The sequence below is a fragment of the Stegostoma tigrinum genome, chromosome 31, assembly GCF_030684315.1.
Source record: "Stegostoma tigrinum isolate sSteTig4 chromosome 31, sSteTig4.hap1, whole genome shotgun sequence".
In the NCBI taxonomy this organism is placed as follows: Eukaryota; Metazoa; Chordata; class Chondrichthyes; order Orectolobiformes; family Stegostomatidae; genus Stegostoma; species Stegostoma tigrinum.
Window position 1 is genome coordinate 16,780,720 of NC_081384.1, and position 72,089 is coordinate 16,852,808.

Genomic DNA, 72,089 nt, shown 5'->3' on the forward strand with positions numbered 1-72,089 from the left:
AAAGTATACATTTTTAGTTAATTGAAGCATGACCTACTACTGACTAATTACGACCATGTCTCTAGAATCAAGTATCTAAACAGGGGAATAGGGTCCCTGGTTGCATTAAAAATTATCTACCCACCTTTTAGGTGACTTCTGCAATGGAGATTCCTGCTCCTGAGGCTCCTACTACAACCTAATTAGGAACCCACCAATCAGTACTCAAGAAGACCTTCATGAAATCGATAATCACTTTTACAGCATTTTACAACATATTCTGTAGTTTAGACATCCAGCAGCTACTGTTAAAGGCTAAGCACCTCAGGTAAGTGAGGAGGTTAGGGTGCTGGATTGGGAGGGTTGGGTGCCGGGTCAGTGACATAGGTAGGATGCCAGGCAGGTGGATGACTGCCTGAGGTAGTTTAGGAGGTCAGGTGCATGGAGGGTGTGGTGTTGTGTCAGGGAATTGGGTTAAGGAAAGGGGTCAGGTATGGCGAAGTCAGTATTGGGTAAGGATGGGTTGGAGCTTCACTGAACTCTGGTGGGGTCAGGTTCGGTCAAGGATGGGGAATCGCAGATATAGGGGTCTGTCAGCTGTCAGGGTGTGGCAGATGAGTGTTGTCAGGAGCTAGGGCGAGATATGGTTGGATGGGGATCAGTACTATGTTGGGGCTTCATTTGAAGAGTTACCCAAGAGTTACAGTAGGTTGTTAATCTTCCAGTGTTTGCTGAGTAACAAATAAGCTTAAATGAGTTGGAATCCTCCACATTCTTTGACCTTATGGGATTTTTCAAAGGGTTCCAGAGACATGAAGGTTACCCATTAGAAAATTTTATGTCCTGTGCAATTCCCACAGAGTCAGCAGCATTGAAATTTCTGCATTGTTCTGATGTGCAATTATTGTCTATACCAGTAGAAGTGAGGTGCCAGAAGACTGGAGGTTGTCTACTGTGGTGCCATTATTTAAGAAAGGTGGTAAGGAAAAGCCAGGGAACTATAGACTGGTGCTCAGTGTTAGGTAAGTCGTTGGACGGATTCTGAGGGACAGGATTTACATGCATTTGGAAAGCTAAGGTTGCTTTGCCTGTGGGAAATTGTGTCTCAAAAACTTGATTGAGTTTTTTGGAGAGGTGACAAAGAAGATTGATGAAAGCAGAATGATAGACATTGTCTACATGAACTTCAGCAAGGCATTCGACAACGTTCCATATGGAAGGTTGGTTAGCAAGCTTATGGCATCCGGGGGGAGCTAGCCAATTGGATAGAAAAATTGGCTTGAAGGTAGGAGACAGGGGGTGGAGGTAGATTATTTCTTGGACTGGAGGCCTGGGATCAGTGGTGTGTTGCGAGAATTGCTGCTGAGTCCACTACTTTTCATCATTTACACAAATGATTTGAATGTGAATATAGAAAATATGGTTAGTAAGTTTGAAGATGACATCAAAATAGGTGGCATAGTGGAGAGTGAAGAAGATCATCTCAGCGTACAATGGGTCCTTAATCAGATGAGCCAAAGGGCCAAGGAGTTCAATTTAGACAAATGTGAGGTGTTGCATCTTGCTAAGGCAAACCAGGGAAGGACTTATACAGTTAATAGTAGGTCCCTGGGGAGTGTTGCTGAACAAAGAGACCTAGGAGTGCAGGTGCATTATTCCTTGAAAGTGGAGTTGCAAGAGGACTTGCAGTGGTGGTGAAGAAGGTGTTTGGCATGCTTGCCTTTGTTGTTCAGTGCATTGAGTATAGGAATTGAGATGTCATGTTGCAGCTGTACAGGACATTGGTGAGTCCACTTTTAAAATACTGCGTTTAATTTTGGTCTCCCTGCTGTAGGTAAGATATTGTTAAACTTGAAAGGGTTCAGAAAAGATTTACAAGGATGTTGCTTTGGAGGGTTAGGGCTACAGAGAGAGGCTGAATAGGCTGGGGTTTTTTTCCCTGGAGCATTGGAAGCTGAGGGCTGACCTTATTGTGGTTTATAAAATGAGAGGCATGGATAGGGTGAATAGCCAAGGGTTTTTTGGCAAGATATGGGAGTCTGAAACTAGACAGCATAGGTTTAAGGTGAGAAGGAAAAGATTTAAAACGGACCTGAAGGTTTTTTTTTTCACGCAGAGTGTGATATGTGTATAGAATGAGCTGACAGAGGAGATGGTGGAGGTGGGTACAATTACAACATTTAAAAGGCATCTGGATAGGTACATGAATAGGAAAAGTTTAGAGGGATGTGAGCCAAATGCCTACAAAACGGGACTAGATAAGTTTAGGGTATTTGTTGACACAGACAATTTGGATCATAGGGTCTGTTTCTGTGCCGTATAAGTCTATGACCTGGTGACCAATGGTTTCCAATCTTTTCAGTAATATTGCACACTTTCATGAGACAAACAATTCTCCGGCACACCCAATATTTTCAGCTGAATTGATTGCTCAGAAATGTCACACATACTTGCACTTATTAGGGTCATGGTCTTACTACAGAAATTTGCAAAACAGTGCATAAGACAAGTTAAAGGAGGATCAAATGCATTCATGTTTCACATTCTGTAATGAAACATTTTCAAAATCCGATCAACTTTCTACCTATTCATGGCCCTGAAGCTGCTCAATACAATACATTCAACTAGTACATAATTGCAATTCAGTGAATCAGAATACAGCACAAAAGTAAATTGCAATTTACCGGGTTAGTGTAAATTTGGGTCTGCCGATGTGCATGAGCCTTTTGCTGCAAGGAGGAATCGACGAGTGGGTTACCTGCAAATCTTGCTCCACTGATGGATGCTCCCTTTGGGCATGAACTTGCTTTGTCTCGTTTCAAGAAAAAAGTACGCAAATGCTTTTAAATGGTCACTAATTTTAATTACCATGAGCTCTCGATTTTGACCTTTGACCACCTGCATTTAGAATGTTCACGCATTTTAGAATTGAAAAACTTGCTTTGAAATTTCATGATTAATTTTCACAAGTGTAATTTTATTTCGGTAAAAATTGGTTAAGATGAAACATTGATTTCCTTGCCTTTGTATAAAATTTCATGACACACTCAGACAATTCTCACGGCATGCACAAAGTTTGGAAAACACTGCCCTATGCTGCCCTAACAACTATCTTGCCATCAGAATATCTGGGCCAAGTATAACTCAAGATTGGTTCTTGTCCAGGTCACTAACTAATCCTTTCGTTTCTGGGTTGAAATTAAGTCACAGCTGTTACAAGAATAGTCCATCAAAGTCCATCATTATATTCATCTGGGCAAGCTTAACCAGGAGCTGGTAACTTTGGCATTAACTTGTCAGTCTAACTCATGCTACAAAGATGGGAAATGTAAATGCTGCACTGATGAAATAAGGCATCTTTTTCTGAATGCACACTCACAAGGAGAAGATTTCTCTCGTGCCCTTCCTGAAGCAATATCCTTATCGGCCAATGAATTCCCCTAACCTTTACCATTTGCCATAGTTACTTCATCAAATTTATTTGAAATACAATTGTACAGGTATAAAGAATCTTAATTACTTCATATCTGTGGATAGCCAAATGGAAATATGAGGAAAGAATTTATTTAACTCGGTAAATTATTGAATTATGCTAAATGTCTCGCTAATTTGCATCAACAATAAAATGTTAGATGTATACAAGACATTTTATGAGACACTAATGTTTTAAGAATATCTATTTATTGAAAGTGGTAGTTACGTTCCACAAAAATGCACTGACATAAATGTCCTGAGTATTGATATATTGCTATGGGTGAGTTTCCTGAGCCGGGGTGAGGAGTTTTAGATAATCTGGGTTTCCCCATGCTATCAAGTTTTAACTCCATTGTACACAGCTTTTCATTTTGGCAGGATTTCACTCAGAAGCAAGTCTAATTGACAGGCTCACAGTCAGGCTGAAGCACTGTAGTGGAGACCAGAGCTGCAGGAAGAGGGAAGGAATCTATTGCCATGTTCATGGTAATTACTAGGAGTGAGGGGGAGAGGTGTATGGATTGTACGATTTATCATGCCTGCCGAGGTCCAATCCCCAATTTGAGAGGGGAGAATGTTGGGGGCAAGGAAGTCTTTGGATGGGGCAAGGGATATTGATGCAAAGGGTGGAAGGGTGGGGGCTACAATTGAGAAAGAAGAAAGACTAAAAACTAGGGAGAAGCACTCCTGCTCCTCCTTGCCCACAATCAACACTGAAAATGCATTTACCATTTCTGGACCACTACTGACACCTTCTTTGAGATGCCAGATTTTCCAAGACCAGGGAAATGGGGACTGTAAAACACTGGTTAAATGTAAGGCTCTGGTCTGATTATAATATTTATATGAATAATCCATCTCTGACGAGCAAGTGCTCTGTTCACTCTTAAAGTTGATAAGTTGGATATACATTGTGGTTGGTTTTGACACATTCAACTTTTTTTTACATCTCACTTGACATCACCTGGGAGCTAAAATAAATGAAAATGGGTGCATACATTGCAACATGGATTCTGGTTTTGAAAGTCAATTTTCTCTTTAGCCATACTTACCATTAAAGTGAAATCTAAATCTGCTGTGCATATCTGATTAAGAGAAATGTAAAAATCTCTTGATCTGCTCATATCACATTTCTTACGGTGCCCATTAATGCATGACCAATGATGTCCCTGAGCACTGATCTGATACATAAGTTAAAGAGCAAAGTACTTAGTTTAGGATACTATCGAGACAAGTTCACAATTTAAATTTATGATGTGAGGTGCTTGCTACGAACACTGATCAATTTTATTCTCCTCTGTTATATTAATGTGAAAGATATGTTTAAAAGAATTAGCAAACATGTTAAGATAGAGGAATTCCACAGAAATTGTTAGGTACTTATACATTAATATGTGATACATAGTTTTGGAGTCTAACACTGGATGCTAAGATATTCAAACGTATTCCAGTGCTTTCAGATATTGGCCCTGCTATAAAGAGGGAACCAGGAATCTAAGAATTGATTTATTCATCATTGTCTGAGATCATTTGCATATGAGCATAGCTTAGTTACACTGTTTAACTCGTGCCTTGCCGTATTGTTTTAGAGGGAGTTTGGAAATGATGCCTAGTTGTGCAGGTTAGAGTGAAAGTTTGGGGAAGAGGTAGATTATCTGCCTTCTACTCATTTAACCTATGCATTGAAAGGCTTATCCAAAATGATCTGAGGAATCCAAAAAAAAAATCTCTGGGCACATTGCAAGCTCAGATTGTCGCTATTCTAGGTTTTCACTCTGTGGTGTGAGTCAGTGGCCACTAGGGAATCTGATTGCATTTAACTCTGACTAATAGAGGCCTGGACCTCAATTTACATAGCCAATTTTGCATCAGTTCAGAGGTGAAAGAGCTCCAGAGCAATATTAAATGCACCTAAAAAAGCATTGGGCCCATTGCTTGTTCACAGTTTTGAAGCCCACAAGAAGCTCAGACTGCAATTTTCTAATTACGCTGATGATGGGTTTCATCATTTTTCAGTTAAAGAACAAATGATGCTCTGTTTGTTTCATCTGTGGAAGTAGAACACTGGCACATTATAGTCTATGCATGATACCATCAAAGAGTTTTCAAACTAAACATGAGTGATAAAACACTAATTTCTTCTTATTTTGTTTCTTGATGAATTCACTAATCAGAGTAACAGATAGAACTGCATGGGTCAATTACATTGCAGAATGCAGGCACTGAGCTGACAGCATACATTCCAAAGGAATAGTGTGGTATTTCCATTACCCTCACATTTTTATCCATGTGGTCAAAGTCTGCTAATTTAAAACCAATCATTTCCGAAATCTGGGTCACTCAAAAGTTCAGAATGTCTGTCTAATGCGAATTAGACTGACGCTGCCAAAACTCATTTAACCTGTGGACCATAACACCCTTAGAAAGAACAACCTTTCAAAACCTACTGGCTGGACTGAATTGTAACTTAGGCCTCAGAAGTAAAGTAACAGAACTGTTTCTAACGTGTTCTGCTGGCTGGTACCCACTACTAGGTGCTACCTTTTTAACCAGATTAATTAGCCCAAAGTAAAAAATTAGCTTTCTTCCACATCTCAAAGTACTGGTGCGCTATTATTGTGTATTTTACTCTAGCTGAAAACGAATACAGTACAACATTATGAGAGAGTTTAACAGTAAGGTCAGTTGCAAGACAGATCCAACAAATCTATCATTGGGGAATCAATGCTCACAGAGACTGGTTACAGCATTGTTGAAAACATTTGGTTCTATTCCCATTGAAAGTCAGTTGTGGAATTTTAGTTTTGCCTTCTGTGCGCATCTGTTGAAATGTTCTGTTGCTGGTGTTGGTTACTGTCATTTTAAGTTAGTGGTTTTTCATGTCCAAACCTCTGAGTTCAAATGTTTACTTAAATGGGAATTTTTACAAGAATAGTGTCTTTATTCACCATATGAATTTCTCACGACTGTCTTGAACATATTCATTGGCTTGTTATTGATGTTTTATCTAATTACAGTTTCATGGTGTATTTTTCGAGGTAAGGCTATTATATGTTGGGTAATGTATTACTGAATGGTCTTGGATCGCTGTACTTGGAAAGAGTTTGAGGGCAGCCATAAAGACTGCTGGGTGCCCAGGCAAGCTGCGTACATGACCCAACTCTGTATTCTGGGATTTCTTCCTAGTTGAAAATGAGCAAAAAGAGAAACAAATCTTTAGCCCCATATGCTGCCCATGTTCCTTCATGGCAAATCATGCACCCCACCAATGCTCATGGCTTCTTGCATGCTTCTTGGCAACCTATGCAATTTTATACACCTCTTGGGCCCCTCATGCTCTTCATAATAACGCATGCCCACTGATATACCAGGCATGGCCTATTATATCTTCTGTATCAACTCAGTGCTGAATCAGACCAACACGCTAGCATCACCCTCAATCCTCAGACAATCCTACATCCCCACGTTCGTTTAGTGTTCCTATGCCAGCCTATGGGAACTCATGCCAACCCATGGCCCCATATTCCCCATCCTTTATCTGTACTCCCTCCATACCAATTCACACAAAATCCACCCTGGGAAGATCTCAGGAGACTGGCTAGCATGAAAAAAAACTATAATAGACCAACTGAAAATGGTGGGTGTTGTATGAAGTGGGGACTTCTCAAATCCGTGCAGCTATATTTTGGATAAGGCACGAAGTCCTTCTGACTCTATACAAATTGAGGCCAATGGGTTGAATGCCCTTCTCCTCTACTGTGTGATTCTCTGGTAATGTCTTCTTTTTGACTGTTGTGAAATGCTGCGAACAATCTGAATTTCACCACTTTGGTGACCAAACAGTTTGGTCTTAAGTTGTCAGTTTCACTGAGGTATGTCATGAGGTGGGAAATGAAAATGTCAAAATTTGTGGGTCCGTTGTAAATTCGAATTTAGATCAACATTTGAGAATTTGTTTTATCCTAAATCTAATCCAGATTGCATACCACTTGAAAGTGCTCAACAATGACTTCCACGATGACAAATGAACATCTGAAGCTGAGGAAGATGTTAGGCCATGAGAAGAATGGAGGGCAATGGTTTTGGATGCTGACTGCCCTAGTAAAGAGTTGGTATGGATACAATAATTAAACAGTCTCCATCTATGCTGTGATGATCTATAATTATGAATTAATTTCGAGATGTTAAATTTTTCTGCCGATTATATTAACAATAAACTTTAAACTTATCCTAATTTCTTTCTTTGCAAAAATCAGAATTTCATACATGGATATCAATTGTACAACATGATTTGATAGATCATCGCTTGATGTGCTAAACCCTACCAAAAATGAATCCCTTGAAAACATCTTATAAATCATTAACAAAGATTTAATGATTTAAAATGAATATTTAACATATTGCATTTTACTGAATTAGTTTATTTTACATATACCTAATATATGTTGGAAAAATTGCTACTACAGAGGAACTGTGCATTACCAATCATGGTTTTATCTTCATAAATCGATATGCTGTTACTTAACTTATTGTGGTATGAGTTGAAGTTTTTGCATTATTTAGACAACAAACCTGCAAGCTAATTTTTCTTTAAGAATACAAAATAAACAACATTTTGTTGAAATGAGTAATGCAACAACAGATTTCCAGTTCTAATTCTGATCCCTCTTTGTTATAATAAAGAAGTGTACTGCTCATAGTCAACAAGCAATGAAGTTTTGGTTTAGAAGCTTTGGGTCCAAGGTGATGTTCAAATTTTCACTGAAGGTTGAAAATATTGCCATCTGACATTAAAAACATGATGTCCCCCAACTAAAGGCACTTTAAAGTCTGAACTCATGGACATGGCCAATGGATTTATCTGATACTGTCCTGTATTGTTTCTTTATTGTCCACTAAGCCCACCATGTGGCTCTTTCCATCTGCATTCCTGATATCGGAGTCAGGAGTCACGCAGTCTACATCATCTGGTTCTTGACTCTGTGGAGAAATGGGTTGTCCACCTTTCACACGTTTCCATTTCATTCTTCGGTTCTGGAACCAGACTTTTACCTACAGAATAAAGAGTCAGAAATTACAGCTCACATGTTCCTCTTGGTTTTGTTCTCCCTCCCTACAGGTGACAACTTGTCAAATTCCACATCAAATTCTCCAGATGAAAAGACTGACCAACCAGTGAGATAGTTAATCTATAGCTGGGCAGATTTGCAAACTGAATGGTCAGGCAGCAATTTGCTAAAATATAATAAAAGAGAGATTTGGCAAGCACTCGTGATGCCAGATTTTCTTATTTTAATTGTTTTCATGCTCATTTCCCTAAACTTCCCTCTTGAGGTTTTAGAATTTTCACAGGCTACAGAATTACAGATACTGATCATGCTGTACTGGCCATGGTTTCTGTGAGAGACATGGTAATGAGTGGTAATCTTGTGTTCAGCTAAAAGAGGTATCACAACCAAACCTGGTCAGTTAATTAAAAGTATACTCACTGCCAGTGGGCATGTAAGCAGACTGTAATCAAATACTGAGACACCAAATGATTTCTCTCAATCTGCAATCCAGGAATTCAAGTAACAAGTGAGATCCTTAATTTGAGATGCTCGAGGCATTTGCTGCTCTTCTGAGTCTAGCCAAGGAACCTATGGACAAGGATCACTGATGTGACCTTTGGTGGGTAGAGCAGAGGGGCTGTTCACCTGCCTTTCTTCTGTGGTCTTGTCTGTGTCCAAGAGGTTCTGGAGGAGGTGTTAGCTTCTGTTGCAGAGGGCTTCTGTGACCAGTGGGCAACACAGGGAATGGAGTACTTAGGAGACACCCAATAGGTTTCTCTTGATTTCTTTTAATGGCTTAGTCATTCATTTGTTGCACCCCTCTGCAAATGGAGGGTGGCATACACTTGCTTGGCACACTGTCCAAATGTACTTGGAAAATATTCTCAATGAATATCTTTCTATGCCATTCTAAATATTATTGGACCACTTGCTTGTAAAAACAGCATGGCAAGGGGTTGCTACGCTACTAAGCATTACATCATGCTTAGGATTGTGGTGACAGCGATACACACTGTATTCCAATTTAATGACAGATCAACAGGATATTTCATATATTACTTCATAGTTTCAAGTGTATTCCTGCATTCTCAAACAAAGAATATAGGCTGTTTGTTGTGTCTACCTTCTTTACCTATCTGCACCAAACAGAGAAACACCATCAAACTACGCCTTCAAATCAATTAGGAATTTAACAGGTTAAATCTTACCTAAGCTAATTAAATAAGGACCAAATACCAGTGGAACAACAAATAACACAAGCAACTGCTTGAGGGCCCGAAAACAGTGATTAATCTGCAAATTGCACAATACCGCATTTATAGAACTAAATTCCTAGTCCATGAATAATCAGTTTTCCACAAAACTGCACTCATTTACCAGAAATACAAGGAAATCATATGGAAGCATTGCCATTGAAGCTTCCAATGGCTAGCCTGCTGTGGGGTATGGTACAGTGATGAAGAGATAAATTGATTCTTTTAAAGTTTGTCGTACTTGCAAACAACAATGCCAGCAACCAAGGATGTATGATTCTGTAAACCCACAGCAAAATCAAGGGGGAAAGAAAATGTCAAATAACAGGAACTCGCACCTACAGGAAAAAAATAGAGCCAGTGTAAACGGGAAATTGTTCTGACTTTCCAGTTTGAATTCATTCAACTAGAACTACAGATTTCAGAACAAATGCATTTGAATATTTTTGCCAACAGATCTTATTGCTGCTAAATTGTAGGTTCTAACTTAGGTATAAATTTCTAGCTTCTTCAAGGAAGTTTCCTGTCTTCAGTTTAATTTCTCTGTTTTTCCAAAGAAGGATTTTTGTCTTGAAATTGAACAGAAACCCTCTTCTACTGCAGTGTTCCCAATGGTTGCTGTTGACTTACAAGCACCGCCGGAGAACAAGCAGGGGAACGCTTTACATAAAGAATCTGATTCACGAAGGATACTCAAATGCAACTTCAGAAAAGATTCTGAGTGAATGCTGCCATTAAAGAGGCAGAGATCCTGATTTCCCTGATATTTGTATATGACATGACATTCTTTTCTGATGATTTTGCTATTAAACGGTTAATTTCTTCATTTCCCTTCATCAAAATAGTTGCAGTTCCCCTTTAAGTCTACATTGCAATTGAAACAGCACATGCCTCCATAACAGAAAACACTTGAGCCTCAAAATCCCGGTCTTTTCCTTTCTTTAATTCTGTAACCCAGCCACAGAGAGCTGTTCCTATTCAAGAGATTTAATAGCATTTAAAATAAAAGAGCAATTGCTCTTAAAATGGGCAGGAGGTTATGGCCTGTTTTAAGGGGAATCAATTGTAACCAGATGCCACGCAAATGAGGCACGGCAGGTACTGTGTTGTTTTAGCACTTTTGCTGCTCTCTGTTGTTTGGGGTAGCTGAATGTTTGGATGCAAATGTTCATCACAAATGGCGTTACTCAATTTAAAAAAAACACAAGTCTCAGAGTCACTTCAGTTTCTCAAACCAAAATAGTCTTGCATTTACTTTGGCATTATGTGTGCATTTTTTTTTGGTATTGCTGGTGTTCTGGAAAGTACTTTTTGTATTTACATAAACGCACGTCCCTTGCTGCCCTGCACTGTTTTCTGATGGGGATCCTGTTTTAATGCCTCTGTTTGAGTTACAGTCATTCACTCAGTGGTGTGCTTGAGCAGCAAAGAATACCGTCGAAGCTGCATGGTTATACTGTTTGCTGGCCTTCCTTTGCTGTCTCAGTCCACAGGGGAAGAATAGGCAGCTGGGTGAAGTAAGGTACCTAGGGAGGGATAATGGGGTCACGGTGGGTTTGGGGTGTCGGGGGGAAATGCATAACAGGTGCCTGTAGTATTGTAACCTAGCAACAGTGGAGAACTCCTTGAGAACAGATGGAGAGAAAGTTGCAAAAAAATGCAAAGTTACACTCTTTCACAAATGCCTCCTCGGGAATTTTCTGGCAATGAGAGGAATTTCTTCAAATCGATATGTGAAGTAGCAGTACAAGCACACTTTAATTCCCTTCCCTGATCAATTCCTTGCTTTTGCAGAAGTGGAGGATAAGCTCTTTTAATTCTGCATTTTCTTGACCAAGTAGCTGCCTTCAGTCTCTCCCAATTTCTGCACTTCTCAGGTTATATGGTGGAAAACCCTGGTGCTGTTCCAAGGAATGCGATTTTGCACTTTAAAAATTTCCATTGCAAGTCCTCAATAAGAAGGCCAAAAATAATAGCACTTGGCAAACCGCACGATTACTGGGTCAGACTCCCACATTGCTTGTGGTTCCCATACCCATCATGTCTGTATGGTGGTGGTGTGGGTAATTCAGTGTGCTGAACATTACCCTTTCAGCTTTAGGATTGGCAGTGAGTTGAGAAACCGATCTCCTTTTGCTCTTGACTGCAAGGATTCTGTAAGAAATGAATCCAGGCAGTCTCCATTAAAAGACTGAAGTAACTGATGTGCAGTACGGGATGCATAATTCAACACGGATTGGCAGCCTTATTCAGACAGACTCCACCAGGGTGGCTATTGTGAAGTAAGGCAATATCATACTGGCACAGTGTTCTGAATGTTCGAGTCCTGACACTGCAGTCCTAGATATTATGTGAGTGATGTCCTGGTCCATGGTATATACAGGTTCCAATGCCAGGCAGTGTCAGTGTCAGGGAATGTAAGATTCCAGCTTGTGCTCCTCATTCTATAGCTGGAAGAGTGCCAACTGCTTGCACCATCTGAAAGAAATGGAAAGTTGAGGCTCACTGCTTCCTAAGAAAGCAGAGAAAGTGCTACCTGCATCTCAAGTGTACTCGAGAAGCAGAAGTGGCCGTGATTTCAGCTGCAGTGTGAGGGATAAGGTACGGGGGCAAGAGAGTCTAAAAATGTGGAAGATGGAGTTAAAACAAAATAAACTAAAACATATGAAAATAAACTAGATTTCAGAAAATTGGAAACAATAAAACATTTACCTGTCTTTCTGTGAGGTCCAGGTTAACTGCTATCTCATATCGCCGGAGTCTGGTCAGATAGTTGTGATGGGCAAATTCAGCTTCTAATTCTCGAATCTGTTCTTTAGTGAATGCTGTCCTTTCTTTTCTGGCCTTGTTGTTAGACTCTGACTTGTAATTTGAATCTTGAGTTTCTGTAAGAAGTTACAACAGAATTTTATTGTAAACAATATTTATCTGGCAGTATTGACATGGTGAGCATACAGAGAATAACTGGCATTTGTTTGACTCAGGACATTGTGAGTATTAGCTTCACATCGACACTTCAGGTCTTACAGGTATAACACCAACAGAATGACTCACTATGAAGTGTTAAAATCATGTTCTCTCGGCCTGCTCATGTAGCTAAAGCTTCATTGACACAGTTGAAAGAAAGGCAGAGAATCCTCATGGTATCCTGGGCAAAATTACTCCCCAGATCACTATTACCAAAAAAAAAATTAATTGGTAAATTTCCTTGCTGGGGGTCTGTGGATGTTACTGCCAGTACTGCTGTCACATTTGTGTACAGCACACTTCAAAGGTAATGCATTGGATTCAACGCTTTGAGACAATCTGAAGCAATAAGTTGCCAAAGCAATGCAAGAGTTATCATTGATAGTTACTGGTTGTGTGAGCATGTAAAGTTCTCATCTAATTGTGAGATTCAAGCAACACCATTAGAGGAAGGAATTGACATTTGTATAGCCTCTTCCACATCCTCAGGATGTCCAGAGTGCTTCATAACTAATGACTTAGTTAAAAATTCTGTCAATTAGATAAACACAGCAGGCAGTTAGTGCACAGTAAGATTCCACAATCAACAATGAGCTAATTGACAGATGAGCCCATTTGGGTTTTTTTAATTTGAATACAGGATGGAAGAGAATTTTTGCTCTTCAGACTGTTCCTTGAATTTCTTTTAGATTCTGCTATGCATGACCTTGGCTTCATGCTTTATCCAAAAAGGCCACACTGTGAAAGATCCAGCACTACTTTGGGACCCAGATTACATACACAAGTACTGAAAAGGAGATGGAGTCCAAAAACAGAGGAAAGAGTAACCTTAGCTGCCACTTGGAGCACAAAAGGGGATTTGAAACCATCATTTTAAACAATGACGCCAATGTATGGGATGCTCCCATTACTGGTTATAACACTGACCAGAAAGTTTATCTACTTTTGGACAGAATATTTTTCATGGCACAGAGTGTCATGTCAAATACTGATGGCCAGTTCTTGTGTCACTGAGTAATGATCTCCATACTGAGGCTCTACAAGCATGCTGATCACTGGACACTTACTGAATCAATTCATTACAAGGTAGGGCTGGTGTTTGAACCATTGAATTATTACATTTTAACTTACTCTGACAAAACATTGGCTTAGACAGGATTGTCTGAATGGCTATTGACCTTGTCATACAGTGGTAGTGTCCCTACCTCTGATCCAGAGGGACTAACGTTCTAGGCCTATATCAGTCCTGGAGATGCATCGTGGCATGTCTGAACAAGTTGATTGAAACAACTAAATCAAATGAGCACCTCCTCTGCCTTAAAACTTCTGTGGCTGGTGTGATGTTTTCTCAATTTCAGCTATTCACAGTTCATGAGCAGATAGTAGCAAAAAGACAGTGGTGGAAAAGTTCTGACTGTTCTGCAAACTGAAATAGTATTGCCATTCAAAAGAAAGAGCCTACATTTATGACCTTAGGATATCCCAAAACAAACCTCAGGCAATTTGTTACTGTTTTTAAATGCTTCAGTTGAAACTTATGAGGGAAATCCCAAATAGTTGTCTTACTAAAGCTTTGAAATAATTTTACTTTCTCTACTAGCTTCAAAAACTGATCTGATTTATGAATTCCAGAGGAGTTCATTTTAAAAAAATAATTTAAGATGTGGAGAATTCTGGCAAAAATCAGCATTTCATGTCCATCTCTGATTTCCAATGGGAAGGGGCTAGAGAACATCTTTTCTGAATCCATCCAGAGGACAGCTAAAAGTCAGCTAGGTTTTTGCCAGGCCAGAGCCTGTAGGTTGCTTTGGGCAAAGTTGACAGATGTCCATCCTAAAAGAATAATATGGATTTTTACATTAATTTAGGTGGATTGGCCACGCTAAATTGCCCGTAGCGTTCAGGGATGTGTAGATTAGGTGGGTTATAGTGAGGTGGGTCTGTGTGGGATGTTTTGAGGTTCAGTGTGGACCAGTTGGGCTGAAGGGCCTGTTTCCACACTGCAGGGTTTCTATGATTCTATGGTCAATGCTCCTAACTTTTCATTTTAGATTTAATTAATTTAAATTCACAGCAGCTGTCGTGGCATTTGAACTTACGTTACAGGCCTCAGGGTGATCAATTCAGGAATGTAATTGCTGATCTACTCATATTCTGGCTATCATGATGCCACTGGTTATGAACTATAAAGGATGTTACTGGTCCAAACTTCTAGTCTCTACTTATTTTCTTCCTCCTCAATCCTGGTCAGATATAGATCCATGGGCATGGATCTTGTTTAAAGAATCCACTTTGATGGTCATTTAATTGCTTACTGTTGTCCCCATCTGAGATCTATATGCATTCACCTTCCAGCAAATTCACCTCACCAAAAGATGTTCATAAATAGGAATGAATGATTTTTCCTTTCCCTGTTTAAGCTCGCTAATGTCAATTATTGCAGCCTACCACCCACTGCCTCACATTAGATCAAGCACAGTAAGGGTAACAAACTGTAGAGTCAAACTGGGGATTGGAGAGTTATTGGGCTTTAGCCTTGGCTGAGAGGTGGCACTCCCAATGCTGATCCAGAGGTTTGTGGGACCAACTGCAACTCAGAAGCATGAGCACAATTTCAAACTCACATTCCAGTTCAGTCCTGAGGGAGTGTTACCCTCCTGTTGTTTAAGTGAGACATCAAAACACACCTGACCTTTCAGATATGCATACAGGATAATATCTTCTGAAAAAATAAAAAAGTATTAACCCTAGTATCTTGGCTAATGTTTGTTTTTCAAAGTGTACTGCTGATACAGATTATTGCATTGCTGTCTAAGGTGCACTGCCTTGTATAACTTAGCTACTGCACTTCTTACATTACAACAAAAGGTACACTTCAAATTTATCCAGTTGATTGGAAAACACTTTGGAATAGTCCCTTAGATTTTGAGAGGTAATACATAGTTCAAATCTTCCATTTTAGGTAAAATTTGTCCATGAATCATTGTCAGAAATCATATCATGGTGAAACAAATAAGTTTGGTTCCCTGCCCAGTGAAGGGGTTGAAGCTATCTCGCTGAATGTTTTTAATGCAAGGCTAGATAAATTTTTGAAGAGTAAAGGAATTAAGCATTATGGTAAGCAGGCGGGTAAGTGGAGTGTCAAAAAGATCAGCCTTGATCTTATTAAATGGGATATTGTAGGAAGAGGGGCTCAGATTAGTTCACAGGTCGGTGCAACATTGAGGGCCAAAGGGCCTGTTCTGCGCTGTATTGGTCTATGTTCTATGATGTGGCAGGTTCAAAGGGCCGGATGGCCTACTCCTGCTCCTAGTTCTTATGTAATATCTAAACCCCTGGAGTTATCAATCTTGTAAGGTATAGCTTTGGTATAGCAACAATGAGCCAAACTATGAGGGGAAAAAAAAAGTACAATATTGCTGTGGTCTTTGTGGATGAATAGCAATGATTAGGAAAGATATGTAGCTAGAAGGTGTAAAAACATGGAGATGCAATGTCAAATGTAGCGAGAAAATAGTCATGAATTCATTGTGATGAGCTCAACCAATGTCAGAATTCCAAATGCTATCTTCTTTTAAAAGGGTCATGCTATTTCTTCCAACAATCCTTATTACAGAGATGCAATTCCCCAGCACAAATTCAAACTGAACTGAGATGTTGAATGGTTCCATTACACCTAACCACTGATAGGCCAAGTTGCTGACAAAATGAAGGGGACATGCACCTTAAACTGCTACGTGAGATTTCATTGCAGGATCTACAAATTCTCCCTGCGTGTCACAGGAGCCCTGATTACAACAAAACTATTATTTTGCCAAATGCAGCACTGAGAAAGCAAGGCTTGAAATGGAAATGGAACAGGGAAAACTGGACAGCGTCATCTCTTTGTTGTGAACTTCAAAGGTGCACTGCTCAAAACATTACAGGCCAAGAGAAGGGAAGCAGGGCAGACGGCTGTTCTCTCAACTACAGATGGTTCATGGATCAGGAATACCGATGGAACTGGGAAATAGCTTCGGGGGAAGAAAACATTTATCGATAAAGTATCTCAAAATTTTGAAAAGGATTCTGACAACCATACATTTCTTTGTAGAGTTGCTACATAAAGTTATAGAAGTTTATCTTGGTGGGGACAAAGATTTTAGTGCAATGAAATGTCAGTAATTATGTCAGGGTTATCATATTCCGACAGAATATTGTTTTTATTTTCTCCTAGACTGAACTTTTCAATTTAACTTCAGTTTATGAAGTATACACAGGACTCTCTCAATAGTTTCATTTCCCCCTTTATATTGTTTAAATTGTTGTATTAGGTATTTGGGATGATTTAAATAAGTGCAGTATTTAAATACACTGCAAACAAAATTTATGTTCTAAAACCGATAACAGTTAAGAAAAGACTGTATGGACTACTAGATCTGTTCCTCCCACAGACAAAATAAAAAGGATTCTGCGACACTAGTTGCGTTTTGCTTGTCTCGAAATTAGTAGTAGCACCTTCTTTGTTATTGTTATAGTTTTTATGCTAAGTCAGAAATTTCAGCACTTCACCACAAAATCTTCTCCATTAAATTTCAGTACTAATCACTTCCGTTTGAGAGACAGCACCACCAGAAACCACTGTGAGAGCACCTCCAGTACATGGATTGCAGCAAGTTCATCATCTTTACAGAACGTGCAGAGATGAGCAATAAGTGGCACTTTGCTATCGTTGCTCATATCCCAGAACAAGTGAGAGTACAGTACCACTGCTCAATTGCGGCTCTACCCTATGCTAACAATGTACCTGAACTCCCACCCTAACCTAAAATTACCACTGTCCAGTGCCAATGTTATCCACATTTCTGCATTGCACACCCTGTTGTTTCTCTGAATGGCATTTCCAATTGATAAGTACGGTATTTGATATAGATGAGCAACTTGTCTGGTCTACCAAGATCCCGCCCAATGTAAACTCATCCAGCAAGAAACAGATGCTTCTTTCATTCTATTAGGATCACAATCCATGTCCAAAAGGGAACAATCAAGTGACTGACCCACTGTACTATTCAATTTCCTTTCTGTGGTTCCATATAAAACTCTGGCTCAGAAATGTGCTAATGCTTCTTTTTAACATTGCCGAGGGTTGAAAGTCGTCCTATATATGTTCAATTATAACAAAGGCAACAGTTATTTTCAAGAATGGAAGGGAAGGTGCTTTCTACAATCTGCATTATGTTCTCACTGCTTATCAGATCGTGGTCAGATGCTCACACAATATGTTTCTGAAGATACAATGTTTTACCAACTGGCATCTATATAATGCTCTAACAACTGTGACTTGAAAAATAAGTATGCAGTAAAACATTGGTAATTTAGCAGATGCACATCTGTCCTAATGACTAACATAGTATATTGTGAGTGGAATTTTCAAAGCAGGAAATTCTTAGCTATGCCAGGCTTGTCAGTGAACTGTTCAACATATCAGCACAGGCTCAGTAATAACATTGTTTTGTGACATTTTTACCAATGACCTGATTAGAAGTTACTGTATTAAAATATCTGCCAAGAATCATTGGAAGTGACAAGTCACTTATTTTGGTTGAAAAACAGTATCTGAGATAGATATAGATGCTGTTTTTGATCTACAAAATTAAATAGCTTGCAATTTGTCCTACTTATTAATGTGTTAAATTTACTATCAAAAGAATGTTCCACTTTACTTAAATTGCCTAATAGCTTACTCTGAAGAAGGCGCTAGGCCCGAAACGTCAGCTTTCCTGCTCCTCTGATGCTGCTTGGCCTGCTGTGTTCATCCAGCTCTACACCTTGTTATCTCAGCTTACTTTCTTACAGCAGTACTAACATAGAATATTTATGAAATAGAAGAAGACCATTTAGGCCTTCATGTTATTGCTAGCTGAGAAAGAACCATACAGCCTGATCGCACCTCCCAATTCGGTTTGCAACAACTGGCCAAGACTTCCTTTCCAAATTCTTGACCTCCATCACATAAAAGAACAAGGCCAATAGTGACATGGGAACACCAGCACTTGCAGATTTGCCTCCAAGCCATCATACCTTGAAAACAGATCACAATTCCTGCACTGCCACTCAGTCAAATCACTGGAATTGCATGTGGAACATCATGGCGACCCTTCCTCAGTTCTGAAACGTTAACTCTGTCTTTCCCCCTTCACAGATGCTGCCAGACCTGCTGAACTTTTCCAGCAACTTCTGTTTTTGTTCCTGATTTACAGCATCCGCAGTTCTTTCGGTTTTTGTTTGCCTAACATCACAGTGGCTGCACTTACATCACAGACTCCAATACTTGAAGATGGTATCTCATCACAATCTTCTCAAGGTCGGTTAGGGATTGGCAATAACTGCTGGTCTTGCCAATGATAACCATGCCCCAGGATCAAATTAAAAAAAAGTCTTTCACTTAATTGCAACTCAATAATTGGGATACTTTTTAACAACACTCTAACTGTATAGTTTATTAGTCTAATTTCAAGAGCATTTTGTAAACAGCAAGAAAAATAACATCGAAGCAAAATATTGTACAAATGTCGCTGCCTAGGGATGGGGTGTTATCTGTCAGTCAGCACAAAGTGCTTTTAGTTCTGTGACAGGGGTTGGGATTTAGCTGATATCTGAAAAGTTGGAAGACCCTTGGAGCACGCTGTATGAATATTTGAAATCAAATGATTTGAACAGGTGGACTCCCAAAGGTATAACTTTAGTCTTCAGTACTAATTAACACGAAACTATCATTACTGCCAAGGGGTTATACAATAGATGACTCATTTTGAAACTGACGAAATTTACACTGATCAGTTGGGATTTCTGTCCTGTATAGAAATTACAGAAACAGGCTGGTTGGCGCAAAATGCTGATGTTTAATCAGCATAGCAGCTTATTCTGTGATCATACTCCATTTCCTCAACAATCTTCTTAGTCTATTTAACCATCTACTTAACCCTTTCAACCACTTACCGAACCCATTCTTAAACATTAACATAGACTTTACTTCAATCATAACCTCAGGTGCTGCGTCCCAGTCTTCCAACTTTCCATGCAAAAGGTATATTGTTCCAAATCTTAAACGTGATTTTCCACTTGAATATACACTCCTCAAGAACTGAAAGGTCAGTTTAATCCCTTAATATTAAGCAACTCTATCAACTACCCTAATCGGCCCCTCTGCTCTTAAAAAAGACTGACCACATTGTAAGACTTTCATTGCATTTGTCTTTCCTCTCTGTACCCATGCTGTATTTTTTTGATTGCCTCACTGGGTGGAAATGATGGTGCTCTTAACCATGGGTTGGAGAGTCATGTCACTGCTTCTAAGAAAGGTCCACCCATTTGGACACTTGACAGACCTACCCCCTTGGATCAAGGAGCCTGGGAGGAGGTGTCTCACTTCACAGAACTGCCAACCTTTGAATGGCTGTTCCCAATCACAGGCCAATAGCTTTAATGAATAACAGCAGCACCAGTGAGATAGTGGCTACCTCAGTACCACCTAAATCCCAGGATCACCACCGGGTTCTAGGCTCAAAGTGAGTGATAATGGATTGACAGTCACCGGGTGGGGACTAGTGGGAATTGAGGGTCCACAGCAAGGATGAAGGAGTAGCTGCCTGCAGACCAGCTCTTCTTGATGCCAGTTCCCTCATAATAGTACTAAATGAACTCACTGCTAGGAACTTCCACACAACCTAACAACATGTTTCTTTATTTTTGTGCTCCCTACATGCTGTGCCCTATGCCTGTCCCTGGATTACTAGCAACTGGAGGAGGAGGAAGCCCTGAAGTGGGGTTACTGCCTTACTTAAGGCATACAATTTTCAGGGGCAGGGAGGTTGCCCACAGACTTTGCCAGCATGGACTTTGTCAGAGTGCAGGCTGATATGTGGTAGGGGTCCCTATCCACTATCCTTTCTGTCTGATTTAAAGCCTCTTCCACCCCAGCTCCCCCAACCACTAAACTCACCATGGCAGAGGTAAAATGATCTAGTTAACATCTTCACTATAGTGCAGAACCCAAAACTGCACTCAGTGTTACTAAAACGTTCCTACAAAAGGTTATGAAATGTTGGTTTCATTTTGTAAATGTTAGCAAAAAAAATTACAAATCTGAAGTAGAAAGAAAGACACTTTTTACTTGGCTCAGTTGCAAACAGAGGAAAATAAATCACAGAATTGGAGCAAAGCAGCTTTACTCAATGCTATGGCTTTATTGAATTGGTTATTTGTGTGAGCCCTAATTATTCCCTGGCTCAAGGAGTCAATGCCAGTCTGCTTGTGTAATTCTATTTGATTTGAGAATACTCAGTGTGGTTCAAGAAGGTAGCTCCCCACTACTGTGTCAAGGGCTACCAAGGCCAGGCAATAAAGGCTGGCACAGCTGGCAATGCCAACATTCCATGAATGATGTTTGTAAAAATAAAAGGCAGTAAGTGCAGATGGAAAGTGAGGAAACATTCCAATTCCCAGCCCTGAAGTTTCTCACCTTAATGAAAAAAAATCATGTTTTTTTGGTTTAAAAAAAATAGGGAAACAGAGAAAACAAACTGTTGATGTATTGAAGGACCAGTGTAACAATAGCACTTCCCCTGCTCAATGAGCAACAACTCCAGAGATGCTGGCACAAAGACTTTCTGAGTTGTGTTCAGACAGGAAAGACTCGAATGAATTGATCCATAAATAAAATATGATTGTGATTTATTATAACCTTCCCTGCTGAATCATTGTGTTATTATCATAACAAATGCAATAAAAAGGACATCATTAAAACTTTATACTGTTATCCTCCTGGAATAAATGAAAATTGTTATATTTAGTGATAGCTTCACAATGATCATATTCCCAGTAACTAATGACAAGTTTAAAAATAAGACTGCTTTTAAACTCCTTAACTAGCAGAGAAGCTAAGCTGTAATGTGATGATATTAAGGTTGTATTCTGAAGTGAAATTATTATTTTTAATTAACTTGTAATCACGAATTTTCAAATGCTGGGTCTGTTGATCCTTGTGAAATGTGGAATGTGCAAAATTTCAACTTGTGCCCATTCAGGATTATTGACTGTGAAGCCATATGCTGTATAAATATTTTACATTGAAAAAACTGTACATTTAAACTCAGTTCATTTTACTGCCCTTATAAAGGGGAATGCAATATAACATTCATGAAGTTTACCATTAATTTGGTACAAATGTGGTTTGTTACTTTTTGTCTTCATAATTATGCCATTTACATAATTAGGATGATTAAATTAGTTATTTATATAATTATGCCAATTACAGTGATAGAGATCATCCTTCATTTTTGATAATTTTGATTGAAATTCTATACCAAAGGCAGACAATGAATTCTGTAGAAACCTGAACAGCGCAGCAATCAGTAAAAGATATAAGCAGCGTAACATTTCACTTATGGGGCATGGTGTACAATTCATGGACAGATTATTAACTTCAAAATAGATAAAACAAGAACATTATTAGTTTTCCAAATCACTTCCTTCACCCAAAATTCAGAAACAAATCTGGTACAAGGTCTAATATATTTTATTCAGATTAAAAAAATAACATCCCTTTATTAGTAATAAACAGATCACACTGCCTCAAGATTAGCCAGACACATGTTATCCAGTCATTACATATAATTAATATCATAAACTTTGAATTAATTTCAAGACATTTATAGTAGACACTAAAAGTAGCGCTGGTATAATATACACCTTATAATGTAACTTGTAACCACAGTGAATTTTTAAGTCCACTACACTATCTTACGATGTATAAATGCAAAATGCATAAATATTAATTAAGAGCAACCAAATTTAGAAGATGACAAAGAAACAGAATAAAAGAATAATCAAGGTATCATTGGGAAAATGTTTTATATGTTGCCTAATAAGCACCCAATTTGTTTGAACGGCCATTTATTCAAAGGGACCTTCCTCTCAGGCAATGTAAGTTCTAAAATTCTTCGTTTAATTATATAGGTAACAGCTCCTTCCTGTGACTGAGCAATTAAAAGAGTACAGTCTACTTCTGCTTCTTTTTTACATTAGTTTTTTTTCCTGCCAGTCACATATGATAGAGAAAAATATCACAGCAAAAATCTTGGTAAGGATGGAAGACAGCGTCACTCGTTATATCAACTTGTAAATATGTTTGTGAAGATTTCCTTTTACATCAAGTGAAAAGATACAGCAGTTCTTTTGAAACATGATTATGATCTTTTGATGGAACAGCTATTAAGGCAAAATGATATTGCATCAAATCACTTGTTGTAAATTAGCGTGAAGTATCATAATAAAAAGAAGCAAAATTTCATTTATGATGGAAGATATAAACAGGTTATCAATGATAAGATCTGACAGCAGGGATTTACATTGGAGTAATTGTAACAGATGTTACAGGTAGTTTTAGTAGTGATTACAGTCAGCAAAAATGGAAATCTAAGAAGAGAAAATAAAGCAAAATGGAATCAACAAAAGCAGCAAATAAATTACAAGCAAGTTTGAATAAAATCACAGAAGAAATAAGATAGCCAGGGAGAAAATACAGTCAAATTGAAAATAAAGTAGAAAACCTAAGAAGACAGATGGTAGAAATTAACATTCATGAAGTCACAAATTAATTGCTTCTTAGACCAACCAAGTTTATAAGGAATCGTAATTTGGAAAGAAAGCAATGTGAGTAATACATACAAAAATGACTGTGTTTTCTAAAAACTATGAATGCTCGCAACACTAGTCAATCACCAAAGCTGAACTGGTTACAATGAAAATACATTATTCAAGCATATTTCCCACTTACAACTGAAGTAGAATGTATCAAATAAAACAATTGTATCTGGTGAAGGGCTACCTAGAACACTTGCATCACTTTCACTCCTCAAAAAACTTGCAAACTTTTAGAAAATTTCTAAAATTCCAAATAATCAAGCTTAGACATTATTAATTTTGTGAAACAAAATTACAAAAATGTTAAAATTAATGAGCAAAAACATTGACTCCAAGTTACAGAAAACAAGCACAAATCAAATTAGAATAAGAAGTTATTTTCTTTCATTGCATAAATCATTTAAATTTTCTGAAATTAAAATAATTTTGAATCATTTTGAATTTGGAAAGCTTCCCTCCTCCAAATCAGAAAGTTCAATGAGTTTTTTTTAAATGTTGGTATTTTAGGTGATATGGAATTAGATTTTCCTTGAATGATGTCTATATTTGAAATATTCATACATACTGCACTTACAATATCTCCAGTTCTACTGTATCACCATCTTTCAGCACTTTTCATTTAAGCCGTAAATATACTACTATCTAATGCAGTCCACCAAATCTCACAATTAACTTCATGGCATTTAATACTTGCAAGTGGTTGACTTAGATGTGTTTTATTTGTTAGGGTTTTTCATTAAATTACCATCTTCCTGATTCACTGTTTAAAACACATGAAACATTATAGTTTTAAAGAAAGACCAAAGTTGTAGGAACCATTATGCTAATGTTTGCCTTTCTGTATTTTCAAATGAAATTTGATTTATTTTCTTCAAAAAGTTATTTTGCATGTACATACTACATCACCCACTTAAAAGGTGAAGGTTAATACTAATTTTCAGGCATATCTGAAGCTAGAATATTAAATGGATGCCATCATTTTTTTCATAAATGAGTGCCCTACTATGCTCATTCTGTTCTCAATTTTAGGCTTAAGTTCTATTACATATTAGTACCTGGTACTCTTTAAAATACAAATTAAACTTTGATAATGCAAAACATATGCTGATTTTATGGAAGAAATTTTGGAATATTCTTTGTGCTAATGTGGATTATGTTCTTAAAAACTGCACAAGTATTGTTATAAGATTGAGAATAACTCAAAACATAGCAAATGGTGAAATACAGGAGTCGGTCATATGGTTGAAACGTAATCAGTGAGTTTAAGTGTCAAAAATGAGCAAGAAAGTTTGAATAATTTAACCAAACTGAACTGATATTGGATTTGAATATTTGCTTTCTCTATAGTTATCCATTTCAATACTTTCAGTAAACATTTGTCTTTTGAGAGAAGATTTGAAGGTGTTTCAGATGCCTATGTAACAGGTTCTGAGAATGATGTAAAACTACATGTTATCCACCTAACAGCTAGGAAAGCTGAGGTGCCACTCGCATCCTTTGTGCAGAACTGGTCCAAATCAAGTGATCTTAATGAATGGGATTTGACAACATACAACATGTATATTCAGTTTGGATATAAGGATACTGGTAACCTCCTGATCTTTTTTTTGTTTGCAATTGGGATGATTCCCTGTTTTGTACCTGATTAGGTACCAGTTGGTCCCATTATATCTCCTTATCAGCAATACTCTTGTTTTTGTTATTGAGAATTCTGAATGCACTTCGTTGTATTCGGATGAACTGGGATGGATGAAATGGTTGTCAGGTTAATGGACCAGGGACTAGTCATTTACTGCTCCAACTAACTGAGCTTTGGGGAACAGCTTTTCAATACTAATTCTACTGGTGAACGAAAGGGTAATTTCAAATGAGTGAAATTAGAAACGGCACTGAAATTAATTTTCATAATATTTCAATAACTATTGAAATGTAAGAAACCAGGCTAAAACATTTTTCTCTCATTTCATCTTGTTACAGATGCAACTTTTTTGCAGCTAATTAACTTTTTTTGACAGGTGTGGAAGACCCACAAATAAAGTTTTATCGTTTATAAACTGCATCACTGCAAATGTAATAACGCAGACTCAAAACTTTCAATGGTTTTGGAAAGAAGTCTATTTGGGATTGACCATTTCCTTTTAATTTTGGGCTAAAAAGTGGATTTGAGATCTGCCGTTTTGTTTTTGGTTTGTTGCGGGATTGGGACGAATATAATTCTTCAAAACAAATGAGAATTTGATGCAAGCGATGTTTTGTTATATAAAAAGAAACAAACTTTTACAAGAGTCCCCTGTAGGGTGGAACACACTGTATTTTACTTTGGAAAGCATGTTGCTGGAGTTTTTCTTTAAAAAAGAATCGATATTTAATTTCATGCTTTATTGGGAATAACAATGTGTCTCTCACCTAAAACGTCGCGTTTCCTTTTGGTTACTTTCTTGTCGATGTCGGACGCCGCGATACCCCGCGGGCTACTGTAATCCCCAGCGCTAAGGCAGCCGGCCGCTTGCGAGTTCCCACCGGTTTCGAAATTGGCGGAGCTGGCGGACAGGCAGGAAGTTTGTCTCTCCCTGGCCGCCGTCGGGGCGGGAGGGGGTGGGGCCGGCGGCGGCGGAAGGTGCCACTCGGAGCGGGGGAACCTGGGCGGGTGGTGGTCCACGTAAACGCGGTCCTCTGCGGGGAAGCCGTGCGCCGCTGACACCAGGCACGGCGACGTGAATTCCGAGTAGGCGGTGAAGTCGGCGGGGTCGGACTTCTTGTAGAAGGAGAAAGGCGACGGGTAATGGTGCAGGCCGGGCACGCCGGCCCCGGAATGTGGATTTCTCATACAGCCCCAGACGGTGGCCCCGGAATGCGAATTGCGCATGCAGCTGCCTGTGCTCTGTTCCATGGAGAAGTTGCAAGATGCTCTGTGCACCAGAAAGTGCTTTAAATCCTACAACTCTGCAAAAAAACAAAAATGCAACGATCTTAGCCACTTCAAACCTTCAATTAGCAATTTGCAAAGATCACAAGTTTTTCCTTTTTAAAAAAAAACAAATTGCTGACATGCCTGCACTCTATGAGCCTGACTCCCTCTGAGTGCTTTGGTGGGAAAAGTGACAAGTTTATAGTGTGTAATGTGAGAGGGGCGGGGTTGAGCACCACATGTTGGATTACTCCAACCAAGGAAAACATTGCTGCGATTAATCACGAGCATTACTGTATGCGCAGAAATTTTATATGCACAACTTAATGGCTTTTTCAGACCAGGGACATCACAGACATTTGAAAGCCAGACAGCAGTGTCCCTCCCCAGGTTGTTTTTTTGTGGGGGAAAAAGACGCACATGAACACGTTTGATACAATTTAGAACTGTATCTCAGGAATAGCCTTTGCCTCTCGAACAGTCCAGGGCAGCCACAACACGCACCAATTTTTGGAATAATTCACGTAAAGGTTAAAGTTAAGCACAGCCAAAGTGGGGTAGAAATCATAATGTTAAGCTTCTTTACAATACTCTATTGGGCTGAATAACCTACCTCTGCTCCAATGTTTTATGCTTTAAAGGTTCAGATGATGCCAGTGACTGCATTGAGCTATATTTGTTCAGTGGGTTTACAAAGGTCATGCAACCCTGAGAATCTTCAAAGCGCAAGTATTAAACTTTTTATTCTGTCTGTTCTAGGATGCATAATTTTAATCAAAATAATGTTAGCAAAAACATAGTACTTTTATGTAGTGCCCTTATAACATAGAATAACTTTACAAGGTGCTTCACAAGGACATAATCAGTTGATACTAAGCTAGAAAAGAGCAATGAAGATCAATGGCCAAAATCTGGATGGAAAGGTCTTCAAAAGAAAGAGAGAGAGGAATCATAGAATAGAATCCCTACAGTGTGGGAGCAGGCCATTTGGCCCACTGACTCTCTGAAGAGCATTGCAACCAGACTTATCCCCCTACCCTATCACTGTACCCTGCACTCCCCATGGCTAGGCCACCCAACTGACACATCCCTGGACATCACAGCACGGCCAATTCACCTAAACTGCACATCTTTGGACTGTGGGAGGAAACTAGAGGAAGCCCGCACAGACATGGGGTGAATGTGCAAACCCCACACAGACAGTTGCCTGAGGGTGGGATCGAATCTGGGACGCTGGAGCTGTGAGACGGCAGTGCTAACCAATGAGCTACAGCGCCGCCCCTGCTGAGATGGCTTAAGGCACAGAGAAGTGATACTACATTCAAAGAAGTAAGGGAGGGATGTATATTGTGCCAGAATTGAATGAATGCATGGTTTTTAGAAGGTTTGAGGAGGTTACAGACTTTATTTTCATTCATACGATGTGGTGTAGCAGGCTGGGTCCATCCCTAATTGAACTGAGTCATTCACTCAGCCATTTCAGAGGGCATGGAAGAGTAAACCATATTATAGTGGATCTTGCATCATATATAGGCCAGACTGGGTCTAAACTAGAGGGCAGGGGTTTAAGCTGAGAGGGGAAAGATTTAAAAAGGACCTGAAGAGTAACTTTTCACACACAGGATGGTGCATATATGGAACACATCACCAAAGGAAGTGGCAGAGGTGGGTACATTACAAAATTTAAAAAGGCATCTGGATGGGTACATGAATAGGAAGGATTTAGAGGGATATGGCCCAAATGAGACTAGGTTAGACTGAGATATCTAATTGGTGCAGAGAAGTTGAACCAAAGGGCCTGTTTCCATGCTATATAATTCTATGATAGTAGTTTCCTTCCCTAATAAGCATAGAGTGTACTAGATGGGAGTTTTCAACAACAGTTTCATGGTCAAATTAGGTTTCTAATTCCAAATTTTGATTTATTTTCAAATTCAGATTGCACCATTACCAGGGCAGGATTTGAACCCATGTCCACAGGACATGACCTGGGTCTCTGGATTAGTAGTCGAGTAATAATATCACTAGTCTATTACCTCCCCTTGTCAGAGAGGTGCAGAGTCATAAAGGAACTAAAGTATAACAATGTGAAACTAAAATAAATAGGGATGCTGAAAATCCTATTTAAAAAGACGCACATGAACACGTCAGAAATTGCTGGAAAAACTCAGCAGGTCTGAGAACAGTTCTGAACAAGGGTCACTGGACCCAAAAGGTTAACTCTGATTTCTCTCCGCTATGCTCAGACCTGCTTCATTTTTCCAGCAATTTCTGTTTTTGTTTATAAGTTTGGGAATTTTAAACATTGGTTGATCAGGAGCTAACATATTTTGGGCATGGCTGATGGGTGAACAGGACTGAGCATGAGCAAGAGAAAACATAAGAAGCATTTGTTATTTACATGACTATATCTTGTAGCTATATCATTGCAAAAAAATGTCATTTTTTTTCTTTATCAGGAAACTAGTCAGCAGAGATTGTCGCTATATTTTATGAATATTAAAATATGAATTTACAGGAATTGTTTTATATTAGACTATGGGTTTATTTACTGTTATGGTAAATTTCAAAAACCTTATACAGTGTTTTTGACCCACGGTCCTTTACCTGTATTCGTCATTTTAAATTTCAGACCTTGTGAAGAGAAGAAGAATAAAGTTACATTGGTTACATAACATGTGTTGAGCTGGAAGTATCCTGCAGTCTGTAATTAATAAAACCCAACAGTGACTTTTAATTGCTCAATTACAAAGGCGCAGACCTCCAAGCGGTAGATCTAGCCTTTTGAAACTTCAAGATTTCACAGAGCCAATTATTGCGCATGAATTTTAAGGACCCAATGTATCAATAAAGTGGAGTTTGACAACTTTTATTGATTTTATTAGGCAAGACAGAAAATGACAAAAGAAATGTTACCTACTTTTAGAATCACTACCATGAAAATAACCCACAAATGTGCTAGCAATGTTTCCCCAACTAAAATGGAAGTTTTATTAGGATGTTTAAGAAAATATCTTTCCATTGAGTTATCAATTATTTCAGATGAAATTGGCGGTTGTGGAAAGATTTTTAAGAGTAGAAGATTGAGTGTCAACTTTTAAAAACCAAATATCTACAGAGATCTCAAAGGCAACAATCATGAAAATTAGGTTGTTCTAAGCATCTTGGGACTGAGTCAGTTTGAAACTGTGCCTGTATGAGACCATTACTCTAACCTCTTGACTTTCTTATGTTGAAAATAGAGGATCCAAAAGGCTCACTTTTATGGCTGCATTTGTGCCTGACCGTTGATGGCTCTGCATGCTGATGATTAGCTTCTAAGAGTTAAGTGCCTTAAAGGAGTGGAGATGTGTGTTTGTGTTGGGACGGTCTTTCTTGTGGGAGACATTTTGTCACATTTATATGTAAAGGACTGGGTAGAAACAACTTGCAAAGTGGCATGTCACTGTATATCGTATGGCATCTGATGACACAATATCATTTTACAGGTTAACTAAAATATTATTAAAATAACTATAAGAATATTGTTTCATGCACCACTACAGGCGACAGAGGTATCATAGTTGACATGCCAACATTCCTAGGTGTCCACCCCATTGATGATGCATTAAATTTTCAGTGAATAGTCCTGGAACACAGCCTCCCCTGAATTTTGATGACACAGCCCTTTTAAAATTGATTTAAACTAAAATCAAATTTCTACAGGCACTAGTCTTTTATGCAGTGGAAAGAAACCAAATAATAGTGCTGTTATCATAAAAAGAATGTACATCCAATAATGCAGAATAGCTCCTTTAAATCCTATGTTTTGTCTTTCTTAATCAATTTACATTGTAATCGTCCAAATTCAGAGTATTGCCTCTTGGTTAATTGCACAATCGCAGTCACCTTTTATACACAGAGCCCATTTACCATAAAGAAACGATGTAATTGGCAAATGTAATAGACTACTTTGTCTCAGAAAGGTAGTTGTCAATGCCATGCAGATTTATGTTGAACTGTACAGATTTTAAATTACTCAAGCAAGAGGAAACGTGCTTGTAACAGGGTTTTGCATCATATCGAGTTAACAGAATGTAAAGTAACTTATCCTGGATGTGCTACGTGGAGTATTTTGGTCCCTAAATCTTACACATTTTAACAAAAGCACACAATATTCCTTTAGTCGGAACTTCTTACAATCACTAGGCCTTATTACGTGTGAAAAGGAGCAGATTTTGGAAGCAAATCACAACTTAGCTATGTAGAAATCCAGAGGGAAAAATGCAAATACACAAAATCTGAAATAATATCATTAAGCTCCAAAAAATGTATGCAAGCAATAATATTTTTTCCAAAATAATTAACATTTCAGGTAGTGACTTTGTTGGAACTTTTAGGAAAATTAAGATATAAGGGATCATATAAAATATTGACAAGAACAAAGAAGCCTATTTTAGTCAGTTCTACATTGTAGCCCCTCCTGCCTTCTCAATCAGTCAACTTCGCAGAGAGTTCTTTACTTGAAAAATGAATGAATCGTCTCATTTTCCAGATGCTGATAGACCTACTTTAATTTTCCAATATGCTCCTTTTTAAAATTTTAGATAAAACTAAAATCCTAATCATTCAGTTGCATGCACCAAGGCAACAGTAAAGCGTTTACAATAAATCTTGACAAAAAGAGCTTTTCCAAAGTGAGTCTATTTTTTTAAGCCAAATGCTGCATATAGCATATGTAGCAAAAAAAGAAAGAAATTGTATTGGAGTAAGTCTTGAGGCTGATAATGTGGCATTTCTTCTCTGGATAGATCAGGTTACAGAATTCAAACTGATCTCAGCTGTTTGTTGCTGTAAGTGATTGCAGTACAGGAGTGCAGGTTTCTGGAATTGGCTCACGGAGATTCTGAGTAAGTGAAGAAAGAATTATTCCAAGTGCCATTTTCCCTTCCTTTAACATATTCCCAAATACCTTGCAGATAAATGACAGGGTTGCACGTATGTAATGGAACCTTTTTTTTGCCTGAATATTATAAATTAAAGCCGTAAAATTTTTATATAAAACTTCAATTCTCCTGTCTTTTTTCAGATATATTGCTTTAATATATGCAAAGGCTTTAAATTTTGTTGACTACTTGGTGGCATATTTACCCACAATTTTTAGTGGATGAAATGAAATTTGTGATTTTGAAATACCTGTGACAAAACATCTGAAGTATCAGATTTACTTGTTATGGCCACACTCCTGAAGTAAGTTAAAAATATTGTGCTACGTCTTTAATAAGCTGCCTTGCTTTGACTGACAGTGTGGTGCTCATTAAAGTGGTCCTATTCTCAGAGGTTCAATTGAGCACGATTCTTACAAACTTTTCTCACATTTCTTTCATTTTGTTTTATAATATCAAGTAAGAGCAACTAAAAAGACTTCTTTTCATCTTTGCAAGTGTTATTATGATGGAAAGCGTGTGTATTTTCAAAGCTGTAAAGGAAGTTCAGAATTTATGGGGCTAAAAAGTGCATGAAGGTCTATTCTAACTTAATGTCCATTTCCTACAATATATAAATACACTTAAAGGAGCCATATGGAAAATACATTACTAAAAAGATCTTAAACGGTTGGATAATCCCCATAATTTCCTACTGAATTTAAATGATAGCACAGCCTTTTAAAGTTTTATTAACAACCATTTAAATCTCCATGTCAAGTTGATTTCAGGAAAAGTGTAAGGTAATATATTAAAATAGAAGACTGGGTATAATATTTTCAGGTTAGCAACATTAAAATTAATGGTAAAGAGAGCTTAAGAATGATATGGTTTAATTCTATAAAGATGCCCAAATTTTATAATTCTTGTCAGACAACTTATAGATCAAGAATTCACTGCAACAGAAACCTAAACACTGTGCAATCAAACAATGTACAATATGTTTAATATTTTAATGTATTTATACCAACACGTCGAGGTTTGATATAAAGTTATATTTAAAATTTTTTAAAACTAATTAACAGTAGGAAGGGAAACATTTCCAAAGCATTTGGTGTATGGGCTACCTCAAGGGAAACAAGAAGCATTGACGAAAGACAGCTGAAGCAGCTACATATACAGCTGACATATTTTCCGCAACTCTGTTGGGTATTAACATTATAAATGCAAGATTAACAACTTTAGAGGTGATAATACACAGAATCATTTGAATTGGCGACATTTGAATATGCATTTAACCCCCTTGTTTTTTGTTTGTTATTAAATTATTGTTGAAAATTTTCTTGAAATGAGAACAGCCAAGTAGGTAAATACCATGCCTGTTGTGAGGGACTCATTTACTGTTCGTTTCAGCAGTTTCACTGAGTGTTGGAAGGAATTAGATACAGGTTGATTTATTTCCCACTTGGGCAGTGATCATAATCTGATTAATCTGATCATCTCAATTTAAGTCACTGGACAATAAGGAAGTTTGTAACCTTGTTTGCCACATATTACTGCATTTATAGATGTTGTGATGCCAATTTTAACGTCACTTGGCGTCCCCTTTCTCCATAGCTGAATATTCCTTACCCCAGCCCACCAATAATCTCCAACATCTAAAGGGTGATGATTGCCTTTGTGGAGGCTTGTGGTTGGGTTAATTTTTAATCTCCACATTCGAATCCTACCTTTCCCAGCTCAAATCTATTCTGCCCATCATGGGATGGGGTTAAAACTGAGCCTTTTACCTTTAAAGATGCATCTAAATTTAAGGTTTTTCTGGGATTTCTCCTGTTAGCCAAGTCCTGCAAAGCAGACACCTTTGATAACTGTGGAGCATGGAGCACGGAAATTAAGACTGGAGCAAGCCTACTTCTTTCACCATCAACTTGCTGAATGCCATTAATTAAAGAATATCTGCTGTTTTGCTACATGATTGAATGTATCATTTGCAATATTCACCCTTAGAAACAAGTAGGAGAATGCTCTGGCAGCTGCGAAAGAAAAATAAGTCTGTTGGAAGCTGGGAATGTTTGCCTATGAAATGAACTGAAGGAGACTGCAAACTGGAATCCTGGCTGTGCATTATAGAGCAGTAATCCAACTGTAGGATTCAAATAATATGTCCCAAATCCTGAGAGTTATTAATCATTAGGTGAACCTTTTGTTTTTTCAAAGTCCTTTTTTTAAAAATCTTTGCAAGATCTCATCCTGTCAATTGCATTCAGCATAGCAGTGAAGATAATTGCGTTCTTCTAATTCTGATTTCTTGTGACTCCCTTCCTAACATGATTGTGTATATATCTACATCACTCAGATTGTATCGGTTCAATAAGATGGCTCATCAGCTCCTTCTCAAGGGCAATTAGGAATGGCCAATAAATGCTGTGCTAGGCAGCAGCTAATGCAAAAGTAAAATAACGCAACTATAATCACTCCATAATTGGTTGCCACGCCTTCAGTTCCCTTGACCCCAAGCTCTGAAATACAACTTCTTCCTTTAAGACACTTCCTGAAAGCCAACTCTTTGACCAAATCTTTGACCAAGCTTTTGGTCATCTGACCTAATACCTCCTTATGTTGGTCATGATCATACTTTGTTTTATAATGCTCTTGTGAAGCAACTTGGGATGTTATAGAGGTGCTATGGACCAATAATAATTGTTGTTGTACTGATATCTGTCACTTGAACAACACAACAATCCTCAGGGTCAGTTTCCAGCGTGTCACTGGGTGTTGAAATTGGCATCACAGATGAGCCCCCAGATATAGAAATCCCTTGACATTCATTCCCTTCAGAAGTTTGTATAACGGGCACTGATCCAAACACCAGTTTCCCACCTCAATGGCAAATAGACAATCTAATCTTAGCAAACCATTCAACGCACTGCTCTGAAAAATATTGAATGTCATTATGCATTCAGCAGAAACAGAATTTTTAGCTGACAATTTTGAGACAGTTCATGATAAGTGAACCTCATACAAGCCCGAATTGTTTTTAATGGTGAATTACAAAAACTGTTTGTTTATTTCCCATAACATAACGTACAGTGAGGTGAAAGGTGATGGGAAGACCAGAGGCGCAGGTGGAACACAGCCAATTATATGGACCAGTTGGGCCAGATGGCCTGTACGTTTAGTATGACTCAATGCATTCTGCGTCCCTTAGGGTAGAAAGACATCAGGTTGTAGATCTCTGCTTGAGCGTAGAGATCCAGTTGTAATGCATGCCTGAATGAGAAGTTTCAATACAGAACTGATGTAGTTATTGGACCTTGCATTACAAATAAAGGTAAATTGTTGGCTGCTTTCTTTTAATGTAGTTTTCTGTGCTTAGGCTGCAGTAAGCACAAAAGAATCACAAACAGAGCGGAGATAATGGGAACTGCAGATGCTGGAGCATCCAAGAATACAAAGTGTGAAGCTGGATGAACACAGTAGGCCAAGCAGCATCTCAGGAGCACAAAAGCTGACGTTTCGGCCTGTCTAGGCCCGAAACGTCAGCTTTGGTGCTCCTGAGATGCTGCTTGGCCTGCTGTGTTCATCCAGCTTCACACTTTGTTATCACAAACAGAGGGGGGTGGTTTCCTGCGTGTGAACTGGAATTAATTTTTACCATAGTAGCTAGAAATAGCTATTAGGCCCCTCATGTATTATACATGGCCGCCGGCAAGTGGTGGAAAAACGAGTCAACCCGTAGTCTAGAAGAAGTCCTTCGGCCCATCAAGTCTGTACAACAAAAGTACTCTCAATCTTACGTTTCAAGTGCTCACCCAATACTTTTTTTTAACAGTTATGAGATTTCTTGCCTTGACTACCCTCGCACGCAGTATGTCCCAAATTCCCGCCGGCCTCGGTAAATAAAAGTCCCAAATCCCCTTTAAACTTCCTGCTTTTCACCTTAAAATTATACCCTCTTGTTATTGATACTCAACCAAGGGGACAACTGCTTTCTATCCACCAAGTCCATTCCTCTCATAAGTTTATATAGCCCCAATCACATCCCTCTCTGCTTTCTCTGCTCTCAAGAAAGCTCAAGGTATCCAGTCTCTCTTCATAGCTGAAATTCTTCAGCACAGTCGACATCCTAGTGAATCCTCTCTGCACCTCCTCCACTGTAATCACATCCTTTCTATAATGCAATGACTAGAACTGCACACAATACCACCAGCTGTGGCCTGACTATAGCTACATCAAGTTAGACATCTTTGAGGTGTTCACAGGGTCCTGGATGTTGTTCCCTAAAACTGAATCTTATTAAAACCATTTTACATCCTTCAAACACGTTCATTGATTTCTGCTGGTGTGACATGCTGGCTCAGTGATAAGCACTACTTCCTCACAGCACCAGGAATCAGGGTTCAATTCCACCCTTGGACAACTGTCTGTGTGGAGTTTACACATTCTCTGTGTTTGCATGGGTTTCCCCCAGGTGCTCTGGATTTCCCCCTACAGTCCAAAGATGTGTAGGTTAGGTGGATTGGCCTTGCTGAATTACCTATTGTATGCAGGCTGAGCGAATTAGCCATGGGAAACACAGGGATTGGGCGGGGTGCTCTTTGGAGTGTAAGTGTGGACTGATGGGCCGAATAGTCTGCTTCCACACTGTAGGGGTTCTATTCTATGAATATTTACCAGCTACCAAGCAAATGTCTAGTTGAGTTAATGCGCTTGTTCGAAAAGTAGCAAAATTTGAAATTATACCAACCAGAATGCACAATAATAACCAGTGTTGCACAATAATTAGATAATAATAGACAAGCAAGGAATGTGAATGTTTTTCATGCTTCATGAATATAATTGAAGAACACTAACAGATCACTGCTGAGTGCAGGATGCAAAGTGTATACTGGCAGGGAATTGCGGTAAGTCTACGTAGCCTGCTGGCAGTCCGGGAACAAAGGTCTTTCTCAAGATTTCTGAGATGCAAATGGTAGGAAAAGAGCATTAAAAAAAATATGAACTGTGGGGAGTGAAAAGAAAATTGCAAGTTTAGATTGTTCTCCATGGAATAACGGAGACTGCAGTGAAATTTGAGTGAGGTGTGGGACGTTATGACAAGTATGGAAAAGACAGGCAGAGGAAGGCATTTCCCATTAATGGATTATTCAGGGACTAAGAGCAAGGGGTGCAGGGGTGATGTGAGAAGGCATCTTTTTATACAGTGAATGGTAATGAGTTAGAACTTACTGCCGAGTAGGATCCTAATAAGCATCCGATTGGAGTGCATCACAGTCTGGTAATGCAATTGCTTTACCCAAGACGGCAAGAAACTACAGAGAGTTGTGAATGCAGCCCAATCCATCCAGCAAACCAGCCTTCCACCCACTGACTCCATCTACACTTCCTGCTGCCTCAGGAAGGCAACCATCATAATCAAAGACCCCTCCCATCCCGGTATAAATTGATTCAAGAACAGCTTCTTCCCTGCTGTTATCAGACTTTTGAATAGACCTTCAAATGTTAATTCTGGTCTCTCTCTCTCTGCACCTTCTCTGCAGCTGTAACACTGTATTCTGCCCTCAGTTCGCTACCAGGTGCACTTTGTATGGTACTGTCTGCCTGTGCAGCACGCAAAACAACACTTTTCACTTCATCTCAGTACATGTGACAACAATAAATCAATCTATAGGATAGTGGAAGCAGAAATGTTTAGCTATTTAGAGGAATTTAAATGGTCACATGAGGAAAGTAAACTTGCAGGACAATAGAGATAGAGTGGGACAATGAGACTGACTCAATTCTTCTCCAAAAATGAGCTGAATGGTCTCTTCCTTGATATGTTGTTTCTATTTTCTATGAGAATGATACAGTTCTTGTGGGAAATCTGATGATGAATAAAAACATTCTCTGTTCGTTCCCTGATGGGGTATATGGGACTGTCACCCTGCCTATTAAGTGCACCCCAAATGCTGCATCTGAAATCCTAGAGTTAGGGATATTAGCATCTTTTGGTAGGGGCTATAACAATTTATAACAGGACTGGCATATAATCTGAATGGGGTTGCAAAGGACTGGGGGGATATCATTGCAGTCAAACATAATGACAGGGAACATTTATTTTTCACAGACAGTTCTGATGTACCTACTTGCCAAATAGAAGAAAAGTATGGTTAACCCTGTCAACGATTGAAAACAGGTTGGGAGCACAGGGAGTGATAGTTTACCATAGCCTCCAAAACAACATTGAGTCATAGAATCATACAGCTCGGAAGCACACCCTTCGTTCCTACTAGCCCCCGCTGATCATGTTCCCAAACTAAACTAGTCCCACCTGCCTGCACTTGGCCATATCCCTCAAAAATCTTTCCTATTCATGCACTTATCCAAATGTCACTGTACCTGCATCCACCACTTCCTCTGACAGTTCATTCCACACACAAACCATTCTCTGTGTAAAAAGGTTGCTCCTCATGTCCTTTTTAAATCTTTCTCTCTGCAACTCAAAGATATCGCCTCTATTCTTGAACTCCCCTACCTTAGGGAAATGTCCTTTGCTATTCACCTTATTTATGCCTCTCATGATTGTATAAACTCTATAAGATCACCTCTTAATTTCTTAAACTTCTGTGAAAAAGTCTCAGCCATGTGGCGATGATAAAGGTCATCTCTGTGTCCTTGGCAGAGGCAGAAACCTATTTGGAGGGCTTTGCAGAGTGCAGGAAAACTGAGCATTCAATTTGATATACAGCGAGAATAAATTCTGAGTTTGAACTGAGCTGTGATGGTCATGTTGGAGGATTAGCCTACAGAATTGTACTATTTATCCTCACTCATTCAAATCTAGGCACTCAAGTGAGATTGCAGGTTGTGAAATATGACCACAATCTTCAGACGAGGAGTTGGGGCAAGTCACAAAAAGCTATCATGACCCAGCTGTGGAATAAACTGCCATCATTTCCCTGTATATGTTTACTTACTTGGTAGAAAACCAAGTTATATATTGGAGTGTGGTAGGATTTCTAACTCTGAACAGCCATGTAATGAACTGTTATGTGTATTGGTGTCCAGTCACTAATGTCACAAATATTGAAACAACTACAGTCTGGACACACTAATACAAACACCAGCAAATCCCCACAAATGTAAATAGATTGCAACTCAATTTAAATCAAAGTTGGTTGTGGTAAATCTTTTCTGACCAGTTAATGAAGACATAATTTTATTCTGTAGGTCATAAGGTTAGATTAAATTTGTGATCAGTTTAGCGCACAACATGATTTTCAGCGTATGTTAAGAGAAAACATTTCAAACAAACAATGGCTTTCTACACTTAAAGTATCAAGATGTTCATCATGTTGGGTGGTTATTAGCATCTGACTGAATAAAACATCCTTTATTTCCTATAAGCTATTAGTCATCTTAAATCTCAAGCCAACAAAACTTGTGTATTTCCAAACACTCATGTTTTTTTTTATTTTAAAAGTACATATTTCAAACAGATTGGAAAAATTTAACCACACACACTGCTTTCTGAACAAAAGCAATTCCCATGCCAATGACCTTGGCTACTGTTCCAGAATCTCACCTGTTAGCCTATGAAACAAGATCAGTTATCTGTTTAGCACACTACATTTATGGTAGTCAGAAGGAATGTACTAAAGTGATAGTTAAGAGAAGAAAATGTGTATTTGTCACAGTAGCAGCATCTACCATGCATTGAATGTCTTAAATGTTATGAGTTGAATATGCGTTACTAAAGTAACAGGGTGTCATGCAACAAACCCTATTCTGGATTTTAAGATAATTTTGTCTTTGAAAACTCAACACAAAGGCTGGAAAGTATGGCTGTCCAAGCTCATTTGACTTCTTTTGTGGTCTGGAAGCATTCCCCAGTCTCAGGAGAGAACAGCGAAACATCCTCGACTGATATGAATCAATGCCCTTTCCTGAAACCTATCAAAAACGGTGTTTGTTGAATTAAATAGGTCATTCAAAAACAAAGACGTTGACTGTCTCAAAACCTTAACCCGCTAAACCACAACAGAGCATGTGTAATCAACATGACTACCCGCCTTCTTTGGAAAGGCCATTGAGCTTATTGCAAGTCACATGAGAGGGAGCCAGGCTGTTGTCTGCTTTTAAAATTAGCTTGAAGTTATTTGCAGGCAGTTTCATCAGAAAGTCATCAAGATGGCTGCAAATCATTCAAGCAGCCAAGGTAATTGATAGCAATACAGCAAGAGTGAGTGATCCCAACAAAGACGACTCTCCTAACCTATTACAGTTTAAGTTTGCTTGAGAACCAACCTTCTAGAAACCTGACTACAATAAGCCCCACAACCTGCTCAGAATCTTTCACTTTACAAGACCATTGCCTCAAATTCAAAACATCAAAATCATCTGAGAAACTGCACCTTGGAAGTTTGCCCATCATCATGAGCCAGAGACTGAGTTAACACCAATTTATAAATTACATTGCTTTAACAGTAACTAATCTTTGTGAGCATGTGAGATTGAGGGGATTATGTTGCATTATTTATTATGTATTTATTAAAATAAATATTTACAGCATGTAGGCATCTTTGGCTTGGTCACCATTTCTTGCCTATCCCTATTACTCTTGAGATGATGGTGGTGAATTTCTTCTTGAACTGCTGCAGTTCACGCAGTGAAGATATACCCATAGTGCTGTTAGGAAAGTATTTCCAAGACTTCAACCCAGTGACAGTGAAGGAACAGCAATATAGTTCCAAGTCACAATGGTATGTAGCTCAAGGGGAACTTGCATTTGGTGAAGTTCCCATATTTCTGTTGTCTTAGTCCTTCCAAAAGGGTGAGGTCACAGATTTCGAAGACACTGTTGAATAACCCTTGATGAGTTGAGTGAATCTTTCAGATGGTTCATACTGCAGCAACTGTGCATCACTGGTGCAGAAAGAAAATATTGTAGGTGTTGTGTGCAAATTGAGTGAGCCGCTTTGTCCATTTTCTACCTACTAGCCTCATCCCGCCCCCTTAACCTGTCCGTACTCCCTGGATTGACCTAACTTCTCCCTACTTCCCCACTGACACTCACCTTTACTGGCTCCATCCCCGCCTCTTTGATCTGTCAGTCTCCTCTCCACCTATCTTCTTCTCTATCCATTTTCGATCCGCCTCCCCTTCTCCCCTATTTATTTCAGAACCCCCTTCCCCTTCCCCATTTCTGATGAAGGGTCTAGGCCCGAAACGTCAGCTTTCCTGCTCCTATGATGCTGCTTGGCCTGCTGTGTTCATCCAGCTGCACACCTTGTCCTGGATGGTGTCAACCTTTGATTGTTGTTGGAGCTACACCCATTCAGGCAACTGGGCAGTGTTTCATCACATTCTTGACTTGTGCCTTGAAGATGGGAGATGGGCTTTGAGAAGTCAGGAGGTGAGTTATTGTGAGAATAAATAATCTTCCTTAATCCAATGTCACAAAGGCTTGCTGCTGAAATTATGCAATTGGATCACCCACTCTTGCACCTCCTCTTTCATCAGCAAATCACAGGCAGTAAAGGAACATATACATTCTGGCAAGGATCAATTGAGGTATTAGGAGGTGGTCATCCCTCCCTTTTAATAAGTAACCCTGAGCCTAGGGTTACCAACCATGGCCATTGGCTAAAGCAATGAATTTTAATAGTGATGGCAGAAGAGTTCGAAACTTGAGGGCCAGCACTTGGAGAATCTTTCAGTAGGAGGACTTGTATTTCATTTAAGCATACATGAGGAAGGCTACAGTTACTTTGTGTTCTTATCCCTCGTCACATCGCTCATGAGCAAATGTAGAGGAAACACAGAACATGGGACTAGGGTCCTGGCCCTTGGGCAAACCATCACAGCATCATTACAATATGCCTCACGATTTTAATTTTAAAAAACTCATAGATGTAAGATGTGTTGCTGATGAACAATTATTGTTCATCCCTAATTGCCCATAGGGCAGCTCTGAGACAATATGTTGATATGGATTTGAAGTTGCATGCAGGTAATGATAATTTACTTCCCTAAAGGACATTAGTGAACCAAATCGATTTATACAGCAATTAATGGGTCACCTAGCTAGATTTTTATTGAATTGAAACTACACAATCTACCATCATGGGATTTTAGCCTGTATCCCCAGAACATTCCCCTGAGGGTCTGCATCATTAACCCAGTGATATTACTGCTATGCTGCTGTGTATGCCCTGCCTGACTGTGTCAATCTCAGAAATAATAATGTAAAATTAAATATAACCACTTCTGAGGAACTTTTCAAAGTAGGGGACAGATTTAGTGTAAAATGTATTTTTCTATTTATTCATGGGAGGAGGGTATCACTGATTAGGCAGCATTTATTGTCCATCCCTGATTGCCTAGAGGACAGTTAGGAGTCAACTACATTGCTGTGGGTCTGAAGTCATGTGTAGGCTAGACCAGGTAAGGAGATGGTTTCCTTCCCTAAAGGAGATTAGTGATGCAGGTGGGTTTTTCCCCTGATAATTATCATTGGAATCTTCATTCCAGATATTTATTGAATTCAAATTCCACTATCTGCAATGGCAGGATTTGAACCTAGGTCTCCAAAACATTAGCTGGGTCTATGGATTAACAGTCCAGTGATAATACCACTAGGCCATTGCCCTCCACCTCCCCTACAACTTTTCACTGACTCTGAAAAATAATCAATTTAGTAGATTTGGTGCATATGTTAATCAGGGCTTGCAGGATTAAAGAGTACAATAAATGCAGCCGTGCATTGCAAGACCTCTAGGCAGCAAAGTCAGCTTCATTTCAGTATATTGCAATTTGAAAAGTATAACTTTTGATTTTAGCGTTACAGTAAACAAATGGTCTAAGTAAAACTTCATCAACACGTTGTCATAGCAATTAACTCAACTATCAGAACATGTCAAGAAGTGTAATAATTTTTTATAAATCTTGGTAAAAATAGCTACAGCTCAATAGATCACAAACAAGTGTTGAGTATTTATCTAAAAAATTAAAACTAAAATCAAATTGGGTGATTTTCAGTGAAATCATTCCAATTTCAGCCGCTGGATCAAGGAAAATATGATAATATTCCCACTGAGCCCATTAGAACCTCCAGTCCGGAGAAGTACCATTGCAGGATTTACCATTGTTACTATATGGCTCATTGGTTCTGCACATTGTGTACAATGAGCAAATGGGCATAGAGGATGCAGAGAGCATGGTTGGCTAAGAATTTTTAAGTATACCTTTCAAAATGGTTTACAATGCGTCTGGGCTGTTGTGAACCAAGTGTCCTTGAAAGGTTGGACAAATATAATGAAAGCTGAGGAGGGAGGGATGTGGTATGAGTTGTCTACCAAAGTCAGGGTCAGGTCAGAAGTCTAGATGTGTGGTTGCTACCCACCTCCTTACCCCATGTTGGTGAAAACTGTTAGTGCTGGAAATAGGGATGGGAATCCCAGACTCAAGTACCTCCCCCTGTTTTTAAAGGCCTCCAGAGTTGAGCCATCTCTGTGAAAATAATTTTAAAAAATGAAGTCTGAGAAACAGTCAACCATTCAATCGCTTCAGAGAAAGCGAGAACTGCAGATGCTGGAGAATCTGAGATAACAAGGTGTAGAGCTGGATAAACACAGCAGGCCAAGCAGCATCAGCGGAGCAGGAAAGCTGACGTTTCAGGCCTAGACCCTTCTTCTGAAGGAGGGTCCAGACCCGAAACATCAGCTTTCTTACTCCTCTGAAGCTGCTTGGCCTGCTGTGTTCATCCAGCTCTACACCTTGTTATCAACTATTCAATTGCTTTTTGTTTCTTACAAATTTGTTATTTGTATTGACTCCAACCTTTTGATTCCACAAACTTCAATTTGGCTGACTAGCCTACCAAGTGCCATTTTGCCAACTGCCATTTAGAGATCAGTATATACAGTATATGGCACAACCTTCATTAACGCTCACTTATTTAATTAACTCCTTTCAGGTTTGTCAGTCACCATTTGCTTTTAAAGAATCTGAGATGGCTGCTACTTATCCACAGTCTACCAAATGGGAATACATCTTGTCCTAGGCTTCTCTCTCAAACAGTTTTCCCACTACTGGCATCAGGCTAACTGGGGTTCACCCTAACACAAAACAAAAACACAGGAGATGCTGGATAAACTCAGCATGTCTGGCAGCATCTGTGGATATAGGAACTGTGTTATTGCTTCGAGCCCAATATGACTCTTCTTCAGAAGAGACCTCTTCTTCAGTCATACCAGACCTCAAATGTTAACTGTTTCTTTCTGCCAGACCTGCTGAGTTTCTCCAGCATTTCCAGTGTTTGTTTCAGATATCCAGCATCCGCAGCATTTTACTTTTATCTGTGGGTTTCACCCTTCCCCTTTTATGAATAGGAATGGAACAATTGGCGTCCCTCCAGTCCACTGGCACTACTATAGCCAAGAGACTCTATTATTTCCACTCTTACCTCCTCTAGTGTGCATCCTGTTTGGACTGGATCACTCAGAAGAAACATGGGTACTGTGCATACTGATCACAAACAATCCAGCATGCTTTGGCCCACAGCCATTTTAGAAAAAGTATTTTGTGAATTAGTATTTTTTGTTAATCAGTACTTGAGCCATTAATAATGTGTGTTATAATAATTTTAAGTTATGAGATGAGTATTTGATCAGTGAGATTTGTATTTTAACCTGTTTAATTTCTTCAAAAAATTTCTTACACTAATCAACTTCCTTGGTAATCAGTCAATATTTAGTGGTCCTTATATCTCAGACAATCACAACATATTTATTTTCATAGACTGTGACTTAGTCAATGTTGAAGAAAAACGCAAAACATAACATTAAATAATCAGGCTAAAAAGTATGATTTTCCTTGACAGTAAGTGAAAAATTTAAGCTACTTTTTCATTGCTTTCAATTGGTCAAGAAAAATGTTAAAAAACCTAAAGCAGTTTCATTACTGGGAGCGAGATCCATTTTGCATTATTTGAAAAGACATCTGCTGTTAATAAATTTATCAGAAAGCCTTTACACTGGTGAAAAAAATCAGCTCCAGATTTGATGCAGTAAAGATCAAGTCGGATAAACCCTTAACTAATTTGCCAAAGCCACATACTGCAAATAGAGATCAGAATTATAGTATCAATGTAAACCGATAAAAAATGTTACATCAGAAGCCTACTTGGATTAGACATCATTTATCCAGCCTCCATCTAAACAATCTGCAAAATATTGAACTCATTCACAATCTGTTGGTGTACCACAAAGTATAAAGCACTTGAAAAATGTAAGCATGTTTTCAGGCAAACCTAAACAATAATAATGCCAGACAAGAAAGGAATACAGTATTTTATCATTTCAATGGAAAACCACAGGCAACTCATCTTTAATTTTCTATATGCATTTTCACAACAGGGAATGTGCAAATACAGAACATTTTCAAATGTTTGTTTCACAGTGCAGAACTTGAATATGGCTGGGCAAAGAGTACTGGAAACTACGTGTATTAAAGCACAGCTGTATTCTTGCAGACAGAAAGGACATATGCACAACTGCATCTATTTCAACTCACCAAAATAGCTAACAGCCATTTGCTAATTAATTTCTTAGGGCAATGTCCTCATCAATCAAAGTTCATCTGCCATCCTATCAACATTCTTCTCACATGCAGAATAAATGTTATATCCCCTTGAATTAGTGTTCTTGAAAATATTCCTGATGAGTGCAAGACGGAAAGCTATGACAATATATATCTCCTTTGAGCAATACTAAAGTTATGCTCCTCGTCTCTAAAGAAAGGTCAAAGATATGATGCATGGTCACATTAACGTCATTGCAACATGATTTCTGTGGGATGTTAGTATGAAACTGGTGCAGCAATTCCAATATGGCTTGAAATCTTTTGAACACACTTGGGTTTCATAAACTAATCAGGTTCTTTATCCAAAGTTTCAAAAATGTGGACTGATCTGCTCTGTTTAATTGTCAAAGCTTGTGTATTCAAACCAGGAGCATATAATTTGAGAAGGCATTGCACAGAGACTACCTCTCCAGAGGTATAAAAGGTCCCAAAGCACCATTCAAAAAAGATTATATAAGTTTTTTCTAAATGCATTGCTCAATACCCTCACCTAATGCCATTGAAAAATGCTTGTCAAGTCATTGAGCTGAATTTTCTCATTTTCAGTTGAAATGTTTTGTGGAGTGAGATACATGGTGCCGAGTCCATCATGATTTATTTTTCTCATGCAATCCTCCACTCATCACCTCGTTAAATAGACAATGGAGCTTTTTGCTAGCATTCCTGTGCAATTCTGAGGCAGTTCATTGCTGTGTCAAGAATAGCAAGGAGCACAGAGTGGCAGAGAAGTGTCAATGATCTTCTGCACTTGGCTACCTCACACTCACAGGGCCACTACTTACTTTAACACTGCCATGCAAACACCCCTCACCAAGGCTCATGGACTACAGTTCTCATTATTGCATGCATGTCTGCTCAACAGCTCTCATCCACCTTACCTCCCAATATACTGAACATTCCTGTCCTCTGCACTTCCTGCTGAATCACTGGGGACAACTCAACATGTCTCCTTCCTCTGCAAAACCACTAATTGCTCTTCCATCTGCTTCCATTATACTTAAACCTCCCTTTAGCTCTTTACAGGAAAACTGGGCCTAGCAGGACTGACTGTGGCCCAATCCCCAGACTGCAAGGACATGGATCCCTGGACTGTCATAAGACCAAGTGCCTGACTGAATATGACCAAACCCCTGGAGTGGAGTTGGACAAAGCTTAACAGTCTGTAGCAGCACTCCCTGACTAACTGTCGTTCAGATTGACTCCACTAAGGACTGCTTCCCTTTGACTTTAAAGCCAGGCCATTTGATTGAAGTAAATGTAGTGTGTTTGCGGAGTAAGCTGCTGGCACATGGCGTAGGTGTGACATTAACACAGATTGATCTATCCATCTCACTGACAATGCAGTGCTCCCCACTCTGAGATGTTGCCTGTCTTGCCATCTTCATTAAAAAGCAATGCAAGCCAGAGAGGCTGGCAATGTTCAGGTAGGCAGAAAATAGTTTTAAGAAATCAAGCTGAGCACCATAAGAAGAATCCTGTGCAGATGCATGAGATGTGTCGGCATACACAAAGCAGCCCTAGCAGAAGGATGTCAGTAATGGGTGTTGCTGAGAAGGCTGAAATAGTGTCTGAGCTAAGCAGAGAGCAGGCTGTGATGATGTGATGAGGCTTGTGGTTAGCCTATCCTGACTTGCATGGTCAAGGGGTGAGGGAGGATGAATTGACAATGTGATGAAGGCCAGGACAAGCAATCAGCTACCCGAGATAACTGCTCCAATTTACAAGGCTGGAAATAGTTGGACGGGCGCAGAACTGGAAGTGTCATAGAAATGAGATGGTGGTTGGAGGCCTTCAATGATATGCAAATTCCTGGAATAAAAGCTAATTAATAGTGAGATTCTGAAGTCACCATACAAAGTTTAGGCAAAAATTCGGACATATTTCTTTGATGTTGAAATTCCGATCTTTTTTTCATTCTTGCTGTATTTTTCCAAAATACCCACTGTTGCCCACACCACTCCAGGGAGGTGAGTATTCTGCTTATTGTTTCCTTTCTATGAGTGGGACCTTGGGTTGCACAAATTGGCCATCACTGATACTATTTTAGAAGAGTCAGGACACCTTAAATTATACTTCTTTAGCTGTGATAGCTCCCCTCCAGACACTGTCTCGGAACGCAGACTGATAGACCCTAATAATGACAGGCTTTATCTCCCTGAAAATGGAAGCTCAACAAAATATTACCTTTCTACTGCTCAAGAAAAAGTTACAAGACCATTAATCAGATCTCTATCTGGTAGAAAAATGATACCAGGGCTCTTAAAAGATTAGTATGTGCTTAGAATTTGACTTTACTGCAGTAATCCCAAAGCCTCCACTCCGTACAGAGAGTAGCAAACTGAGAAGCTGTCATTGTGGCCAGTGGGGATCGGATGAGCACAATGTGTTGCCATGATGAGTTCTTCTGAACCTGTTGCTGTCGCTCTTCAACTCAGTGGGAGCTCTGTGTTTATCACTGTTTGTTAATACATCTTTCTGACAGTTTGGCCATGAAAGAATGAGAAACAGTCAGTAGAGAAAACAAGACTTTAAAATCCATTTGCTAAGACCCAGTTGAACGCATTCTTGTTTTAAACACTGTTGTTTGTTAAACCCCTTTCACAACAAACACAAGGTATGCTGTCCCAGGGCAAGCAGGCGCGTATTAATTTCTTTAGGTGCTGTCAAAGTGGTGAGTAAGAATTCGTGCAGAATTCAGCTGGAACAAGATGGAAGTGGTCAGTTCTGTTCTTTTCCTTCTGCCACAGAGCAGCAATCTTTCAACTCATCGATGAACAATAATTTGAAATACTGAGCACTAGCTGCCAAGCTGATCCCCTGCCCACATGAAGTGGGTTTGTCTGTGCATACGTTATAGCTGAAATTGGCACTCATTTCAATAACTCAGATGTTCTGCCTCACTGCAAGAAATGCACTTTGGCTCATAGCAGCCATCAGGAGAGCTGTGAAGTCAGCAAGAATGTTCATGATCCCCCTAGTTCCATGCGAATTAAAAAGCATTTGACATCAAGTTACTGATGGTATTGCACTCAGTTGACACAGTTGACAATAGCAAGCTGGATAATATCTATTTTATGCCCATTGAAGTAAAAATGTTCCCAATCTCAAGGTCAGAATAAGCAAAGGAGATTATTTTTCCAATTGTCTCTCAGCTACATTAAGAATTTTTGTTCTCCTGTCTATCTGGAAACCCAATCCATCTATTCATTACTCATTATGGGAAAACAACTTTCTGATGTCTGTCCTAAATTTTAACTTCTAATTTGAACACATGTCCTCCCGTTCTACTCTCATGATTTAACTTAGTGTTGTCTGCTAGTCTGCTAATTTTTTTCTTACTTTCTAACCCTGCCTGAACTGGCAATCCGGGAGAAACCTGATAAAATTTATTAAGCATGTAAATATCTGACCGCTCTGGTATCAGCTGGTGCTGAAAGGCAAGCCTCCAGTTCTTATTTAGGCTGTGCAGTGATGGCCTAATATATAATTTAATTAAATAAAACGACAGATTTACATGAAATTCAGATGGCACGTGGCTCAGTGGTTATAGCACCTGGGACCTGGGTTCAATTCTAGCCTCAGGCAGCTGTCTGTGTGGAGTTTGCACATTCTCCCTGTGTCCTCTGGGTGCTCTGGTTTCCTCCCACAGCCCGAAGATGTATGGGTTAGGTGGTTTGGCTGTGCTAAATTACTGAAAGTGTCCAGGGATGTATAACGTAAGTGGATTAGTCATGGGAGATTCAGGGATAGCATAGGGGGATGCATTTGGGGACGATACTCCTTGGAGTTGTAGACTTGTTGGGTCAAATGGCCTGTTTCCACACTGTGGGGATTCGGTGATCCTATAGGAGAGTTACTGCACCATAGGAGGCCATTTGGCCCATTATATCCTAAAACACCTCAGCTAGTCCCATTCACATTATCTTTCTCTCCAGCAGCTTACGTAATCCCTTATAAAATCCAGTTGAATCTGCTCACCACCACACTCTCAAGCTGTGCATTCCAGATTTTCCACACAAGTACACAATGTTTTCCTTATTTTAGTTTAAATCCAACCACCTTAAATCTGTTTCCACTGGTTGTTAGACCCTCTTCCAATTTGGAAAGTTTTTTTCTCTATCCAGACTTGTCATGATTTTGAACACTTCGATCAAATCCCCTCTCAATCTTCTCTTAGTGGAACAACACAGCTTCTCCAATCCATCTAAATTATGAAGTCCCTCATCAGACTTGATGGGCTAAATGGCCTCTTTTGTACAATATGATATATATGATATGAAATGCAATCCCTGAGACCAGTTTTGTAAATCTTTTCTGCACTTGCATTTCGTTTAACATTTAGATTATCCCAGTGCTTAGCCACATCTGAAAGATGCCAACTAAAAGCAGTGGGATTTTTGTGAGTCTCATAACTTCATTTTTCAATATTTGTAACATGAGAAGGTGGGATACTCATATAAAGTTGAGTCACTTGGGAGCAAAAATTCATCCTGTTACATTTTGCACCTAAAATTGCAACTCCCAAAGACAACCTCACATTGGACGATTGGGCTCATTGCATTGTCTCAGCATGATAAATGTACTATGAATGATTTCATCCATCAGGAAAGCTGTGGGGCCAGTACGGAATTCTCCTGTTCCTCCTAGTTGCATGTGAATTTTAAAAATCTAAATTTCCACTTGTTATGCCCCATCTACAACAAGAAAAGTCTAAGCGTTGCAGATGGCTCTGCTCAAAACAACCCAAGTTATTTGAAGGGATGTATAACAGCAAGTCCTTAGATGATTGCTGCAGATTTCTGAAACTTGTCCAAGACCAATAGGCATCAGAAAAGTTCAGGTGTCTTTGCTGACAGAATTACATGTCTTTGACTCCATGTGCACTGCTACATGTGTCTGAACATCCATGTCGACAGTTCCTTTTATTAACTTGGGCCACACTCAACAGTCTAACTTGTCTTTGTCAGTTTTAGCAGCTCTGTAAAAAGAAATAGACTTGTATTCACGTTTTTCACAATGCAAAGTGCTTTGCAGCCAATAGAGTGTTTCTGAAGTGCAGTCGCTATGAATTTTATTAATTGTAGAAACCGGTTTACTGATAGCAAACTTCCAAGCGAGATATGAGGTGCTGTTCCTGCAACCTCCGGGTGGCATCGTTGTCGTACTGGAGGAGGCCCAGGATGGACATGTTGCCCAAGGAATGGGAGGGGGAGTTGAAGTGGTTTGCGACTGGGAGGTACAGTCGTTTGTCGCGAACCGAGCCCAGGTGCTCCACTAATGACTAATTCAGATGCTTTTCTTTCCCCAGCAATACCGGGGAGCAATACTGACGGCTAAATATCAGATGTGATTTCAGGGATAACTCTCCTGACGTTCTTCAAAACAGGCCATGAGATCTTTTATGTCCCTCTGAAAGAGCAGACAGGATCTCAATTTTGCTCCTCACCTGAAGGATAGCACCTTCAACAGCACAACACCCTGATAAGACTGTACTGGAGTGCCATCCGAGATGTTGCTGCGAGACTCTGGGTGAGGATTGAACCCACAGACCTAATTTATAAGCAAGTGGGCTCCCAAGTGAGTCATGGCTGACATTTAAACATATGTAACATGAGAACAAACATAGTTTTGCTAGCCTGTTACTAAATAACATTACCAGAAACCTGGTAGCGATTACCTGATCACCATATTGGAAGTTGGCTTACAGTATGAGAATATAAAAGTAACACCATACCAAACAACATTAATCATTAATAATAACATTTTTATCGAACATCATTTATAACTAACTTAAAACTGATACCATCATTTAAGACAAAACATTAAAAAAGTTCCCTTTCATAGGACTATTATTCAATGCTGCAGTAACTGTGAACCAGCAAAACAACCCAAATATTTTAAAATGGATACCTACACTTTTTACTGGCGATCGGTACAAGTTCTAATTGTAATTGCAAAGTTAGAATAAACTGTAAAGTCTTCCGATTGTGTAATTAACTGTTTGGTGGTGAAAGGCTTTTTTTTTTGCAGATTTGCCTTGTTTTGACTCTGGCTGTTGAAACAGACCCAAATTTAATCAAACTTCATTTTCAAGTAAACAGTTTTAAATATAGCTTTTTTTTTCCCAAGGACACTCTCAGACTGGAGTGGGCTCCCTCAGGATGCAGTGACTCATTCCTGTAACTGATGCTTATAAAATGTGCCTTTTCGTTCACAAACTCTGAGAAATCCAATCCTTTGGAGAATTACACAAGTTTAGGTTTTTAAAAGACCAAAATTACAAATGCAACCTTAATTCCAACAGGATACTGAACTTAGAAAATGTTCAGTGACTTACACAACTCATTTACACTCTTTCTTGCAATTGGTTCACAGATTTGTTTTTAAAAGTTTGGACCTTTTAAAAAAAAATATTGTAATGTGTTTCTTTAGATAAAAGTCCTGAAGTTCCAGCAATGTCGTGTATCACATTACTGCAGATGTTACATTAAAAAAAGGGCTTTCATATTTTGAAAGGCGAGAAAGGATTTGCTGCACTTCAAAGTTAGCACAAATAAATTGTAAACCAATGACTTTCACACCACAATCCCTTTATGTAAGATGAACATCATTTAGTTTGGCCCCACCTCCTACCGCCTCCTCGATCATGACCCCACACCCGAGCACCAAACCATCATCTCCAACACCATTCACGACCTCATCACCACAGGGGACCTCCCATCCACAGCCTCCAACCTCATTGTTCCCCAACCCCGCACGGCCCGTTTCTATCTCCTTCCCAAAATCCACAAACCTGCCTGCCCTGGTCGACCCATCGTCTCAGCCTGCTCCTGCCCCACCGAACTCATCTCCACCTATCTGGACTCCATTTTCTCCCCTTTGGTCCAGGAACTCCCCACCTACGTCCGTGACACCACCCACGCCCTCCACCTCCTCCAGGACTTCCAATTCCCAGGCCCCCAACACCTCATATTCACCATGGATGTCCAGTCCCTGTACACCTGCATTCCGCATGGAGATGGCCTCAAGGCCCTCCGCTTCTTCCTATCCCGCAGGCCCGACCAGTCCCCCTCCACCGACACTCTCATCCGCCTAGCTGAACTCGTCCTCACACTCAACAACTTCTCTTTTGACTCCTCCCACTTCCTACAGACTAAGGGGGTGGCCATGGGCACCCGCATGGGCCCCAGCTATGCCTGCCTCTTTGTAGGTTACGTGGAACAGTCCCTCTTCCGCACCTACACAGGCCCCAAAACCCACCTCTTCCTCCGGTACATTGATGACTGTATCGGCGCCGCCTCTTGCTCCCCAGAGGAGCTCGAACAGTTCATCCACTTCACCAACACCTTCCACCCCAACCTTCAGTTCACCTGGGCCATCTCCAGCACATCCCTCACCTTCCTGGACCTCTCAGTCTCCATCTCAGGCAACCAGCTTGTAACTGATGTCCATTTCAAGCCCACCGACTCCCACAGCTACCTAGAATACACCTCCTCCCACCCACCCTCCTGCAAAAATTCCATCCCCTATTCCCAATTCCTCCGCCTCCGCCGCATCTGCTCCCACGATAAGCCATTCCACTCCCGCACATCCCAGATGTCCAAGTTCTTTAAGAACCGCAACTTTCCCCCCACAGCGATCGAAAACGCCCTTGACCGCGTCTCCCGTATTTCCCGCAACACATCCCTCACACCCCGCCCCTGCCACAACCGCCCCAAGAGGATCCCCCTCGTTCTCACACACCACCCTACCAACCTCCGGATACAACGCATTATCCTCCGACACTTCCGCCATTTACAATCCGACCCCACCACCCAAGACATTTTTCCATCCCCTCCCCTGTCAGCTTTCCGGAGAGACCACTCTCTCCGTGACTCCCTTGTTCGCTCCACACTGCCCTCCAACCCCACCACACCCGGCACCTTCCCCTGCAACCGCAGGAAATGCTACACCTGTCCCCACACCTCCTCCCTCACCCCCATCCCAGGCCCCAAGATGACATTCCACATTAAGCAGAGGTTCACCTGCACATCTGCCAATGTGGTATACTGCATCCACTGTACCCGGTGCGTCTTCCTCTACATTGGGGAAACCAAGCGGAGGCTTGGGGACCGCTTTGCAGAACACCTCCGCTCAGTTCGCAACAAACAACTGCACCTCCCAGTCGCAAACCATTTCCACTCCCCCTCCCATTCTCTAGATGACATGTCCATCATGGGCCTCCTGCAGTGCCACAATGATGCCACCCGAAGGTTGCAGGAACAGCAACTCATATTCCGCCTGGGAACCCTGCAGCCATATGGTATCAATGTGGACTTCACCAGTTTCAAAATCTCCCCTTCCCCTACTGCATCCCTAAACCAGCCCAGTTCGTCCCCTCCCCCCACTGCACCACACAACCAGCCCAGCTCTTCCCCCCCACCCACTGCGTCCCAAAACCAGTCCAACCTGTCTCTGCCTCCCTAACCGGTTCTTCCTCTCACCCATCCCTTCCTCCCACCCCAAGCCGCACCCCCAGCTACCTACTAACCCCATCCCACCTCCTTGACCTGTCCGTCTTCCCTGGACTGACCTATCCCCTCCCTACCTCCCCACCTACACCCTCTCCACCTATCTTCTTTACTCTCCATCTTCGGTCCGCCTCCCCCTCTCTCCCTATTTATTCCAGTTCCCTCTCCCCATCCCCCTCTCTGATGAAGGGTCTAGGCCCGAAACGTCAGCTTTTGTGCTCCTGAGATGCTGCTTGGCCTGCTGTGTTCATCCAGCCTCACATTTTATTATCATTTAGTTTGTCATTAGGTTTCAATTTTCCTGTTGAAATCTTCTGGTCTTGTAAATACTTCTTGCTTTCCCCATTACAATAGCCACTGCACTTCAACTCCGTAAACCGTTGGGATATTCCATGCTGTGAAATGTCCTTGTTACAATTCCTGTAGGGATGAATGCATTTTAAAAGGAAGGAATCCCATAAGGCTAATGGAAAGAAAACCAGTGAACAAGATTGCACTTCTTAACTTTTTGTTTCACTTTAAATGGTGAATGTGATAAAGGAACTATCTCAAATAGTTGAAAACAAAACACTTACATTACTTCCGGCAGAATGGGGCATTGTATATAATCTTACAGGCATTGCAACAAAACCTACAATTTGTGCATTCTCTCACTTCCTCATTCATTTTGACCCTTGTATCACATACACCAACAACCATATTCCATTCCAGGTTCCAGGGCACTGACAAGATGTAGGCCTCCCTCACTTGGACCAAGGCAGTCATAATGATACAGAGGTTGTCCTGTCCCCAGTCACTGACTTCTTTGATCCCTTTAAAACAGCCTGGTGGGCTTTGACAGCTCTGAAGTAGCAGTGATTGGTCTTCTTCAACCCACAATCCCTTTTACTTCCTGTCTTCAGCTTCCTATCCTTTGCAACTGTGTAACACACTGCTGGTACAATCTCTGCTGAATTCTCAGGTCTCATTCTGAACTGCTAAGCAGAAAACTGACCCATTTAGAGAAAGCCTTGCTTGCTTCATTGCATGCAAATTTTGATTGTGTTGTGAACTGTCAATCAGAAAAGCAGCCTGAAACTCAAAACCACTGCAATTAGCGCTCTATTTACCCATTGCCCACCTCGGGCTGTCTAGCAATTTCCTGGATCCTAATGACATCATAATCAGGAAACCAGTTTGCCATCTTTCAGAATACATCTGAGTTAACCTTGGTTTTAATGGGAACTTTGCGCAGAAAGAAAATACAGGTTCAGCACACCTAAATAATCTTGTTTCTTATAAAAGTTTTTAAGATGACAAATGCTACATATTCCTACCTGTTACTTGATATTTCCAATGGTTATTTTTTGTTTTGAAGAAATGTTTTGTTTTGCAATACACAACAAAATGGCTGAGTTGGTATTTTCTTGCCCTGTAAACCAGAAGGCATCAGGTTTAAATCTCACACCAAAACTCGTTGAGCATGAAAGGAGATTTTATATTTTGCTCTATGCAAGTTATTAATCAGTGTGCAAAACTCTTTCAATTGTCCAAAGGAGGAACAAATGTGAATATATATAAAATAGACAAACTGGCTGAAAAGACATTTTTTTAGTACATCATTATTTCGTTTATGTTGTGCCTTACATGTCCAGAGTGCAGCAGCTACAATTGTGTATCATCACTTCCTTTGGGGTTGCAGAAACGGAATTGTTTCACAAGCTCCCCCTCTTTCAAAAGTGTCCTTGCACCATTTTGGGGCCCATGTGTCAGCCAGCTCTAGCCTTGCCCTATGCACCTGTTGGTCTTGTTCTCTGGGCCAAGGGCACCTCCCCATTGCTGCTTCACTGAGTCTTAAGATCCAGTGCCAACTCTGAATCTATCGATGATGCCTTTACTGCTGAGCTGCAGCCCATCTCAAACCAACCCTTCACCATGATACTGCAGAACAACTTGGGTTTCAACACCAGCCATCACAAGACCAACAACTTGTGCTTCCCCTTCTTCCGGTCCAAGATCCTCGACCTAAAATGATTTGCATAATGCAAAGGATTGGTGAGAATGTTAAATAATGATAACATTTTTGTAGTAACTTTAAGAACACATATTTCCTATTTCTATTTTTTATTATGTGTTGATTAATAGTTTGCAAACTTTAATCATTGTGTACTGAATGTTTCTTCATTGTCTTATTGTTATTTTGTTTTATTTGGTGCCTGGTGTTGATTTCCAAGGGGCTGTGTTAGTTTTCCAAGTGTTAAAGCAGAACTGTATTGGAACACAGTTTGGGAAGTGCTGCCTTAGGCTATTGAAATGACTTTACAGCCAGTTTGCTTATTTTTTCTACTCATTTGGAGAATTGGAAGGACTTTGCATGCTGTTTAAAAACCTGCTCAGAGCAATATGAAGTTTCCTTTCGCAGCCAACAAGTCATGGTGTGGGACTGAAATCTTCTGCTTTGTTGGGCAGGAATACATAACCAACCCATTTGGACTTCCCGTTCACAGCCACTGAGCGACTTCCAAATGTTCATCAATGTCATTATATAGATAGATTTGGCCACTCATAAAAATTTATTAATGTCCCATACGAACACCAGGGTGATAATTACGTTTTGGTGTTGGTTCAGGAACAAAAGTTGCCCAAGATACTAGAAAGTCTCTTTGCCATTCTTCAAAAACATATCATATTTTTGACATGCAAAGACAAGCAAGACAACACTTGTACATAAAATCCAAACGATGGCGCCTAATAATAAAAACCAAAAGAACTGAGGATGCTTTAAGTCAGAAACAAAAACAGAAATTGCTGGAAAGGCTCAGCAGGTCTGACAGTTTCTGTGGAGAGAAATCAGACTTAACGTTTTGGGTTGAGTGACCCAAGGGTCACAGATGCTGCCAGACCTGCTGAGCTTTATCAGCAATTTCTGATTTTGTTGTTGTTGTTAGCATCTAATAATATTCTGGAGAGATTTTGAATCCAGAATCGTTTGACTTGGAAGTGAGAGCTTGATCATTGGCCTAGCTCCATACAGTGAAATGATGGCCCAGAAATTACAGTTGGAAATATGAGTAGATGAATGCAAAATTCCTTTATTATTATTGAGTGTGGGAGCGAACCCCTGTTTATTTTAAATGGATAATGCCTTGTCTGAAAAACAGCCACTTCATACAAATGCGTTATGTGTTCATTCATTTGTATTGCCAACAGAAAACTTTAGGTTTATCACTGGGAGTATTGCGAGTAAAATCAGTTTTCTTTCAAATAATCTCTTAAAGAAAATGTCAGCCTGAACTATTTAAAAATGACAATGTTGTCAATTAGTTACTGTGTTGACTTTATGCTCTCCTCATAACATGTTTGCAGCTTGCATTGACACTCATTTTGTTTTACAAATGACCAATTTAATGTGCTGGTAGATAACCACATAGTTTTCGAATCTGTACAGTTTTTATTAGATCAAATATCTCATTTCTAACTCCTCAATGGTGATACCTGCATTGGTTTCAACTGATGAGAGCTGAAGGAAAGTTATAAATGCTTTATTGAGAATGACTGTGACCCTGTGTTAGAAGAAAAGAAGCCTTTCTAATGTCACCACATTTCAAGATATCCCCTATTATATTCCATGATTGTAGTCTTGCTGATGTACAGGATGAAAACTTGTACAAGCTCTGAATGTGATGGGGGGTGGGGTGTGTAGTGGCTGATCTCCAGAAAAAGGCTGATGTATTTGCTCAGTGGTTAGCTAGATGCATTGGCAGGCCTGCATGAAACTTCGTTGTCTCTGTCATGGAATTTGGGCATCGATTTGGAGCCCATTCTTTTCAGTGAGAAGATCAATGAAAGCCCTTGCAGACTTGAGTATGATGCATCATCTGATGATCCAAGTCTCAGCTTCCATTTGAGCCATGAAGAACAGGATTTAATGCAGCTTGCTATCCAGGAACTGTGGCACTTGGTATATCTTATTCGTGGAAGAGGCTCAATGTCAATCTCCCTGCAGAGGTGTCAGCCAATGAATCCGTGGAGGTAGACGGGACTGCAGAATTCCCAGCTGCCAACTTCAGGAATTAGGCTCACTTATGTGGAAACAATGAGAGTCATGCAGCTTTCTAGCTTCTTCCGGAAGTCATGCAGTAATCCAGTCACAGGTTTTTCCATTGATCTTCATGAGAGTGTGTGCCTCGTTATCAGGTGATAGACTGACATTCAGGAGATAACAAGAACAGAAGTTGCTGGAAGCTCAGCAGGTCTGGCTGCAGGTCTGAAGAAAAAAATCACAGTTAATATTCCTCAGCACTGAAGAAGGGTCACTGGACCCAAATCATTAACTCCGATTTTTTTCTTCACAGATGCTGCCAGACCTGCTAAGCTTCCAGCAACTTCTGTTTTTGTTCCTGATTTACAGCATCCGCAGTGCTTTCGATTTTTATTTTGCATTCAGGAGCTGGTGGGAGAGAGTGGACACTAACAAGCGATCCTTTCCGTTACCTCTGTCCTCGCCGCACTTACCCTCTGAAGACTCCAGACTGGCAATCGCCCACCCCAGCTAACCTTCACTCACCTTTGGCCTGGGTTCCTTCAGCCATCCTGGGTTTCAGGTGGGTGCCTGGTGGCAGTGACCATTAATGGGGGGCTGCTGGACTTGGATTGACTGGTATCTCTTGATGGGCAGTACTTCTACCCTCCACGGTGCTGAGTCTCAGGGAATCACCTCACAGAGTTCACTGTGAAAGTAGCCATGTACCATCAAGCCTCCTCCTGACCTGTGGCCGGACCCATGTCAGACAAACAGAATCCAACCCAAAGTCTGTGTTCTGCATTCGAAGCTCAGACTAAGGACACAAACTCTCAGGATGTTATCCTGAAGACAGCCTACTGCCATCATGGCTGTGAATACCAGTGCTCAAAGGAGCTTGCAGCACCTCACAGCATCACAGTCAGTCAGTCCTTCAAATGATTAGTGTGATGGATGGACCTTTGTACTGGGTGAATGGCAGTGCCACTCTCAAAGTGGACAACATTCACCCTCTCATTCTTGTCACTCTTGCAATGCCCTTGCTGTTTCCACCCACTGTAGACAGTGCAGACCACTGCCTGTCTTAATGAAACAGTTATGTTCAAAGTTTCCATGTTTCTTGGGTCTTTAGTCGAAGGCTTTCTTCCATGTTCATTGCTGCTGCAGATGCTGCCTGCTCCATCCTCCCAAATGTACAGGCTATAGGGTTGGCATTTGTTTATTGAACTTAACTGAGCCCTAACTACTAAAATCAATCAGGCCTCCTGCCAATGTCAACAAGCAAGCATCATGCTCACTGTCCACTCAATAGCCAGCAAGGGTTGATAAATTAACCCCTACCAGAGGCTGGAGTAGCTTGAATGGAAAGATTCTTAAGAAGGATGTTGGAATGAGTATAGGCTGCCAGGGCAGTGACAAGAATTAAAACATCAGCTTGAATTACTAACTGCTGCATCAGAAAAAGTCCAGTGTAAAAATGGCCACGCTTGAGTTGGTGAGGATAGGGCTGTCAATTTGACATAATTCTTACAAAATATTTTGAATTTTGTGGAGCAATTATTTTTGGAGATTTGCTCATTTCTTGTGTGCTGCTACCATGGAGAACAGACTTTCAAAAGGAAAACTTTGAATAGTATTTCAAGTCAAGGTTAAGAAAATAAGAGGTTATGAAAGTTTGATTTCCTGAGGGTTTTGAGATCCAGCCTCCACAAGTTAACTGAAAGGATATTAATTGCTTCTGGCTTCAAACGCAGCATAACATTTCCTTCATTTGGGTAATTTCCCCATCAATTTATTTTGAAAATGTACCTTGAGGGCAAAGATTTAAAATAAATGATCACATTTTTACAAGTTGCTATTTTGTTAACTTAACCTCTGCATTACATTTGCCTGACCTTTCAAAACTTTCCATTCAACTTTCTCCCTGTCTTTTCTGCAGGCTCATTCTGGGAAACATTTGCATAGTTTCTTCAGCATCTCAGCCATGTAACCTGTCTTTGTATGTGTATCAGATAGTGAGCAGAGGGAGCTTAGTTACCAAAGCCATGCCACACATTTAAATTCACATGTATTCACTTTCCAGCAGAAATCTTGGACAGCGATCAGGGGCAGTAACCTGCACTAAAGGTTTCTTTCAGTCCAGCATGTTCAGAGTAACTGTAGCAATCCACTGCTCTTCTGGGAACCACACTTTAGGAAGGATACACTGAATTATAAGGTAACTAGGGTTATATTCCCTGGAATTTCACTTGTCAAGGAACGAGTTATATAAAGTTTTTAAGAGGTCAGACAGTACAAAATTAGCTGGTGAGTCTGGGTGTAGAGAAGATAGTCTAAAAGTGCAGTCAGGAAACCTTTACAAACAGAGAATGGGAGAAGTTTGGAACTTTCTTCTACCAATGACAGTTGAAGCCAAATGATTGAAATCTGAGATTAATAGATTTTTGTTAATGAAAGGAAAAGGAAACAGGCAACTATGAGTGTTTGGGATTAAGTTGCAGATCAGCCACAATCTCATTGAGTGCTGCTACAGGCTCAAGGGAACCAAGTGGCTACCACTCTTTTCAAGCTTTTGTAATCCAACCGAGGGTAACAAACTTGGCTATTTTTTTGGTATCATTATAATCAATTACTCTGAGGTAAATAGTTACCTGAAGTATTTCACTCAACATTTGCATTGGTTTTGAGTTTCTGGGTCCGCAGTAAGACCATAAAAATAGCTTCCAGCAACTCTTTCAATGCTAATTAAGCTCATAAAGAGGCATAGTGACTGAGCAGACCAGATGAAAGGTCTTTATTCTAACTGTGTACCATTGAATTTGAAGCAAACAGTATAGGTTCAATTCCCATATTGGCTGAGGTTACCATGAAGGTCCTGCCTTCTTAACCTCAACCCTCACCTGAGGTATGATGACCCTCAGGTTTAACTCGCCTCAATGAGAGAAGAGCTCTGTGGTCTAGTAAGACTATGGTGACTTTACCTTTACATTGAATTGTGCCCCCAGGAAAGTGTTCATGCTTTTTGGGGTCAGACAGGAGCCCTGGTTCGGTGTATGAGTCTTTACAAGTCCAAGTCCAAGTCGGTTTACCAAGTCACAGAACTGGGCACAGTTACTGACTGGTACCTAACTTTCACAGTGTATATGAAGATATTTTCGACGGTTGATTCAGTAAGGATGGAAACATCAGCCCTGTTGTGCTGTAAGGTAAAGGCAATGTCACCAAAGTCCTCGAGGAGTAAGTAGAACGCAAAGCCACATTTCATGCAGTTGCAATTGGCCTATAGTCATAGATACCGAGTTTGGAGGCACTGGACTTATCATCGATATTTGTCTCTTGGAGAAAACAAATCATGGTTTTAGGCAATTCTTGCTCATGATATACATTCCATGTTTAATTTATAAATGCAGAATTTTCCTTATGCTATGAGACATACAGCAGTCAAACTGCATTTATTTAAGTGATGACATTAGTTAAAAACAGGGTAGATCACATGAACATTATCATCTCTCACTTTTGACAGATAAACTATGGCAGAAAAAGAAGATAATTTATTTCTATTATTTACCAATGTGCAGCAGATGCCAAGGCAAAGCAAATACTGGAATGGGTGAGCAGATCAATGAAGCATATCTGAGCTAACAAGGTGCAGAGCTGGATGAACACAGCAGGCCAAGCAGCATCAGAGGAGCAGGAAAGTTGACGTTTTGGGCCTAGACCTTTCTTCAGAAATGGGGGAGGGGAAGGGGGTTCTGAAATAAATAGGGAGAGAGGGGGTTGTGATAGAAGATGGATAGAGGAGAAGATAGGTGGAGAGGAGACAGACAGGTCAAAGAGGCGGGTATGGAGCAAGTAAAGGTGAATGTAGGTAGGGAGTTGGGGGGAGATAGGTCAGCCCAGGGAGGATGGACAGGTCAAGGTGTTGAGATGAGGTTAGTAGGTAAGAGATGGGGGTGGGGCTTGAGCTGGGAAGAGGGAATAGGTGGGAGGAGGGACAGTTTAGGGAGGTGAGAACAAGCTGGGCTGGTTTCGGGATACGGTAGGGGGAGGGGAGATTGTGAAGTTTGTGAAGTCCACATTGATACCATTGGCCTGCAGGGCTCCCAAGCGGAATATGAGGTGTATCCCAAAACCAGCCCAACTTGTCCCCGCCTCCCTAACCTGTCCTGTTTACCACCTATCCCCTCCTCCCAGTTCAAGCCCCACCCCCATCTCCTACCTACTAACCTCATCCCGATCCCTTGACCTGTCCACCGTCCCTGGACTGACCTATCTCCTCCCTAACTCCCCACCGACACTCACCTTTACTGGCTCCATCCCTGCCCCTTTAACCTGTCTGTCTCTTCTCCACCTATCTTCTCCTCTGTCCATCTTCTATCTGCCTCCCCTTCTCTCCCTATTTATTTCAGAACCCCCTTCCCCTCCCCCATTTCTGAAGAAGGGTCTCGGCCCAAAACGTCAGCCTTCCTGCTCCTCTGATGCTGCTTGGCCTGCTGTGTTCATCCAGCTCTACACCTTGTTATCTCAGATTCTCTAGCATCTGCAGTTCCTACAATCAATGAAGCATATCTTTCGTTTTTTTTATCATCCCATTAATCATGCTGTCAATAATACTATCATCCCCTTTGTCATTGCATCACCCCTACACTCCACCCTGTTGCACAACTTTCCTTTTGCTCCTGCATTGCCCTCGAACAACCCCAGACACCTTCTCATACTCAGACTCTGCTTATAAACAATTAAATCTGTAACTGCTTCCATTGCTGATGAAACAGAGAAGTATAGGTTATGAAAGGTCATTGACCAGCAATGATAATTCTGTTCCACTCTCAGTAGGGCTGTCTGACCTGTTGATTGTTTCCATCATTTTTTGCTTTTATTTCAGATTTCCAGCGTCCATAGTATTTTACTTTTGATTTGGTGTGTCACTTGATCCTAAACACTAATGTTGCTGGCAGAGCAGTGCCATTTCAAACCTGTGAATAATCACTTACCTTTGGCTTTATTTTTAATTATCTCAGTTAATGTTGGGATTTAATCAGCGCAGATCTCACTTGGACTGCATTATATAGTGTGCACCCACTTCCACTTTTATAAAACTTTTCAGCTTGCAAAGAACATTTTCTTGGTGCCTGACCTTTGGCATCTGCTCTGTTCTTTTTTTAATTCTGTTGCACCATGAGAAACATTCAGCACTCTGAGAATAAGGAAATTTGTACTTAATCCAAGCAAGACTGTGGGAGGAATCTTTGAATTAAATCCCTTCCTTTTTGGTCCCCATAGCTCCATTATGAAAAGAGGTAGGGCTTCCTGCATCTAGTCGGACCTGCCCATCTACGTGCAGAGCCTTCGATGCACTGGGGCTGTGTGTGTTCCATATTTTAGCATCAGGTCCCAGAGGAAGTTGGATGTAGCTTTGTGCAGTTGATCAGCCAGTGTATTACTGATCTGTACAAATTACAGATATGGCTAATGATGTGATAACAACCAAATTCGCTTTTATATCCACTATACATTGCCAGCAAAGTAGCCAGGTGATATTTGCGATCCTTTCACATTTTCAAAACTTTTCTTTGTGCAGGATTCTCATGGATATTTCTGGATTTTGACTGACTAATAAATCCCACTACAAATCAGCTGAACTGAGTCCTTTATGTTTAATAGAAGAAGTAAGAATGTACCATGCAGTTGCAACTTTGTAATTTTTATCATTAACCCCAAAATAACATTAAATCTTTTGATTAAATCACTTGGATTTGCAAAAGTCATGTTTGTTAGAATGAGTCAGGATGAAGTTTGAATTAAGATCCTGGTGGGTGTTAGCTGATATTGGGGGATGAACTTTGAAAGCATTTGCGTTATAATCTTTCATTTGTGAGTTTAATGCAGGCATTTACCTGTTTATTTAAAATGGACTAATGTTGTTATTATAATAGTGGATAGAACAGTGGTGTGTGCGTGATCGAGTACTCTCCACTTATCTGTATGGACACAACTGTAACAATGTCCAAGAAGCCCAACATTGTGTGGAACATGGCATTCTGTTTGATAGGCAGCCAAACCATCACATAAGGGTACATTATTTAGATGGTTCACTGTTACAATTCACTAGAATTCCTTCACTAGTGCCGCTAAACTGACAATCCTCATCCCTTAGATCAGGATAAGTGTAGCAGAAGCATGGGAACACCATCACCTCCATGTTGTGCTGTATCTGTAATTTGTACAGATCTATAATTTGTACAGATCAGTAATACACTGGCTGATCAACTGCACAAAGCTACATCCAACTTCCTCTGGGACCTGATCTGTGGCAGTTCAAGAAGAAGGGCAGCACGGTGGCTCAGTGGTTAGCACTGCAGCCTCACAGCGCCAGGGACCCAGGTTCGATTCCAGCCTCGGGTGACTGTCTGTGTGGAGTTTGCACATTCTCCCCGTGTCTGCGTGGGTTTTCTCCGGGTGCTCCGGTTTCCTCCCACAGTCCAAAAATGTGCAGGCTAGGTGGATCGGCCATGCTAAATTGCCAGTAGTGTTCAGGGGTGTGTGGGTTATAGGGGGATGGGTCTGGGTGGGATGCTTCAAGTGGCGGTGTGGACTTGTTGGGCCGAAGGGCCTGTTTCCACACTGTAGGGAATCTAATTTAATCTAATCTCATACGTCAAGCCGATTTGAATAACATATTCCTGCTCTTTAGTTGTCACTGGGTAAAAATCCTAGAATTCCCTGGGAACAACATGGGAATACCTTCACCACACACACATAGTGGCAGTTCAAGAAGAAGATTCCCCATCAACTACCAACAAGCAACTAAACAGAAAACAAGCTGCATTGCTCTTGTTGACAAATTGATGAGGATCCAAGGAAAACAAATAAGAATTAATTAGCACATATGCACAGAGGCTTTAGCACGGTGGTGGCCGGGGGGGGGGGGGGGGGGGGGTCAAAACTTATGCTGCTGAATTACAGAACATCTTTAAGCTTTATACAAATTACAGTATGAACAGTTAGAATTCTCACATTTCAATATACATATGTCGCATTTCATCTTCAATCATTGTAAGGGACTGCCCCTCAGCCAAGGCCTTCAACAGCATGACATCTAGCTGCTAACCCTTGCAGCCTGGATGCCTTGTTTGTTAATTCACACATGCTTTGCGAGCTGGCTTTTTACTGACAATATGGCTAAAGCTTTAATCTTTTAGTAACTTTTGATCCCGTCATTATCATGCTTTTCACCACCACAGGATATCTCAAAAACTCTTGTTGCCAACAAAACTTGAAATGTACTTGTTATTGTAGAAAATGATGGGGAATGATGACCAAGAGCTGGCCTCACCAGTGATGGCCAGATCCTGAAAATCAATATTTTTTAATTCCACTTTCGTCATTTATTCACTGAAATTGTAAGTTTTTTTTTAGAAAGCAAACCACTACTGAATTGTCAACTTCCTTGGCTTTGGAGAATGATGTTCCTCTTGTGCTTGAGCAATTCTCTCCACCAAATGTTCCCCTCTGAATTTTGTTCAGACAACTCTTTGTGGTAAACACCACCAAAGGACAATCCACAATGGAATTTCTTTTAGTAGTATTTGTTCTAAAACAACAAAATGATGACCGGTCTGGGTGACTTGTGCCATAGTTCCACCAGCGAAGAAAGGATTGAATTGCAGGAATTACTGCTTTGCTGTTTAAAAGCCATACAGATTGAAGTAGGTTCTGGTTAGATTATAGGTGTCATGGAGAAAGGTTGCCAGTGTCGCAAATTATTAAGCCATAAGAACTGAAATCGGATGTGACAAGCTGGAAATTGCAAGCAATTGGATGCTGAGAGTTTGTTACCTGTTGCTGGAGAGTCCCGATCTCAGGATTAAGGGTCAGGCATTTAGGAATGAGATGAGATGAGAAGAAATATTTTCTCACCGAGAGAGTAGTATATTTTCAGAATTTTCTCCTACAGAATTGTGAATATTCAAGCATTCAGTACCTTCAAATCTGAGGTTTTTTCTCTAAATAAAGGGAATTGAGGAAAAATGGGGATTGGGTGAGAAAATGGAACAGAAGTTTAAGTTCATGTATGATTTGATTGAATATTGGAGAGGGCTGGATAGATCACACAAGCTGCTCCCACTTTGAATTCTTTCATTGTCATTTTAGATACATTTATTATTTTTAGATACATTAATGATAAAGCTACTTGCAAATTTTGATCTCCAGTATGGTGAATATTTTTTCCATTTTTCTAGAAATGGTTAATATCAAAGCCCAGATTTTTTGAGATTCATTCAGCTAATGTTTGTTAATATATCCTCTTTTGCTGTCAAGGAAACATCAGACTGTGAGGAAAAGTGTTTTCTATGTATTCATGCAGAAGATCTACACAATAATTCAAGACTTCAATGCTATGAAGTGAAGACCCATACGCGCCTTTCGTATCTTGACATGTTGGAACTCATTTATGTTCTTTCTGACGATTTTGTGAATATTAGTCAAAGATAATTGCAAATAATTGATGTTTGGCCTTCGGTCTGGTTACTTTTAATTTGAAAGGCTCTTGTGGTGCAATGGTAGTGTCCATGTTTCTGAATCTAGAGGCCATATAATAAAATCTCGGAGCAGTTTAATTAGAAAATATCCAAAGCCCAACAATTTTAGGAGGCACCTTGGCTTAGTGGGTTAAATTGTCTATCTTATAAACAGGAGACTCTGTATTCACACCTCAGTAGCAGCATCTTACTACCCAAGGGACTTTCAAAGTAACTTTACATACATGATGTCAAATATTTTAGGCCCTTGTAATGCAGTGGTAGTGTCCCTAACCCTGAGCCAGTAGGTCTGGGTTCAAGTCCCACCTGCTCCACAGGTGTGTAATGGCATCTCTGAACAGGTTGATTAAAATGTATCTTAATTTGAAAGGCTGTAGAAAGCAGCAAGACATAAAATCTATTTTTAACTCTCAGCCAGGAAGCCAACGTTCTGATCCCACCTGCTCCAGAGATGTGCAATAGCCTCTCTGAACAGATTGATTAGAAAACATCTAAACTATATTACTGTGTGTTGTATTATTTATTATTTGCTTTTTTTGTTTATATTGTTTATTGCATATGTTAAACAAATATCTATAATAGTGTATTTTCTTGCGCTAAGAATCTATTATTGTGCATGACTGTGACAACGATTAAAATGAGTGCAAAATGCTGTACCTACTTAGCATCCAGATGTTGTTCTTTCATTCATGATGCCATGCACCTAATTCAAAGGGAACAAAGGGGTTATTAATGGACTAAAACAGGGTTGAATTTCTGCAGAAACTCTTCTAATTGTCTACTGCTGTGGATGAAGTGAAGTATCCTCAGTGCAACACCAGGATTTCCAGGATTCTCCGCTGAAGGTATAGCAGACAATCAGAAGCCCTGTGGAAATCATTGTCCAGAAACTATAAAGTATGCTACTTGACAAATCACTTCCTGGCACAGTCTTCTGTGCTGCACAGCAATTTCCTTCTGACAGAAACAGGGTCATGAGATATAAATCAGTTTTAAACAGACAGTGTATCCATTTTACAGCAGATAATCTCCAGAGGAAAGAAAAAGAACATCTTTTCTCGTTCCTAATTTTCTGCCTTCCTCTCATAAATGCAATGACTTGTTGTGCCTTGCCCGGGTCTAAGAGACCATTTTTCAGGGATGTGGCTGGTTTTCTCAATTATTATGAAGTGTCACCATTAAGCTGACTGCTGCCCTCAACATACTTCCTGGCAAGAATTCGCCAGCAGTGATCAGGACTGGAAAGCCTGACTGAGCTATTTCTCTCCCTTATCAATAAAGACATCTTTAGGTTTAGGGTAGGACCTCAAAATCACCCTGAACTGAGATCAGTTAACATTGGAAAGCAGAGATTGAACAACTGTACTGAGCTCCAATTGAACTCTGCAGTTGATTACTGAGATAGTCAAGGAAGTATCTAGAACCAGACTTATTTGCCTGGGTTTTGATGCAATGATCCTCCCCAAACTCAGAGCACAAAAGCGGTTTACACTTATGCCTGTCCAGGAAGACACTAAGTTCTGTCTTCAGTTCTGTAGTCCTCCACTTCCAATGGGGAAGCCATGCGAACCAGGCAATAGTCAGAAAGAAAATTGTGTTTTTGTCCCACATGAGCACATTGGCTGTGTTCTTAAGATTGCAAAATTATCCCTTAGGTTTCTGAAATTTACGTGGTCATTTGGCTGATTTCGTACTTGTGCCTTTTTGCCATTATATTGAGTCTTTACTCCAATCTCCAAGCTGTTTTAGAAGCAGGCATCTAGTGTTAGAAAGGCGTGACATTAGTGACAATGTTAAATATAAATGTGATGACTACCAAATTGCTGGCAATATTGCAGACCCATACAGTATGTAAAGCTTATGAATTGATATTGTATTAAATGTCCAATCTAATTAAAAATATGATGTTACTGCTGGGTGCCTTTGGGTTTCTCTGAAGCTATGGCCCACAAGTGCATGGAGTAGCACTTGACTCAATCTATTAGTGGTCAAAATAGAATCATAGAATCCTTATAGCGTGGAAGCAGACCATTTGGCCCATTGATTCCACATCAACCATCTAAAGAGCATCTCGCCCAGTCCCACACCCATACGTTATCCTTCTAATTGTGTGTTTCTCATGGCTAATCTACCTAGCCTACACAACCCCGGACACTATGGCCAATTTAGCGTGTCAAATTAATCTAACCTGACCAGCTTTGGACTGTGGGAGGAAAACAGAGTGCCTAGAGAGAAGGTGCAAACTGGCCACAAACAGTTGCCCGAAGGTAGAATCAAGCCTGGGTCCCTGGTGCCGTGAGCCAGCAATGCTCCCCCCTAATTACTTAACTTTTCTTTAGATTCTTTCATTTTCATTTCTGTGGTAAAGGGAGCGTGCGTTGAGTTGTGACATTAGTATACCTCAAATCACCATTCACGTATGTATAGTGTGGGCATCACTATGAAATCTTTAAAAGGTGCTGTAAGGTTATGCATATATGAGTAATGAGAAAAGATGGGTGAAGTCACCCTACTGGGACGCCATCACAGATTTAAAATATCTTTCAACCTTCACATGGTAAGCGCATACCTAAATGTGTCAAGAAGGACTGGAAAATCAAAGGCAGAATAATAGCTGAATGGGCTTGAGTGTGATTACTGCAGTCTTCAAACATTGCTAGACTGAAAGATAAACTGGATCTGTGTATAATTGACTGTATGAATAATTAAATAAACAAACATATTTTGGCCCTACCACATGATCTGATGAAGACTGTTTTTCCAGGCTCCCCGAGTTGTCTATGATTTACACAACTGCCCAATCCCGATCTCTGACTCAAGGCTATCTGTACACAGCTGGAATTTTTCATTGGTGTAGTGGGCTATGTTTAATACTGCACAGACCACAATGTGTACAGTTCATGCGAGAGTCCTCTTGGGAAAGATGAAGCAAAGATTATTAGAATTAGATGGTCAGGGTAGTTGACCCTGTGAAAATCATGATTAAACTGAGCGATGTGTAATGCATTAAACATTTTGACATTTTGATGCAGGCAACTATTTCTTTAAAGTCATATTTTGGGAAGGATTTTCAAGCCCATTTCCACTAATGTATGGGAGTGCATTCCACAAGAGTATAGCCACTTTGAGCATTTAAATGTTATATTACCAGTGCTGTTGCAAATTACACTGGGAGTACTGATGAAGTACACAATTTAAGTAGCATTGTCTATTTCATTGAGAAGTATCACTTTTTTTTATTCTTTTCTGGTCAAAGGGCAGTGTAAACTATTACAGTTTTTATTATCCCAAACAGCTGAGGAAAATTACAATGAAGTGAACAGGATCGGTACCTTTCAGAGTATTCTATCATTTTTCTAATGGAGAATGCTACTGTGTATTAACACACCATAACGCATACAGGCACAGGGCAAAGTGTTATTTCAGTAGAAGCCAAACAGTTCCACTAGATTTTCCTGCTTAAAAAAAGAAAGAAATGGAGCCAAAGAGAAAGATTAAGCAAGATAAACTTTGTTCATGTAGTGTATGTTATTTTTTGAACTTGTGCGCTGTGCTAACTATAAAACAATCCCAAATTCATGTTGTAACGTGAACACAGCCCTAGTCATTTTAAGAAGAAAAAAGTAATGCAGTGTTTGCTAAGTAGCAGCAGAAAGTGCTGCACACTAAAGATAGAAGCTTAAACCCAAGCCAAGGTTTTACTTACTCCCTGAAATGCTTTCACACAGATCTCAGTACTCTTAAGGATATATCAATGTTGCCAAGGGCTGAGGGGATGCAGTACTACTGTTGGGGATTTTATGGAAGATCCTGTGAAGCAGGGTTTGGTGCACGTTTGGAAATAATCCAACTCAGCCAGCCAATATTCCACAGCCTCTTCTTCCACATCCTCTTACTCCCACGTTTCCACCTCCCTTTCCTTTTCCTCATCAAGGAGAGGACTGGTGACCTTCTCAGTTGGTGCTGCAAATGAAACTTAGCAGAGTGCCTCAGTACAATGTAGCCTAAAGAGAATGGCTGAGCAGTGCATGTAAATCCAACACATTCATGTGCCCCATCTGCTGCCTCCTATTTTACCAGAACATCTGAAGGTTTATACAGGTGAGACCTTTGCAAAAAAAATAGTTGTGAAAAATTTCAAACGCACTCATCTATTAATATTCCAGGTTTCTGTGATTATATGCAGAACATGATGGTCAGGCAGAATCGTTGGAGACAGGAAGGTAATGTTAATGTTTCAATAAATATTCTTGTATCCGAACTGAGCCAGTTTCTGACACCATCCTCCTGTCCACTCAGGGAAAAAAATGCTCTGGCTTGAAAGTTCACTGGTTGTGATCCCAGCAGTCAGGCCTGGACAGTGGTAGCAATTGCTTGTGGTATCAACCAGAGGGATAATTGAGCACATGTGCCGGCTAAAGCAGTCCTCCAGCACTCCACCTGCCTACTGTAGACAGAATGTATAGTGCTCGGCCCTCCTGAGGTAGGGCCTGCAGAAAGGTTTCTCAAGCCCAGTACTGTCAATCATGGCCTCTTTGCCACTTTGACATTCACAAAAAAGTGGCCTGATGCAGAGAGACTGCTGTCGACTGTGTTTTACAGAGACATGGCTCACTCCTGCTTCACCTGCCTGTGCCTTGCAACCTGAGGGTTTCTCAATCTACCGAATGGACTGCACAGTGACCTCGGGAAAGGCAGAGGGCAGAGGGGTCTATCTCCTGATCAACACCTTTTGGTGCTCGGACATGATGACCCTGGTGAGTTACTGCTCCCTGGACCTAGAATGTCTAACAGTGAAGTGCCATCCCTACAGCCTGCTGCGTGAGTTATCCTGGCAGCAGTTTACAGCCCACCCCATGCAGAAGTGAAGGGTGCATTTGGTGAAATATACACTGCAACAAACATTGAGACAGAATAACCGGACCCTTGTTCATCACAGCCAGTGACTTCAACCAGGCCAACCTCAATAGTGTGCTACCAAGATACCACCAACACATCTTCTGCCCCATCAGAGGCCCTGCCCCATTGCTACAAAACCATCAAAGATGCCTACTGCTCCATTCCCTACCCACATGTTGATAAATCAGACCATAAGGCTCGGCCCCTTCTCCTAGATTGCAAGCAGAAACTGAAGTGATGTTCCGGTACAGAAAGTCATACAGTGCTGGTCTGAGGTAACAGACACGCTACTATATTACTGCTTGGATTCAGTGGACTGGTCCATATTCAAGAACTCAGCAGTCAACCTAAATGAGTATGCCATTACCATTTATCAGTAAGTGTGTAGAGGAATGTGTGCCAAAGAAGGTAATCTCAGCGTTCCCCAAACAGAAACCATGGATGAACTGGGAGATCCACTCCCTCCTGAAGTCCAAGTCTGAGGCATTCATGTTGGGTGACCCTGACCTATACAGGAAGCGTAGGTATGATCTAGGTGCACTCAGTTGGGGCAGCACCGTGGCGCAATGGTTAGCACTGCTGCCTCACAGCGCCAAGGACCCGAGTTCAGTTCCAGCCTGGTGACTGTCTGTGTGGAGTTTGCACATTCTCCTCGTGTCTGCGTGGGTTTCCTCTGGGCGCTCTAGTTTCCTCCCACAGTCCAAAGATGTGCAGGTTAGATGGATTGACCATTCTAAATTACTCACTGTGTTCAGGGATGTGTAGATTAGGTGGGTTATGGAGGGATGTGTTTGGGTGGGGACTCTGAGGGGTGGTGTGAACTTGTTGGGCTGATGGCCTGTCTCCACACTATAGGGGTTCTATGATGTATGATCCTCACAGAACCATCAGAGATGCCAAGAGACAATACCACACTAGAGTCCCAGACTAACCACACAAACAGGCATTGACTGTGGCAAGGCTTATATATACGTAATGGGATATGAAGCGAAGTCAAGTAGAATTGCTGGCAACAATGCATCCATCCCCAATGATCTCAATGCATTCCCTGCTCGTTTTGAACAGATGATGAGTGAAATTATGTCACCTGCCCCACGAGCCTCAGGTGCACCTATACCCACATTCACTGTCTGAGGCATCAGATTGGTCTTCTTGAGGGTGAACCTACAGACAGTGACTGGCGGGATAGAGACCCTGGGCGCACACTCAGATCCTGCACAGACCAGCTCTGAGGAGTATTTGCAGACATCTTTAATCTCTCCTTACTATGATGAGAGGTTCCCAACTGC

General features: G+C 40.3%; 1 protein-coding gene across 1 annotated transcript; it reads right to left on the reverse strand.

The window, feature by feature from the left end:
* Nucleotides 1-7,834: 7,834 nt before the first annotated feature.
* Nucleotides 7,835-26,473, reverse strand: meox1 (mesenchyme homeobox 1). The gene is made up of 3 exons (XM_048560309.2): nt 25,814-26,473; nt 12,470-12,642; nt 7,835-8,505 (listed from the first exon to the last, which is right to left on the reverse strand). Exons 1-3 carry the CDS (start codon nt 26,295-26,297, stop codon nt 8,311-8,313), a joined length of 852 nt encoding a protein of 283 aa, XP_048416266.1. The 5' UTR covers nt 26,298-26,473; the 3' UTR covers nt 7,835-8,310.
* Between the last annotated feature and the right edge of the window lie 45,616 nt (nt 26,474-72,089).

Bases quoted from the DNA above. Each gene is read 5' to 3' on its own strand.
- meox1 (XM_048560309.2), bottom strand. From the start codon at position 26,297: ATGGAACAGAGCACAGGCAGCTGCATGCGCAATTCGCATTCCGGGGCC. The intron at 12,643-25,813 runs GTGAGAGACACA...AACTTCTTACAG, and splicing joins AAGGAAACGCGACGTTTTAG to AAACTCAAGATTCAAATTAC. The intron at 8,506-12,469 runs GTAAATGTTTTA...TTTATTCTGTAG, and splicing joins TGGACCTCACAGAAAGACAG to GTAAAAGTCTGGTTCCAGAA.